This window comes from Danio rerio, chromosome 22 (assembly GCF_049306965.1).
Source record: "Danio rerio strain Tuebingen ecotype United States chromosome 22, GRCz12tu, whole genome shotgun sequence".
NCBI lineage: Eukaryota > Metazoa > Chordata > Actinopteri > Cypriniformes > Danionidae > Danio > Danio rerio.
This window is the reverse complement of record NC_133197.1, coordinates 30603062-30672931: the sequence shown is the minus strand read 5'-3', so window position 1 is coordinate 30672931 and position 69870 is coordinate 30603062. Positions and strand designations below refer to the sequence as shown.

General features: G+C 36.8%; 1 protein-coding gene, 1 long non-coding RNA gene and 3 other non-coding genes across 10 annotated transcripts; all 5 read left to right on the top strand.

Moving 5' to 3' along the window:
• Positions 1-12801: 12801 nt before the first annotated feature.
• On the top strand, positions 12802-62738 carry si:dkeyp-34c12.1. Of its 6 annotated transcripts, none has more exons than XM_073936686.1 (9): positions 12802-12902; positions 18312-18410; positions 26363-26450; positions 26606-26727; positions 28010-28108; positions 28201-28397; positions 32042-32105; positions 32190-32252; positions 32975-34025. In XM_073936686.1, exons 4-9 carry the CDS (start codon positions 26647-26649, stop codon positions 33785-33787), a joined length of 1317 nt encoding a protein of 438 aa, XP_073792787.1. In that variant the 5' UTR covers positions 12802-12902; positions 18312-18410; positions 26363-26450; positions 26606-26646; the 3' UTR covers positions 33788-34025.
• On the top strand, positions 22066-22142 carry dre-mir-216b (microRNA 216b-1). Its single transcript, NR_030119.1, has one exon. It is a non-coding gene; the product is annotated as a microRNA 216b-1 (primary transcript).
• Positions 22362-22450, top strand: dre-mir-216a (microRNA 216a-1). Its single transcript, NR_034184.1, has one exon. It is a non-coding gene; the product is annotated as a microRNA 216a-1 (primary transcript).
• mir217-1 (dre-mir-217) lies at positions 22587-22684 on the top strand. Its single transcript, NR_034185.1, has one exon. It is a non-coding gene; the product is annotated as a dre-mir-217 (primary transcript).
• Positions 40555-44242, top strand: LOC137488964 (uncharacterized). Its single transcript, XR_011008267.2, has 5 exons — positions 40555-40609; positions 41857-41962; positions 42087-42157; positions 43428-43612; positions 43778-44242. It is a non-coding gene; the product is annotated as an uncharacterized lncRNA (long non-coding RNA).
• Positions 62739-69870: the final 7132 nt, after the last annotated feature.

Sequence of the window (69870 nt, the reverse complement as noted above, 5' to 3'; positions counted from 1 at the left end):
CGATGCTGAAACGATATACTGTGCAGCACTAGAAGCTTGCTGTCTATAGAGCAAAAAAATAAAAAATAAAAATCTCTGATTTCACCCAAAAATTTTAATTTGTTCAGAAGATGAATAAAAGTCTCAGGCGTTTAGATCGACCTGAGGTTGACTAATTATTAAGATAATTTTCATTTTTGGGTGAACTAACCCTTTAAAATGAATGACCACTTACTGATAAGACTGTTTAGACAAAAACTTCAGAATTGGATATAAAAAGTTCTGAGTGTTACTGAACGTTGTGCCATGGTAATATATCCTCCCCTTAATTAACCATGTTTTTCCTAGAAAGAAATTGTTACTGTAGTTATGTGCCAAATAATAAACTTTTACTACAGTAAAACTATGGGTAATTATCATAAGGTCATGTGAATGTGCCATGTCAATAACTAATTTCTTTGGACATATACAAAGTTCTGTCATGAAACTGTACAGGCTGTTAAATCCAATCCAATCTGCCTCCAACTACATGGCACAAATAGGTTGCTGTTGCCTCAACAGTCAATATGAGCTTGCTTCATGACATTAAAATACCCCAGTTTCTTTTTCATTTGCAATCTTCAATGCATGTTTTCAGATACCCTCCTCCACCAGTGTAAAGATCTGCTACAAAGGGTTATGTTCTGTCTGTGTAGTATACACTACCTAACAAAACTCTTGTCACCTATAAAAATGTTAGGAACAAACAATAACTTGACCTCTAGTTGATCATTTGGTATTAGAAGTAGCCTACAGTATACACTCTCAGAAATAAAGGTGCATGATTTGTCACTGGGGTGGTGTCTTTTTGAAAGGTACAGAATTTTTTTACTAAAAGATCCCTATTAATACCTCAAAAAGTACTTAAGTCTTTCTTTTAAAAATTTTAGGTACTAATATACTTTTAAGGTACAGAAAATGGACCCTTCAAGTACAAATGTGTACATTTTGAAAAGGTACCACCCCAGTAACAGCTCACGTACCTTTATTTCTTAGAGTGTATGAAAGGCAAATGCCTCTAAATTACTCTTATTTTACCAAAATTAAATATGAACATGCCTTTATTCTTAATTATTTAATTAGGACTGACTTTGTTGAGACAAAAACAGTGTTCTTGTCACTTAACAGAAATAATGTACAGTACAGAAAATAAAGTCATGGTGCAGTGGAAAAATTATTCATATTTTGTTTGACTCCCATGAGCTTGGATGACTGCATCCATACATCTATGCAATGACTCAAATAACTAATTAATAAAGTCATCTGGAATGGCAAAGAAAGCGTTCTTGCAGGACTCACAGAGTTCATCAAGATTCTTTGTTTTCATCTTCAATGCCTCCTCCATCTTACCCCAGACATGCTCAATAATGTTCATGTCTGGTGACTGGGCTGGCCAATCCTGGAGCATCTAGACCTTCCTTGGTTTCAGAAACTTTGATGTGGAGGATGAAGTATGACAAGGAGCTCTATCCTTTTTCTATCATTTTGATCCTTACTGTCTTCTGCAGTATTTGTGATGACTGGGATGCAGTTCAGAAGATGATTCATCTGAAAAATCTACCTTCTGACACTTTTCCAAATGATCAACTAGAAGTCAAGTTTTTATTTGTTGTTCCTACAACTGGGATTGACGACAAGACTTTTCTTTTTTGCATGTTTGTAAATACACTGGTAATAGCAAGTCTTAGTACTCACTCTGCATCTTGACACAAAGACTAAATACATTGACAATCACATATACATATTGAATACTATACAAAATCTATCAGAGTTGTCATGACAGAAATAATGTAATAACATGATACATATTAGGTTATTCACATATCAAATATATGACGTCTCTAAGTAATTCTTTTTCAGAACAAGGCAAGAAAGGTGAAAGTGAGCGGACACTGGTGGACCTCAGTGCCTGCCTACCGTTAAAACTAAAGTACGCCGTTTTACTATACTTGAGATAAAGAAAGTGATGCAAATTTCAGCAGATAAAATGGCATTATCAGGTTTCACCTGATCGGTAAAAAAGGTCAAGCATATGAGCAGAAACTGTACACTCAAGTAAAACCTACAAACATAATTGTTTCCTCTAGAGACCAAAATATACCAAGTACATGTTTACTGTATTCACATGTAGCTTTTGATCCATATTTTGGTTTGTAACTTCACCAAACATTAGCAAACCATAGATATATATTTAGTTAAAACAAACCCAAACACAGCACGATGCAATGAGAAATTTTTAGGATGAATCACACAGAACAGCATGGCATTCTGCTTTGCTTCAGCTAAAAATAATATCAGAATCTGATCGTGTTGATGATTAGGTATTTTCCAAAATAATCTGAAAACATCAGGAACTAACAGAAATTCGATCTCAGGTATGAGTAGGCAGGGACAATCAGTAAAGACCAACTGGGGACAAAGTGGACAGGACCGATTGCAGAGTTTGATTCATTCAACATTTCTCATGGATTGTGCACAATTGGAAGATCAGCATTCAACCACCAGGATGTTATTTCTTTCTGCTTATTTTTGCATGCTGCAGTATTTTCAGCTGAGAGGGCCAAAATCTGATTGACCCAATGCCACCCATGACCCTGTAGCCTCACCATTGGTTGCACAGATCAAACCGAGAACAGATACGGAATAAATTAGCATAAGCATCAGACATTTGACAAGTATATATTTTATTTTGCTGACCCACATGGCTAAGGGCTATTGTCAGTGACAAGTCTGTAATGGAAAGACGGGAGATAACTCGAATATGATGTAAACACCTCTGGACGATCTTTTATCTTAACTGTAAGAGGAATGTCCTTTCAGCACTATGACCGAGATGATGTCCAGCTGGTGGTTTGCATGAAAGCATGGTCTGAGAATGCAGCTAAACGGTGTTGTGTTGTACAAACCATTGCCATAAAGACAAGCCTCTCGAGAGAAATCTGCAATAAAAAATGTTTATAATATTTATTAGTTCTATTCGCTGAATTCATGGGAAGGATGATTGGGTTTCCACTACAGTCCAAAGGCTTGTGGTATAGGTGAACTGAATAAACTAAATTGGCTGTAGTGTATGAGTGTGTGTATGTGTGTGTGTAAATGCTAGAGTGTATGTGTGTTTCCCAGCACTGGGGGTTCATGAATACTCTCAGTGCTGGGTTCTGACTGGAAGGGCATCCGCCACTTAAAACAAAAACAACCCAGGCTCATTCTGAAAACTAACATTTCTGGAGACCGCCAAGTACGTCCCAGAAGGTAAGTTTTTTGCAGTTTTGGTTTTATGTGAATCCACTAAAGGCCGCTGTGTACACTTGAGATCTCAAATTTTTCTCACGAGTGCCATTCGCACCTGCTGTTCTTTCTTAAATCCACCAGAGGTGACTGTCGACTGACTTACTGAATGACTGGCTGACTGACTGATCGACTGACCCACCATCCCCTTTCCCTAAGCCAAAAAGCACAGACTGACCCCCCTACCCTTTTCTCTAAACCCAACTGACCTATTTAAAAAGCAATTAAGAAAAAGAAAAGCCTTTGTCTGATTTTTACCATGTTTTACCACATTCTCACCCTGCTATTTACCTGTTTATTTTATTTTTTGGCTTCTGTTTTTGTCTTACCTGCTTTCTGGAACTCTTCTTTCCCAGACTCGAAGCCCGTTGTCGTGGTCATGTCCTCTCTGCGTTTTAAGTCCACCGAAGTACATGGTGAGCTAACTGGACAAACTGGTAACAACCGGAAACCCGTCCATACAGAGGTAAGCGGTCAGCTGGTAAGAGCAAAAAGGAACAGCGTCATACCGCCCTGTTGCGTTCCTTTAAAAATTAAATGCAGCCATACGTACTTCTAACTACATAATTCACAATTTCCAGAAATGTATATAGGGCTACATTTTCAGGATGAGCCTATGTTGAAAAAAAAAAACATTTGCAAGAGTAATTGTTGGTTCATTCCACCGTGGCAACCTCAGATCAGGGGCTAAGCTAAATAAAAAAGTGATTGAGTGAATTGTGATCCATTTACATGAGTTTTCAAAAGTGGCTAAAGAATTAAACAAACAAACAAAACTACTCTTTTTACAGACTTTTACGGTGGTCACAGTGCTTTGTAGCACCACTGCCATAAAAAAACCTGTTAAGCACCTGTGAGGTTCTTTTAAAGATTATCCAAGGTGTCTTTTACAACAGTGCATTTGCTTTTTAAAATACATACAGTACATTTTGTTATGTTTTGTATCCATACTACTCCATCTTCGACTTGAAAAAACAGAGCATTTTAAAAAACCTTAAAGACCCGAATGTAGTTTGGAAATGCTGGTGTTCTGTTTTAGTGTAGATGGACTAAAACGCAAACTTTTGAAAATAGAGGTACGGATGTCCATTATCGCTCTCTGACTTGTCTTCTGGACTATTGCATATTATTCCCTGATTTATTTAACCATTACACAAGGAGTAGACAGCAAGTATGGATGCTGGCAAAATGTACCCATACCCGGTGAGCAGGGGGGGCTTGACATAGGAAACACAGTGAGCACCATATTCCGGTGGCCTGACAGTTAATTGTGAACCAGCACCCTGGTCCCCTTTCCGCTCTTTACTTACCGATCACCGGTTCGCATCGATTAGGTGGCCTTTGGTAATATCATTCCCAGGTGAAAATACTGACCACATCCACTACTGTCAGTAAGTGTGAATGCTCATATTTCATGTGTTTTGGGCTAAAAATGCCAGTACGGATGAGGAGTATTTTCAAACTAAAAGTATTTTAAAACAACAATACACACATTTAAACACTATCTCACTCTATAGTTTATTAGTTTAGCCTGAGATAAGATTTTAAAATGACATTAAAATGCAGTGTATTCTCTAAGGATAATGTGGTTTTCAATCTTTTTGGCCACAAGTTCCTCTTAAGAAATACTCTACAGCCCCCACACAAGACTTTTTGCCCTAAGGAAAGCATGAAAGTAATTCAAATAGCTTTTGCTGTAGCAATTTCCCACTTTGTATAGTTCGACATAGCTCAATTTGTTTCTAGCACAAGGTGTTATGTGGGACCTAAAGGGGTTGCCCTATGATTACAAGCTATAGAACAACATTCAGTATGGTTTAGTGACATTTTGTTAAAGTCTACTTTGAACATCTATCATTTAAACTATGAGCATGAATTATACTGTACATTTAGCTGAATGTGATAAATAACATTTAATTTCAGATGAGAATTATTTTTGTCTTTTTTTAAGGAAGAGCCAATACTGCAGGTGTGTTCACACTGAGTTTCTCTAGCAAGGTATATGCAGGAATCCTAAAGATAATTTCAACACCTTTTTAGGACTTTTTAAAAGACCTTCTCAGAATATTTTTTAAGACCTCATCAACACTTCAAGTTTTAATCGGTATCAAACCTTTAACTTCATATACATAAACAGTTGTTAGTAAACAGTTGTAGTTAAATCAATGGAGCACAACCATGCAACTAAACTCAGATAAGCTTGAAAGAAACAAAGCTTGAAAAAAAATACGCGCCCAAGCCCAAACTGATCACATGAATCAAGCATGCAGTTTTTAATATTAGGAGGAAAATACATATATTTATGCTTTTTTGTAGTCAAACACTTTGGATAACAAAAATTAAGACCTCGTAGAAACATGATTAAGACTTTTTAATACCTTTTAAGGGCTAAATTTTCTCATATTTGATTTATCAACTTTTAATACTTTTTAAGACCCTGTGGAGACCCTGTTTTGGTCCAGATCACACCAAAAAAAAAAAAAAAAAAAAAAAAAAAAAAAAAAAACATACACACATTTTGGTTTGATTCACATTTTTTAGATTCATTATTAATACTTACCCAAAATAACAACTTTGAAAGAATAAAAAAAACATACATTTTGGCTAGATTCTAATTTTTTAAACTCATTTTTAATACTTGCCCAAAATAACAACTTTGAAAAAAAAAACAACAACAAGGACATAAGACTTATATTTTGTGATGGAACTTATCAAACATCAAAACAATGCTGTGTCCTGGGCTACACAAACTCGTTATGTGCATGTACATATAATTTTATATTTTACCACCTGAGAACTTGTGAAGGGCTTAAAATGAGTTAATTATTTAAAACAATGCCAAGGATTCCTCTGTCACACATGAAATAAAGATCTTCTGAAATGTAATATGTTCCCAATGGCTGTACTGCACTGCAATGGGCATATTGTGACTGATTAGAAAAAAACAGGTATGCTTGATTATTCTGTCCTTCTTAGTATCCCCAGATATCCCCAGAGTTTGTTTAAACTGAACCAAATTTGCCAAATGTGAACAAATTCTCAGTGATCATAATATCTTATAGACCAGCATTAACTATACCTAAAACGTTCCAGCAGTATTCAAGAATACTCTTGGAACATCTGGGTTGACCCTAAGAACATGGTGCTAGCTTCTTGGTAGACAAGCATTCATAGTATAAACAAAACAGAACCATAGTTTAAAAAAAACACAACCACACAACAGTATACTGCTATTTTAGCACTTGATTTCTTTAACTCATCAATTTCTATTTCCTTCCTTTTTCTTTTGTCCTTTCCCATCTTTCTTCCTCTCGATGTATTTCTTGACCTTGCAGAGCACCCATGATTGATGGGTTGGGGACAATGTTATGGCAGGTTCTGTATGTTCTAGATTAATGGTGTTTGGCTCGGATTTACAGCTATTTGGCTGCAAAACTGCCTTTGTTGAATGGACATCATAGATTTCAGCACAGCTTTCAAAGTTTAAGGTGTCAAAAGATTGTTCAGGATGTAGGACATACAGAATCTGTTTCATTTCAATACTGTTGTTTTTGTATGCGCTAACAATTTCTGTGTGTGTGACTGTGTGTTCATTCTGTCCTCTACTGGATAAGAGACGTAATGACAGATGCCTAACCACTCCCCAAAGTAAGGTCCCACCCTGTTAGTCAATATTCGCATCTCAAACAATGCTGATCCAGGATCAGGTTGGGTCTGTCCTTTGTTGTTCGACTTTAATCTACAAACTGTAGTTATTTGACAGTCACCAGGGGGCATGACAGCAGGACATATTAAGTCTGTGTTTGAGACAGGGCGGTGTATATTGTGACGGATGGTCTGGTCTGAGCAAGGTGGAGGGATGTGCTTTCGACTAGCACCAGAATAGTCTATCGATGTGCCCAATATGCACAAACAACATCCAAAGGCTTTAAGCAATTTTATTTATTTTTTGATATACAATGCAGATTTAGTTAATAAACAATTCACATAGTGTGTCATCAGTATCATTTGAAAACATATTTACTTATTTTTCACATTTTTTTTTTTGCATTGCTTGTCAAAAGCCATTCATATAATGTAATTACAAAAGGAAATGAGACTGAATTTACATGACTGAACTTGCTTATCATAATATTACTAAGGTTTTGATTAAAAATACTTACATGCTTTGATTATTTTTCTATACTTGAAAACAGTATTTTCTCCTAACTAATTTTGTAGGTGACAAGAAAACAATATTATGAAATATAAATACATTTTTTGTACATATATCTTTAAAATGTTTTTAAAGGGTTAGAATAGGATAGATTCAAGCAATCATCTTGAGGAAATTGCATTCGTTGATTTTCCTTCGGCTTACTGCCTTTATTCCTCAGGGTTCGCCACAGCGGAATGAACGACCAACTTTTTCAGCCTTTCCAGCTGCAACCCATCACTGATAAACATCCATACAAACTCATTCACACACATACACTACAGCCAATTTAGCTTATTCAATTCACCTACACTGTAAAAAAAAAAAAATACAGAAAATATCCCTAAATATTTTACAGTAATTTTTTGTCATTTAAAAGTATATGTAAAACTTAGTAAAATGACAAACAATCTCTCTAAATTCACAGTTTGACTTTCATTTCAGGTACTTTATCATTAAAGACAAATTACTGACATTTTTGTTTTTTTATACAGGGAAATCACAGTATTATTTATACAGTATTTTTTCTGTTATTTTAAATTATATTCAAAAATCTGTAAAAATTACAAACAATATCTATAAATTAACAGCTTGACTGTTATTTTATGTATTATATAAGTAATGACAAATTACAGCAATTTGTCTGTTTTATACAATGAAATTGCCGTATTTTTACACAGTGTTTTTCCTGTTTTTTATGAAGTACATTTAAAATGACGTAAAATGAAAGTAATAAATTGTAATTACTTGCTCTGTAAAAAATAAATAAATAAAAAAAATTGTACAAAAAATGTCAAAAGACTGGCAGCTACGGCTGCCAAACAAAAAGCATAAAATTATGGTAAAATGTCTTTGTTGAAATAAAGTGCGAAAAAGAATAAATCTACAGATATTTTCATTCAAATGTTTACAGAAAAACACTGTTATTTTACAGACTTTTCCTAGATTATTACGATCAAATCCGTTCAATAAAGTTACACACTAAGTGCGCTCACATCATCACATGCACCTGTTCCGGATTCCGCTGATTGCACACACACACAGTCAGAGGATCGTTATGAACTGATTACATGCACTTTAAAAGCAGCATAGACCAATTACTTAGTCTTGTTATACTGTGAACATTATGACGCATTTCTCTTCTTTTGCCTTGCTTTGTTTGTTAATGGTTTACGTTGTTTGCTGCCAGGACTGACCATTTGCCTGTTATTTGACCATGACTCTGGATTCCCTGCATAATGTTACATCTGTTTGCCCCTGTGTTGACTTTTGTTTGTCTGACCATCTCTGTGTAATAAACCTGCATTTGGATCTGCACTTCTTTGTCAATGTCCCCTTAACGTTACAGTTCCATTTCATTTAAGATCTGTAACTGAATCATTCCATATAACTTAAACCACTACATGTTTTACATAAACACTATTCAATAAACTGTAACAACTGTAATGTTATAGTTGTAAGAATTACAATCAGTTGGATTTCGTTTGTTGTTTTTTTTCCAAATTTTTTTCATCCAAAATAAAACTGTTAAACTACGACCATGAGCATGTCTTGGCTTATTATTAAAGTTGTCTAATCGTAATGATTTAGGGAAAATTCAAGTTTCTCTTGAACTTTTAGTGCAGTCACTTTATTGATGGTGTTTGATCATAATAATCTAGGAAAAGTCTGTATAATAACAGTGTTTCTTGGTAAAATTTTTAGTGTGTAACTTTATTGAATGGATTTGATCGTAATAATTTTGGAAAAGTCTGTAAAATAACAGTGTTTTTCTGTAAACATTTGAATGAAAATATATGTAGATTTATTATTTTTTGCACTTTATTTCAACAAAGACATTTTACCGTAATTTTATGATTTTTGTTTGGCAGCCATAGCTGCCAGTCATTTGACCTTTTTTTACGATTTTTTTTCTTACAGTGTATAGCACATGTCTTTGGACAGTGGGGGGAAACCAATGGAATCCCACGTAAATGGGGAAAACATGTAAACTCCACACAGAAATGCCCAACAAGGACTCTTGGTGTCTGAAACTTCTTGGTGTGAAGCAACAGCACTAACCACTAAACTAACATGTCACCTCTCTTGAGTTAAGTTTTGGGGTTTAGGTAATTTTTGTTTTTTCAGATGTGCACAATATTGTCAGAATCCTATTTTGAATCAAACAATTCTTTCCTTAGGTCTTCAAAACTGAAAGCTGTATTTTAAAGGTCAGTTTTCACTGAAATGTTTAAATAATTTGGTTTCTAAACATTATTGTGCTTATGTATAGTGATACATTGTTTTTTTCACTAGATGGCGCTATGACAAAGCATTTCACGAAGTGGAATTGGACCGCTCTTCAAGATGCAGTGAACCTGTGGTCATGGTTCCATGCCATGTGCAGTAACTCACTGCTATTCTCAAAGTGCAATGTGCCATTATGTTCCACGCAAATTTGTATTTACCAAGTTTGAGAATGCTAGTGATTACTTGAGTATGTGAAGTGCAAGGAACTTGCAAACCTACAGTGGTGCATATATGCTTTAAACAAAGCATGCATATTTTCTTCATCCTTTACACAATACAAATTTCAATAATTTCTACAAAACCTGTTAGGCATGAATGCTTTAATTCTATAACCCAAACATTTTATCGGGGTGCAAAGCAGAATTATCCTTCTAAAGAAAAAGTGTCACCCTGATTTCCACAGAGCGTGAACCACTGCCCTTTGTGCGTGGCGCTCTTGTGATGTGTGAGGGAGGGAGTGTGTTTTTATAAATCCAAAAACTCATTATATTTTACAATGTGCACAAGAAAAATGTCCAAACCAATGATGTGAATGAATGACTTGAATGCTTGACATCATATTTGTTTCCTGATGCACATTTTGTCTGTTGCGATAGGAAAAGGACAGCAGAGGGGAAGAACAGAGGAAGGGAAGCGAAAAATAATAGGAGTGTGCTTCTTCTACTGTTTAATCTCCAGACAGTCCCTAATTTCTCTAATTATCAAGCTGCTAAGCAAACAGAGGCAAGCAGGCAGGAATTGGCCGTCTCCTGCGGCTTACACTTCAGGGGGTCGTGTCTAATTTGAGGGAAGACCCGGTCCATCTCTTGCACGAACATATCTAGGGCTAACACACCCCTACCAGCGTGGCCCCTCCCTTTCGACCCCTACCCACATGCACCAGCTTTATGGCAGATGGCGTAGTTCACCCTCCCTCTGAACCTTCATTCCACCCCCACCCTCTGTAGCTTTTGTGCCCCTGTGCGTGCGGTGTTAGGGGGCTGCGACAACAGCCCTCCCTATTGCTTCCTCCCGCTTTGGCCCTATTGTAAACGAGGTTCAGGCTTCATGCATGGCGCAGCGATCAGGTGCCCTAACAGGGTTGTCAGCACCCGAAAAATCGTTTTTAGCTTAGTAGTGGTGCATTAGAGCCACAGGAGTTCATAGTACTTTCCTGAAACACTTGACCATGTTTGATCCCAAATAACGGAGAATTTCAAGAAAATTCTAGAGCCCTTGCAGTTTAAAGGTGTACCAATCATTATCAATAAGTTAATATGAAATTGTTTGCCTAATTTTTGAGTGCATAAATTCACAATTTACAGACTTCTACATCCTAGAGATTTTTTTTTATTCTGTTTAATTGTCATTGTTCCTTGCAGCTCTTCATGACAACTAAATACCTGATCTAGCAAATGCAGCAAGCTAACATTTTCCAAAGAGTTTTGAGATAAAAAAACCTTGAGCAAGGTTCTGAAAGGCAGAATTGTTCTAGCTACGACTTTAATTTGGGCCTTTACCAGTGTTATATTTTCACCAGGATTTGTTCTTTTTTTGTAGCTAAACACTTGATAAAAAAAAAAGCCAAATTCTGCTTGGTCATGAGTGTTATGTAACTGCTAAGGGACTTCTGTTTCCCTAAGGTTATCTCCATGACAACAGGGTTTAAGTCTCTTGGGACCTTTGGCACACGTAACCCTTCTGCAGGGCAAGGCCCCTGGGGCCTGGGGGTGGGGACACGTGTGGGTTAAAGGTTGCTGGACACTAAGGACACTGAAAGCGAATTGGAAAAGGGTTACGGTGACACGGGCTGAGGTCACCTCAGAAAATGCCTTGCATCTTCACAGCATTAGTTGCGGTCAAAGAAGTTCTTTCTGGTCATGAAAAACTGTGATGACCCTTGGAGCGGATGGCACACGCCACCAATTTATCTGATGACAGCTAACTCTCAATCATGTTTCACCCTGAGCTTGGCTAGTTACTGTCTTGGAATAAAAAAACTGTGTTCTGCATGTTATGCCAAGTGGGTGAATCTTTACTTATGTTGCATTGTACTGCCTCTCGAGACTGTAGCAGAGATTTAAGATACTCCTGCCACTTGTTTTCAAACAGATGCCTCTCTTTGGGCCCAAAACCACCGTTGACATTGAAGAGAAGTAAAAGGAATAGTGATCAATGTATGGGTTTTTCAATGTTAGATTTTTAAACATTTACATTTGGCTACACTCTTGCCTACTTTCCTCTCAGTTTCAGGCCTACTTTTTTATGGTTTAGTCCTCACATTGTAGGAAACAGAGCAAGGAGCCAAATAGAAGGTGGACAGAAAAAAAATCAATACTTTGCATGTCCAGTGGCGTATACAGATGACAAATGCAGCAACCGAAGACGCCATGATTAGTATGGAGAAAGAGAAGAATGGAACAAGAATAAAAAAAAATGCAGGGAATGAGTTGAGAAAAGAGTCGGGCCCCCACTCTCTCCTTCCTATCCCTTTGTTTTTCCCTTTTTCTTTTCTTGTGAACTGTAACGTGTTCCTCAGTTTGCTTTGTTATTGCCTGACAACCTGCTGACACTCATCCACCAACTCCCTGAAATTCTTGCTGCTCCCACAGTCATTTTTTTCTTAGTTCGCCTCCATATTTCTGTCTCGTATCCTTGCTATGTCATATTGTGTAGTTGCTATTTATTAGTTTCTCTACAAGTTGAAAGAGTCTGGTAAGGGAAAGAAGAGAGAAAAGGAGGGCGTTGGGGTAGCTGTGGTCATTCCAGCAGCTCTTGTCCCACCTGCCATCCTTCCATGATGGAGGGGGTGAAAGAAGAGTAGAGTGGGGAGCTGCATCTCTCTTTCCCTCGGCTAACTCACCCTGACAGGCGGGAACGCAGACTGCAGAGAGGAGGAGGATGACGAGGAGGGGCCTGAACCCCCACCCTCCAATCAGATGCTCCCTTCGCTCTCAGCCAGTGGCAGCAGGGCAAAAACAGTAGCAGGGCTAAAGCTAGTGGTCCTCTCTTCTCCTCTCCTCTTCTGCCTTCTCTTTTCCTAACACTCTAGGCATGGAGTACTATTCCTCCATCTCCTGGGCGTCACGCCTCTCTCCTCCACCCTGGCTGACCACTGCAGTGCATCCACGAGGTACTCTCTCCCTCTCTTTCTGATTTTCTTCCCCTCTTCCTTCGGCTCTCTCTCTCTCATGTACGTTCTCTTTGGCTTGTTGCTATCGGAGTATGTTCAAAAGAACTTTTTGGTGAATGCGATGCTGTCTGTGATCTTACTCTGTTTGTCCTACTAATGAAATAGAACCTATAAATGTTGGATAAGACTGCATATTTCATTGCAAAAGCAGATTTTCCACTTCACTTTTAGTTCAACTAATTATCCTAAATTGGTAATGTTGCATCGGCTAAATCCACCCTTGAATATTTTATGCACTGCATTGCTCTCTGGGCTGTAAAGTAGTAAACAACCGTTTATGTTTTGACTCCACAGTGAACAGCAGATGCTGTTGTGCAAAATATTTTGTTCCTCACACTTGATCATAACTTCATGAAATTCAATTACACAACTCTTTTTTTCTACTTCAATACATTGATATATTTTAACATAATTTGACCATGCTGCCTGTTACACAGCCATTACTCTTGTCATAGCGATGAAACGTGCATAAAATAAGCAGAACACCATTATTCAGATATTGATTTGTGAACAATTTTTTTTGCACTTATTTTTTTAACAGAACTTTACGGTAAACCTCTGCCAAACAAAGTTCAGTTTTAAAGTCCAGATATTAGCATGGCACACTTATGCATAATCTCTTAAATGGAGAATGCATTTCCAGGCTGCACGTTTCTAAAATCAGTGTGTCCACCCCCTCTTCTGTCTCTTGTATTGATTGGTTAATGGCATTATTTGTGGAGTGTGCCTCTCTGGACATAAGCCCTTTTTGGCCCCTCGCTGTATTTGTGTGCGTGTGTTTGGTCAATAGGAAGCCATTGAGGCCTGACCGATGGTCATCTTTCAGCGTTATTTGCTTTCACACCAAAGGTCAGGGGGGTCATAAGAAGTCAGAGGGTAATAAGTTTAACCCTGATAGGGCCAAGGTCACTTATAGCGTGACTCCAACGACACCTAATCAATACACCCCTCACACCATCCTCTTCGTATTCTGAGCAGGACTCTTTTTATGTTCTTAATATGTAATAAACAAGCATCTCATATCACCATGTGGAGACCTAAAAGTGTTTTAATCATTCCTAAATTACCTTCTAATTGTATTATTTTCTTCTGGTTTATGCTATTTGTTTTACGTCAAATGTTTTGTGAAGGCTGTTTACAAGTATTTTTGGTTTTAAAGCCATTCAAAGATGTTCGTGTCGTCTTAGGTGCAGCGAGCCAATTGTTGGAGGCAGAGCAGGGCAACACCCACCCGACAGATTTGTGAACCTTCTGGAAATTATTCACTCTGCGCTTCTGCACCTGCACATCTCATTCTCAAACCTCCCTCGTAAACCGATAATACTTTCACAAAATGTAATATTGCTGTTAAAATTTCATAAACAAAAAAACACATGGCAATAGAAAGTCTATAGTACAGTAGGTGTTGCACTGCAGTTCACTGTAGATTTCGACTTTCCATCCCCCTAAGTCCTAAGAGAAAAATGGCAGGTGTTTCTGAACCATACCTTGTGATAGCGACCAACAAAATGTTAAAACATGAAGCAAGAGCAGAAATGGTAGTGTGGGAAGGCCACCGGCTGGGCCACCGCATACGATAAGAGCCTCCATCTTCACTGATACAGCCATTTTACTACAGTACTAATAATCTTCTGGTCATTCAGACTACAGGTGCTGACATTAACATTGCGATTTTTGCTAAAATGTGCAGTTTTTATAAAGTTCTAATCTAATACACTCTTCGCTATGAAAACCGAAAGGCATGGGCATGCAATGTGATCACTAATTCATCTGTAGAGCTTATTTAAAATTCATTACTTTGCGAAAAATGTGTTAAAATAGTCAGCCATAATGACAGCAAGGTACAGACAGAAATATGCCCTTTTGCATACTCCGCTCTACTTCGCGTTTATATCCTCTGAATTCAACAAATTACTATAGGAATTGTTCGCACAAGTCAAATTGACCATTTCCAATTCCTTAATTAATAGTTTGAAAGTTTGGTTTATTTGCATTCTGCTATTCAGAGGTACAAGTGTCCTTTGATCTTGTAGCACTGAAGGAAATTACCGAAACAAAACAAACAACAAAAACTAATTAACACTATTAAAATGCTAATCATCAAAGTGATTTAACAAAAATCATGGGTAATCTTGGCATTATGAAATTGAATTTAAAAGACTAATATAAAAAAAACTAAAATGCAAATTCCAAAAACTCCAAATAAAGCAGATCTACTATACAAATTAAACATAAATGGTCAAAACTGATGCGTAATCTCATTAACCCGAACTCACCAACAGAAACTTAGAATGGCCTGCATTATTATTTGTGTGGAATAACCGTAAACATAACCCTACTGAACAGAGTCACCTCTTGAACCAGGCCACATACACTCAGTGCACTTTAACACGAACATACTACATTCCTCCTGTCCCGCTGGACCGAACAAGGGGAAAGAGGGAAAAGGGAAGTGCTCTCTCCATCTGTCTCACTCTATCTGAAAAAAAATTCTCCTTATGATTGCAGCTCTTGCAAACCAAGCAATGGTTAAACAGGAAGAAAGTGACCTGCAGGGTGGGAAGCCTATCAGGCAGGCTGAACATAGATCAATGAAGGGGGGCCATTGGAAGAAGCAGAGTCGTGGCTGCTCTACAATCAGAGAAATAGGGTGGGATTTCACAGGCTAGCAGCACATGCTCTCACCACGCCGAGAGCTGAAAGGCGTTTAGTACACGTGTGTGTGTTTGCAGTAGAAGGCCCTGGCGTCTTGGCACTGTCGCTTTTGAGGAAAAGGCAAGGTAAGATGCCTTTACATTAATATACAAAATTAATCCCGCTGTTGCACATTTATGTGCAGACAGGGCTCGACTGATGGATTTAGAAGTAAAAAAGTGCTTGCTAAAATAGTGATTAAATTTTACGATTATGATATATTCCTCAAAATAGATGATTTTAATTTAAAGTGTATGTTTTGTCAATTTCTTTCATTTACAGTGAGTTTTTATTTAGCAAAAATGTGCTTTGTCACCATGGGCCCCTGGCCCATATGGCACCGCCTGTAATTCAGTTGATTGCATTAATGCATGCATTGATTGATAGTAGTAGCCACTACTGTACAAGCACATCTGCTCATTCTACACTAAGGCAAAGCTTGACCACTGCTACTAATACTAATGTATTATATATATATATATATATATATTTTTTTTTTTTTATTTATTTTTTTTTTTTTATTAAATATTATTAATAATTTAAAAACAATCTATCCACTGTGTTTTTCCTTCCTTCAGTTTTTTTAACTATTATTTTTATATACTTTAGGAAAATGTGTAATTATTTTTATACAAATTTATAGCAGTGCAATTAAATTAATGCATTAATGTTACTATCATAATATGTTTTAGACATCGATACATTGTATCGCAACACAGCTGGGAGAAAAAAACGGCTTTAAAATCATACACAAGACAAAGTGTGAATGCGTAAATGTGCAAGTATGTGTTACTGTGTACAAAATAAACGACAGGTTATGTTGTAATTGTTGGGACATTTGTTTGATTATAGTGTGGTTAAATTCCGGCAGGGGGCCCAATCACAAAAGCCTCCTTTTCTCCGTAAGCTATCACTAATTAAAGATGACTATTACTCTAATTATGAAAACGTCCAAGACGTCTAGAGTAGTAAGACTTCAGAGTACACAATAAAGCTGGCCTCATTAATGAGACAAGTGCAACACCATGGATCCTTCTGTCAAGGTTTGGTCATATTGTCTTTTTTTGTTTTCAATTTTCTAGCAGACAATATGACGACAGAGGGGGGTCCCAGTCCACGACCACTGCCAGAGAAGCTGTTCCACTTTTCCAATTGTTTTTTTCCTCTCACCCTCTGCCCCTGGTGGGAAAGTATTTAGGACTTTAGGTCTGTGACAAATAAAAATGTCATCCCTGCTCAAGTCTGCCGCGATTGTTTGTGGGCAAACTCAAGTCTTGAGATGTTGCCTTACAGTGAGAGGAGATGCTGGGAATGGCTCTGTCCCCTTCACACGCACCCTTTGGTCAAGCCCAAGTTCTAGCCTTTCCCTAACAATACCACTCTCAGCACAGGGGGTCCACCTCAACTCAAAGCTCAAACAAATTCACATAGAAACACCATTGTACAGTAAAAGCCTTTTGAATATGACCGCCAACTGACACATCTCGTTTCAGTTCAAGGGGGAGGAAAGTGGTTGGAGAAAAATAAGTAACAAGGAAGGATACAAAAGAGCGTCTAATGGGCATGGTGGAAAAATGTAATTGCAAAAATTCTAATATTCTTCTAAATAAACGGGGATTTCAGAAAATATTGACATTTGTTAAACATGCACCAATAGGGAATTAATGGGAGGGGCAGGTATTTGTTTCATAAAAAAAAAAAAAAAAAAAAAAAACACATAATGGATTTTACTGTTGTGAAATCTAAAATGAATCGTGAAGCAGGTGAAACATGGCTAAATACGTCCAGCTTATCCGCTGAACAAAATTTGCAAGAAAACATCTCTCTTTTTTCAGTCATATTTTTTTCGCCATTTAACCCTTTATTTTCAACATGGGCTGTTGTTGACCTAGTTTTGATCAAAATCCTTAAAAGTAGAGTGTTCGTTTTTTGGCATAGTATTTGTATAATCAGTTTTTCTACAAACGATTGTTAAACAATAGTTAGTGTAGTAGAACCATGGTTCAGTTGTGGTTACTACAAGACCATTTTTTTATTATTTGTGATAAGAACCATGGTTAATATATAAGGGCAACTTACGTATTAAGTATTTACATTCGTAAGTTTTTTTTTATGTAATAGGTAACAATTTACCAAAATATAGACACATATTAATATCTTTCTTTAATCGTACCATATTATCTTTAAACAATGGCACTTTTTGATGCTTCGAACCTTAAACTACCAAACATATTATTTAGAATTTTTACAACTGCATCCCAGTAAATCGATTTGGTACAATTACATTTTCCCAAAATGCTTTATAATGGCTGAAACTCAATCTGCATAAGTAGTTTTTAATTCAGGTAAGTTTGATTAAAGATAAACCGAAACACCCTTAAGTGCTCACGTTTTTCTTGTCCCGTTTCTTTGATGGCTATCAGGTGTTTAGTACTAAATCACTTTTCCACCACTAGTTGAAATGGCCAGCATACAACTCCCACAAAAGCTAAGCCCCTCGTGCTTTGTAAAAAGGTCTGCAAGTTCTGGAGGAGCTGGCCTTTGATCTGGCCTACACGACTTAGTCTAGCAAACACACAACGGCTACTCTCTCTCTCTCCCTCCCTCGTTCCCTCTCCTTCACTCCATTCTTCTGTCTTTCTCAATTTGTTGCAGTGTTCAGGGGTGTCAAAGGACCCGGGCTGTGACTCTAAAGAAGCGACAGCGAGTGGGACATACACATCGGACGCTCGGACAATACAGGCTCAGGTTCCTGTGAGTTTGCCATGGCGACCGGTGGGCCCTGATAGCAGCAGGGATCACGCTCTTGCTGAGTGTGTGTGTGTGTGTGTGTGTAGTCGAAGGAGTGTGGGGTTATTGGGGGACACACGCCAGATGCCTTGGGGAGACGCCCTTCAGCTCACCAGCTGGGCGAGGCTAAACTGCCCCTCACGCGTCCGTTCTCGGCCTTAACGGATTAGACTGTTTGTTTACGGCACACTTCATATGCACACAAAATATTACAACAACTATGATCAGTAAAAAATTTGGTTCGTAATTGGTTTCGTTTCAGGACTAAGCCAGAAATTGTTTCTAAAATAGTATGAGGTTAAACAAGTTGAGGAAAAATTCCATTTTACTTTTTATAAATTTTGCATTATTCATTATACACACAAAATATTCATTTGATTGACTAATTATTTAACTTGACTGGTTGCAAACAATTTATATGAGCTGAATTTAAACAAACAAAAAACAGAAATGTGCGCACATCCAGAAAATCTCAAAGGCAGGTGCTCGATCATAATTTAAACATTTATAGCAAAAGATCAAAAGACAATCGGCACACTGCAACTTTGACTGTGAGTGATATTAAAGACTATTGAGAGCTAAAGTGGCAATGTGCCAATTTACTTTAAATCTTTTGCTACAAATCTGAATTTAAACTAACAAATTAGGTTGTTTGTTTAAATTTAATATAATTGTATTTTTTAGGCAGAAAATGTCTCATAGAGGAAAGCAAAATCAAAATATTTATATTTTACCATTTGAAAAAAAAAAAAAATCTCCTTTAAGACATCACAGAATAATGTAACTGTATCATGTTTGTTTGAATGAATTTGTATAATCTTATTTATGAGAATGTTGGGATAATTGGAGAGAAGGCCTGCCCCTGACCCCACCCCTAAACAAAATAATTTGTCCAACGTCAGAAATTCATACGAACTTGCTGTTAGCGTAAAATACTTACAAATTGAAACTCTGTAGGTTTAACAAATAATATGTGACAATAGAAAATAAATTTATTTGCTTATGTATAACAGTTATGAATTGAGAGGAGATTAACTAATGAAATGTGATAAAAGAAAATAAAGTTAGCCATTAACATAAAATAGTTACTAATTTAGAGGAGATTAACTGATGATATGTGAAAATAGAAAATAAATGCATCCGCTTACATAAAATATATACAAATTCAGAGGAGATTAACTGATGATATGTGACAATAGTTTCCCAGTGATGTATTGCAGCTGGAAGGGCATCCTCTGCTTAAAACATGTGCTGGATAAGTTGGCAGTTCATTCCCCTGTGACGACCCCACAGATTATTTAAGGGACTAAGCTGAAAAGAAAGTGAATGAATGAATGTATGTGACAATAGAAAATAAATTTAGCTGCTAATGTAAAATAGTTATGAATATATATGAGATTAACTAATGATATGTGACAATAGAAAATAAATTAAGCCGCTAAAGTAAAATAGTTACGCATTGAGAGATTAACTGATGATATGTGACAATAAAAAATAAATTTAGTTGTTAACGTAAAAAAGTTACAAATTGAGAGAATATTAACTGATGATATGTGGCAATAGAAAATAAATTTAGCCGCTAACGTAAAATATTTATGACTTGAGAATATATTAATGGATGATATGTGACAATAGAAAATAAATTTAGCCACTAAGGGAAAATAGTTACGAATTGATAGGAGATTAACTGATGACATGTAACATTAGAAAATAAATTTAGCCGCTAATGTAAAATTGTTACAAATTGAGAGATTAACTGATGATATGTGACAATAGAAAATAATATTTGCAGCTTATGTAAAATGGTTACGAACTGAGAGGTGATTAACTATTGATATGTGATAACACAAAATTAATTTAGCAGCTAATGTAAAATAGTTACGAATTTAGAGGAGATTACCTGATGACATGCGACAATAAAAATAATATTTGCTGCTAAATTAAAAATTACGAATTGTGATGAAACTGTGTAGGTTTAATTGATGATATGTGACAATAGAAAATAAATTTAGCCGCTAATGTAAAGTATTTACGAATGGAGAGGAGATTAACTGTTAATATGTGGCAATAGAAAATAAATTTAGCCACTAATGTAAAATAGTTACGAATTGAGAGGAGATTAACTGATGATATTTGACAATCGGAAATACATTTAGCCATTAATGTAGAACGGTTATAAATTCAGAGATTAACTGATATGTGGAAATATAAAATAAATAAATTTAGTCGCTTACAAAAAAATAGTTATGAATTGAGAGATTAACTGATTATATGTGGTGATAAAAAAAATATTTAGCAGCTAACGTAAAATAGTTACGAATTAAGAGTTTAACTGATGATATGTGGCAATAAAAAATAAATTTAGCCGCTAACATTAAATAGTTACGTATTGAGAAATTAATTGATGGTATGTGGCAATAGACAATAAATTTAGCCGCTAACGTAAAATAGTTACAAATTGAGAGGAGATTAACTGATGCTATGCTACAATAGAAAATTAATTTTGCTACTAACATAACATAGTTACGAATTGATTGGTAAATGTCTGATGATTTGTGACAATAGAAAATAAATTTAGCCGTGCATGTCATGAAAATGTCATGAAATCATCTCATGAAAATGTCATGAAATAATGTCAAGAAAATGAAAATACGAATTAGTTTGGGGACTTAAACTCTTTTGGCCAGTTATCTACACAAATGGTGTTTGGGGGTTTTAAGAAAAAAGTATTAAAAACAGGTCTTAATGTGCAAGTTTTTGAAAACAATACTGCAGATTATGCTATTTTTTTAATCTTTTTTATTTACCATATCCGTGTAAATCCGAGTACAACTTTTACTCATCATCTGTATGTGAAAACTTTTAAAAAATACAAAAATGTAAATGTAAATATTAGTCTGTTTTATTTTTTTAGGCATTTTTAAAAAAAAAAATCCAATCAACAACCAACGAACCACAGCTCTACCCTATTTTTTTTTTTTTACACTTTTAAACACTTAAAATGGATGAGTGTTGCTCGGCGGCGACGAAGTGGGCAGTAGGTAGTGTTGTCGCCTCATAGCAAGAAGGTCGCAGGTTTGAGCCTCGGCTGGGACAGTTGGCGTTTCTGTGTGGAGTTATCATGTTTTTCCTGCGTTCGAGTGGGTTTCCTCCGGATGCTCTGATTTCCCCCACAGTCCAAAGACATGCGGTACAGGTGAATTGGGTAGGCTAAATTGTCCATAGTGTATGAGTGTAAATGAGTGTGTATGGATGTTTCCCAGAGATGGGTTGCAGCTGGAAGGGCATCCGCTGCGTAAAAACGTGCTAGATAACTTGGCGGTTCATTCAGCTGTGGCGACCTCGCAGTAATATAGTGACTAAGCCGAAAAAGAAAATGAATGAATGGATGTTTATTGCAAAACAGAACACCTGTTAGGCTACTTCATTATTATGACTTTAGCATATTTTTACTCCCTAAAAACTAAACAATAAATATTTTGCATTTTACTTGTTTTTTTGCATATGGTTTTTAGGTTGATATGCACCAAGTTAATGTTAACTGTTAATGCTCACCTTAAACTCAACCCCTATGCTAGTTATTGACTAGCATCACAGCCAAACTGCTAAAGATGTATAAACTGACTGGGTAATCTCTGCAGGCAACTGTGATGTGATTACAGTCTCACATTGACCTGAAGAGGTTGAGCAGTCTGTTTACACCCAAAACCTGCGAGAATCTGATTTATACATCAAGACTACGTCGATGCTAATGTAAAATACTCTAATGTGCTACTTTACTATAACAACTTTAATTAACGAAAAGATGATCAAATGCGTCTTAAACTGTACCATGGAGCTAAAACAGTAAAGTGTTACCATTTTATGGCCGTAAACATCTGTACGCCCCCTGCTGGAGTAACCTGCTATTGAGCAGCTGATTTTTGGCATAATCTCAGCTGGCAACTGTGAGTAGTGTTTTCATCCCTCTCACAGGCGCTGCTGGGGTTCTGTCACACACAGCACCTGCAAAACAAGACAAAATATCATCAAAGAGAAGAGGGAAACCTGTGGAAAAAAGTTAAACTGTGGTATGGAATGTTTATAATTTATTAGTTCACCCACTTCAGTTTCTCTGGCGCTGCTGGAAGCCTGAGCTGCATGAGAACTTTCTGATGTTGGTGATACTGCATCAGGAACTGATTGGATGATATTCAGGAGCCATCAGTTCCTGATGCACTCCCATCAGCATCGAAAGAGACACCTGTGAGTTTTCTCACTTACAGTCACTTATACAAAGACGCCAGTACAATGTGGATTGTAAGAGAAATAATATGGTGATTGTTTTGAGCAGTTTATACAAACATTAAAGCTGCAGTTAGTTCCCCGCTAGAGGCACCAAACGGAATTTCTAATATGCTTGTGAAATTGCTGTATTATGACATCCTGTACAAAGATAATGTACATTGTTTTCTGCTGTGTTTCTGTATTAATGGGTTGTTCAGTTGTCTTCAATAAAGTTATAATTCTGTTTTACATTTTTTTCTTAGTGCCCTTCACATGTGTCAATGTCAGAAAAAAACCCATTGAGGATACCTGTAAGTTTAATAGCTGTATATCGACTAGGCATGGGCCAGTTTAAGATTCTGACAGAACGGGATAAAAAATATCTTGGTTTCACAGTATTGTGATTACTGCTCTAAAATATATTCTTTTTAAATGTTTGGATAAAAACCAACGTTTTTTTTTCCCATTTGAACACAATATATTTTATTTTGAGAAACATTTAAAATATTTTGGAGCATTAAACATTATTCATATTAAAAAAATCATTTAAATGAATTAATGACTTCTGCTGTCTTCATTAGTTTCAAAAACACAGATTTCTTTACAATTTAAAACGGCATCTTTGGATATCTTTTCTGCTGGAGAAACTGTTGTCCTAAAAACAAACAACAACAACAACAACAACAACAACAACAACAACAACAAAAACGTAAATAAAAAAATCTAACTCATACCTTAGGAACAGTGTAGCAGAAAATCTTTTCGTTTTCAATACCTTGACTTCTAAACCGCGGTATACCTTTAAAACCATTATCGTCCCATGCCTAATATCGACTGTTTTTAAATGCTATTAAACTTTTCGATAATTCCTTATTAAAAATGAACCGGTTTTATTATATTATAATTGTGCAAACCATGTTTTTTAATTATTTATTTAATTTTATTGATTATTTGGCATATTGATTACGATGTAGAGTTACTAAAAATGGCATGTTTAACCTATATGTGTTTTAATAAGTGTTCTTGTTGTTTTTATTTATAGTAAAACTACACTGTAAAAAAATATATATGATCAATTAGTAATGAAAGTTTAAGTTCATTGTAACATTGTTAAAATAGGTTAATCATGTTCTAACCTAATTTTAAGTTACGCAAGCTATTTTAAGTCAGATTAACACAATAAAAGTTCAATGGACTCATAAGGTTAATTTGATTCAGCTTAAAAATGTAAGGCAAACAGGATTATTTTTTTTACTGGGTATGAATTCTGTCATTGTTTACTCATTTTTACTTTGAATTTCTTTCTTCTTTTAGACTAAAAAGAAAAAAGAAACTAAAGAAATGTTGAAACCTGTAGGCATTGACTTCAATATTATTTATTTTTTTCTATTAGAAAAGTCAATGTTCACAGGTTTCCAGTATTCTTTAAAATACCTATTTTTTTGTGTTCAGCAGGAAAAAAGAAAACCAAAAAGATTTGTAAGCACATGAGGATGAGTAAATAGTGAGTGACTTTTTATTTTTAGGTGAACTATGCCTTTAATACACAGAACATTCAGAAAAACATTAAATAACTTTTTGGGCTGAAAATAAGACATTAAATTAAGACTTTTTTTATTAATAAAATACAAGTCAACATTTATCAGCTCATTGAGAGTCACATACAAGCAAAACAAAATTATTCATTTAGTTAATTCAGGTCTTGTGTAGGAAAACAGTTGATATGCAAGAAAGTGAACATTATTTACAACATGATCCACTTCTTTTCAGCCAGTAAGTCACAAGTTATAATATTGAATTGATATAATAAATCACAAAGTTTTCAGCAAATAAACATCTGTAATGTTCAACACAAGAAAAAGTATGCATAATTTTTAAATGATTTGTGACTGAAATATGTACTTTGTAAATACTGTGTTTTAGCCAGAGAAATGACTGATCGCCCCCTGGCGGTTAACCAAAATCTAATTGCAACTGTCTGAGAAGTCTTTAGTAAGGATGAAAGTAATTCAGTATTTCGATACAGAGACACCAGTTGATAATTTTCACAAATTTAATACAATTAAATTACCTAGCAAAGTATATGTTTTAAAACGGAGATAAAGGAGCGCCAAGTAGCTGCTGTTTAGTATTGCCATCTTGTGGCCGCTAACTTTACCGCGGATCAGCTCATGATAGGAAGTAACACTTTTTCCTCTCGAAGCTTAGTTTTACAATTGCTTGCAGTTTAAAAGTAAGTCGGGTTTTGTAACCTTGTTCTTCAGCTAACTTCAGTTGTATATTTTAAGAGTTAAACAACACCGGCGGCTCATATGAGCTCGAAGAGAGGAAAGGTTAAACGCACCAAAAATGTGCGTAATTTGGATTTGGACGATGCGCCTTCTTTAGCGCAGTCAATAATCGAGAAAAATCATCCAAATATTATACCTGCAGGGCGACAGTTAGAAAGAACACCTCCATGTAAGAGCGAAAGAATCACAATACACCAGCTCAGCAAACCAGACGCTTCTCCAACAGCAGACCAAGCGGTCAAAGATGAGCCACGTGCTCAGGTAAACAAACACACAACCGTGTTACTCACAAAAATGTATAAAAATGACTTTGACAGTTAAAATATGATGTTGCTATTATATATATATATATATATATATATATATATATATATATATATATATATATATATATATATATATATATATATATATATATATTTTTTTTTTTTTTTTTGTGTGTGTGTGTGTGTGTGTGTGTGTGTGTGTGTGTATTATCCGTTTTTTAAACTTCCTTTGGCCATTATTTCTAAGTTAGCAAATATAGTAAGACAATTGTCATTGGCTACTAACTAAACAAGGTTGTAGTAAAGGTTTATAGGTATTGTATCAACAGTTTGTCTAAAAATAAAATAAATAAGCTTAATTAGTTTTAGTAAAGGTTTGGATAAAGCTGATTTCTTTTCCGATTATGCATATAAATATTTTTGTCCCTTAACTCACAAGCTGAACAAAATTCTAACCATTATTATGTATCAAAAATAAAATCATAATATAAAATTTTTGTTATTAGAATGATGAAATTTCCATAAAGCTACCACAGTAAAGTGCACAACATGAATATCTACATACAATTAATATGAAAACAATCTCTTATAAATGCTTGTTCAAAGGGAAACTCAAACTACATCTCTTAGAAAAAACTTTAGGAAATTGATCTTATTGGGCCTATCTTTCTTTCTGCTGTGTGCATTCAATATTTTTGCGTTATGTTGGTTGTACTGTATGCTGTTTTATCTGTTGTTTTCTACTTTTGATAATTTATAACCCAATGAATGTACAGCACAATGGTCAACTATTGTTTCATTGTGCTTTATAAAGTAAAGTGAGGAAAGTAAAATTACTGAATATTTACATATTTGCAAAAATGTTTATTATAAGCTGAAACTTTTCACCAATATTTCAACTTTATATTTCCAGGCATAGACGCTTGTAAATGCTAAAGAAAAATAACTTGTCTTTACTCAATATTAAAAATGGTTATATAAATATGCATGCATTTTTTGTTGCTTAAGATAAAACAAAGCAATAGTCATAATCATACTTTTCTCATACAGAATCATTTATATGATGTTTCCAAATGATTTAATTCTTTCTAAGGAAATTGCTAAACCTGTTCCTCAGAATGGAAGTGAAGAGCGAGATGAGGGGAAGTCCATCAGGAGGTCTAGTTCAATAGTTGCATCAGGTGATTTCAAATGGTCACTGACACCAGAGCTTACAGTTACAGAATTTTTTTCTATGCTTCTATATTTTCTAATATCAGATTTACACTGATCTCACTCACTGTTTTTTTTGGAATACCACTTTATTGCTTTAACATTTACTTTCATGGCTGTCCAGCAACAACTGGGAATGCTGACCCCGAAAGCTTCATCCAAGGAATGCAGGGATATCAATGGACAGACACAGACCTGGAGTTTATATATGAAACCAAAAGGAAAAAGCAAGTTCAACAGGCGCAGGTCAATTTTTTATTATGTTAGATTACATATAGAGAATGGGAATCTACGTCATGGGGAGTTGTGTTCCACCATGTTTTTGGACACGGTTAGCAGAGGATAGTGTAAACTAATGCAAACCACCATAGAAAAAGTAATAAAATTTTATAGTAATACTTTTTGAAACATCTTTCAGTAATAGAATACAAAAGGACTAATGTGTTGTGGATACCTTAATAAACTCTGTTTGTGTGTCGGAGAAGTAACTAGGTAGGATTTTGTTTTTCTGGAAAATTTATTGTGATATGAATATCATTTCATTTCATGACTTATAACTCCATTTTAAAAGTTTTCATCATTTTTAATTTATGATCGTGATTTTGTTGGGCAGTGAATTGTAGTACCCAAAAGGTTTAACCCATTTGTGCCCAAATTTTGTTAAATCGTTTCATGCATGTAGCCTTGTTAATAGTGTCCTATATGAACATGTTTTGCATTAATTTTCTCCAGGTTTTTGAATTTTTTTTCAAGAATATCGTATTTGAATATGTGGCAACTATACTTGTCGGTGGGCAAATAAATTGTAAGAACACTTTGATGTAAAATTTGAAATGAGGAGAACATTTGGCATTCTAACTCAAAAAAATGCTTTTAACAGATCAGTTAATATCAATAAATGCATTTATTGTTTTTAAAACGTATTTATTTATTAAAAACCATTTGATATGAACCCCCTGTAAATTATCCATCCTATAATTTAATGAATATGTAAAAAAATAGAACTAATCCATTTGTCTTAGAGTGAGGAAACACACACACACACACACACACACACACACACACACACACACACACACACACACACATTAATTTCCCCAACAGACTACTGTCACAAAATCACAAGAGTAGAAAGTATTTGGTCCCACACTACAGAGTTACAGCAGTCAAAAAAAAAAAAGAAACATAAAAAAGTGAAGTACATACCACAATGGTGACATAAAACAAATAAGTATTTTTTTTTAATTAAATCTTACTACAGACTTTTGTAGACATCTGACAGAAATAGTCAAAACAGCTTTGTAGGCTAATAAGTAAAGCTGCTGATTCTGTTTGTGGAGTTGTTTAATGGTCTTGATGGGTTGAAATTCTGAGTGATTTATTGAGTTTTCAGTTGAGTTCCTATGCTATTTTGAACATGCCACATTTCTCTTTTTCTCATTTATTCATGATGTGTTTGCATGTGTTTATTATTTCGACCCTACTGATAAATCGATTAAGCCTCATCTCATCTTAATCTGCTTTACAGCTGGAGTTAAGTGAAGTCCAGAAATCTCTGAAGAGAATGAGGCAAATGCGGGACTTGGCCATTGCTGCCCATGTCAAAATACAAACAGAGCTCTCTAAGGTACGCTGAGGGAGCATTTGAAGAGATTTTCGTAATATGATTTAACGCAATATGATTTAAACCATGAGCTACTGTATGTACTGGTGTTTCAGGTGCCGTCGTGTGATCGGATGCAGCAGATTTCCTATAAAATACTTCTGAGGTCCCAGAACTCCAGTCAGCTGGAAGGACTTGATTTTAAAGCTCGACTTGCTCAGCTAAAGTATGCTAATGTGATCTGCACTATAGCCGAGGAGAAGACAGAGGTCAGCAAACTCAAGGCAGAACTGGAAAAGGCACAAGCAATGAGGTACAGTATTAACCCAACAGTTTGTATGTTGTGAAAAAGTTATGGAAAGATGGTAAATCCACCCTCTCTCAACCCCTGAGGATACAGTGGCTGACAACATGTTTTAGCAAGCATGTTAAATCTTCTAATCCTGTGCACTGATTTCACATTTCACTGTATGTTTATAGTATTTTTTTTTGTCTGTCGTAAGATAGCTCAGTCACTAATTTGGCTGTTACACACCTCTAAGCTCAGTAAGCTAAATTTATTGTATTAGATCTAGATGGAATACATCTGTTTGTCCCATCTATTGGCTATAGACTGAACAATTAAAGGGCACCTATGGTGAAAAATCTACTTTTCAAGCTGTTTAGACAGATGTGTGTAGATATAGTGTATAGACCATCATATTGGGGTGATATAAACACACACAGTCCTTTTTTCAAATTAACAACATAAAAACAGTGGACCAATTGGAACGGTTTTTAGATCGACTGCAACTTGACGTAGGAGTGCGGTCCCCCCGCCCACCCATATTGATTGACAGGCGCATCACCATATCCTTAGTTTGTTGTTTCACGTATTTTCAGCGTGTGAGTCAAAGCGGTATCACTAAAGGAACACCCTTGCGGCTCATTGGGCTCAACACAAGATCAATTATCTCCACAGTATCTATCTAATAGGGATTATTGTTTGTACCTTTTGGTAGGTTTGCAAACGTGTACTTTGCATTGCGTCTACATTAAACTTCATCCGTTTGCATTTCTCGCGATCACAGAAGCTCCCTGTGAGTGTGATCTTAACCACTTAAACCACTTAAACCGGGTCAGTGATGTCATCAAATTTCGCTTTAAGATTTAAAAGGCTAGCATTGCACTAGACCCCCGTAAGTGGTTTCGTTTAAAAGTATAGAATCTATATTTTATGCACATATGTATCACTTTGGTTTTTATTTTACTGTACAAAAGTTATTTACACTGAAATACACAGTAATTTGGATACCTGAGCTAGGTATTTTACATTGGTTCATTTTCATATTTTTCATATGACACATTTACAAGTTATAGCTCAAATGAAAGTTATTGCCGGTGCTTATATGATTCTAGCATTCTTTTCACTGAATAATATTCAAATATCTAACAGTTGCCGAATGAATTGCGGTGTTTCCATGGCGCAGAAGTGAAAACAATACATTTTTGATCACTAAGCAACCCCAGATAGCACAGACAGCTGTCATCTCTTTCCTTATGATGTGTGCTTCAGGGCCATTCTCCTCTGTTTTTAAGGTGATGTGCATAAGTAATCCTTTTATATGTCTGATGTGGTCCAAACACAGTGAATTAAGTTTGATCAAACAAAAGAATAGTGAAATATTAAAACAATGATCAGTCTCTGTGGCTTGTATAGCACCACTCATCAGTTGGAATACAATAACTTTTGCATAGATTATGGTAGAGACATTTTTCTTTTTTCCTATGATTACAGACATGTGCAGGAACCACCAAAATTAATTACAGCATGCTAGACCACACAGTTCCAAAAAGCTACACTTAAATTTGAGTTTATAAAAAAAAATACAAAAAGTGCCTCTTTTTTAAGGTGTTTATTATAACACAGACAACATATGCAGTTATTTTAAACCCTTTTAATAGTGTTTTATGAAAATTCAAAGGGTTTTCTTTAAAATTATACCAAATTTTTCCATTTACACCTCTGCATGTGGATTTGGGAAGCTTTTAAATTTGGGTAGGCAAAATCCAGGCGGAAATCCCAAAATAGCAGCAGAGTTTAACTGGTTAACTAAGTGCAGCTGGAAAAGTGCAAGCACGTTGCCTCATGTGCACGTCTCTCCATTGCAAATGAAATGTCAACCTTGCCTGCAGTTTGCACACCAGAAGCGCCGCTCTGCATGGCGCAGCGCCATGCATTTCAGAATTCTAAACATAGGTTTCTATCAGGGTGCACACAGCAGTGTTTTAAGTCGGCGGCTGGGCACCGCGGACAGCCGCTGACTTGAAGCACCGTTGTGTTTACCCTGATAGAAACCTATGTTTACAATTATAAAATGCATGGCACTGTATGGCGCGACGATCGGGACTCTTCATGTTTCTGCCGCGCCACAGAGAGTGTCTGGTGTGCCGTTTTGCGGCTTCGAGCGACGCATCCGGTGCCTCAGTCAAAGTTAATTCAGTTTGCGTGGTTATTAGTCTCGTGTACAAGCTCGGCTCTTGAAACTAGCACACAGTTGGCTGTAAAACTATGCAAAGACACAAATGATTTTGTACCCTCTGCTTGGTCTGTGTCCGAGTCGTACATGTACGGCTGAATGGTAATTATGTAGCTTAGCTTCTCTCTGTCTGCCTGTCTGTTGCAAACACAGAGCGTGGGAGCTCTTGGCTCCGCCCCCTTGTTACATTGGGCGGGAAGCCGAAACTAATTTTCATGTAAAGCAACACATCCCTAAAACAGCGAGCTGTGTACTCGCAGTGGCGTAGCGGACGGGCCCCGCGTGATTAGGGGGCCCCGCGTCGTCGTGATTTTCAATAATTAAAAATCCACCGGCGAACGCAATAATCAAACTCTTGGGAACAACTGTGGTCGGAACCAAAGTTCACACGTCTGTGTTCTCTGAACACCTCTCAAGCAGTGGACTGCTTCATTCTGATTGCTTGCCGCCAATGTTGCCAACTTAGCGACTTTGTCACTAGATTTAGCGACTTTTCAGACCCCCTTAGCGACAAATCTAGCGACTTTTTTTGTGTGTTATTGGAGATTTTTTTTAGACTGTCATTTGTCCATATTGTACCGTCCCTACTCTTCTCAACGAGCTGCGTGTGATGCCGCCGGCCCCTCCCCCGCCTCACAGCACTGACAGGCGGCCCAGTCAGTCCTCTACAGCAGCCTCTCCCACCTGCAGCCCGAGAGCAGATCACCCCTCTGCGTACCGACGACAAATAATTTAGCACAGGCAGTGTGAAGGTATTTCCCTTGTACAGTCAAACCGATCTACTTCTACTTTATTTTAACAATTTAATTGGACCGTTTATTCTTTTCTTGTTCACAATCACAGATATTAGTGACAGTTTCTGAACTTGTCTGAGTTTATTACATATGAGAGATTACTGCACATTCACTACATATCTATAATGACATACTGTATTCAAACAGCAATAAATTTAGTTAAATAAACATGCTTACATAAAGTGTAGTGCAATTATAAATACCCCTTTATTAACCATAGGCTGTTAAACAGAAACGGTAGAACGTGATGACGCCAGTGATATGCAAATTGACGTATGACATACCCCCCCCCCCCCCCCCTCCCTTTATCAGGGGGCCCCGTCAGCGATCCCTGCAGGGGGGCCTCTGCATTTTGCGCTACGCCACTGTGTACTCGCCCTAACATGACACTTTTTAACACTTTATAATAAAAACATCTGAACTGTGTGTTGAACTTAACCTAAACTGGCACACTCAGAAGAACCATAATATTAATATGAAATCATAAAAAATGGTAAACTATGCACCCTTTAATACAAATGCAAATAGCGTTTAACAATTTTTAAATTATTAAATGATCAAAATGATTAAAACTCATTTAACAATTTTCAATATATTTTAATTTTCATTCAGTGGAATAAATGCTCAATATTTTTTGTTTGCAGAGAAAAGGAGGAGCAACTCACGAAGGACATTGACAGCTATAAGGAAAAGATCAATCAAATCGAGGTGATTGCCAGCATGAGTCCATTCTTATATTAAACGGCCACTTGTTTAATGTATTGCACTGAAGATTATCATTTTTCTGTAAAGGTAAACGTACATACACTGACTGCAGAAATAGCGGCTCTGGAATCCCAACTGTCTGGTAAAGAGGTTAGTTGATCACTTTTTGCCACTTCTTACCTGACTTTACCCATAGCAATTCTTAGACATTCAAACGGAATAAGACTTGAGGCCCATTCACAATACAGATTATAACTACGACCTTGTAGTATTTATTAGCAACCATAAAAGTAAAGTCCACACCCCAATTATAATATTAACAATTTAGAACTATTTTTTTACAAATGGTGTAGGATTTATTGCATTGGCAGCCAATCAGAAACCAAGAACAGCAGACAAAAATGGTTGGAGTCACTTTAAAGTAATTTATTCTATCTTTATTTTATCAGGAAAAAAGGCAGCCTGTCAAAAGGGGATTTTACCCTGGAGAAATATTTTCATATATCCCTAAACAATTGGCATAAATACTCACTTTAGGCATACTTGTGTTAATGGAGGATGGATTTCCATTCTGCGAATGTCATTTTGGGAATCTTAATTGGCTTGTATTTCAGAGTAGGTTGCAACCAAAAACATGGCCCAAAAAAATTTAGAGACTGGCCTGGGGGCTGATTCCTGTAACTGAGTTCCTATAACTAACTGGGGCAAAAGCCCTAATCATCAATTTTAAATAGCTTTTTTAACATTTAAACTGACAGAACTGAAGCATACATTGTTGTGGACATTAATATAGTTCATCTCACTGGTGTGAAAGGGCCTGTAATCTTTATCTTCCAAATATTGGTGAATGAATATGCTTTTTACTTATGTAGGAGGCACTACGGCCAGCTAAACAATTGCAGCAAGTCAGAAAAGGCCTCCAAACCTCTGCTGCCTCTAATGCCAATAAAACCCATCCAGCACTTAAACCTTCCGCATCTGCAACAAAATCTTCTAGTGCTGCTTCTGCCACGAAACCTACTAGTGCCACTTCTGCAACGAAACCTTCCAGTATCAATTCTGCCACCAAACCTTCAAGTGGCGCTTCTGTCGCAAAAACTTCTAGAGCCACTTCTGCCCTGAAACTTTCCAATGATGCTTCTGCCCCGAAACCTTCCAGTGCCGAACATTCTGGTGCCACTTATGCACCTGAACCCTCCAAATGTTCCAGATCTCTGTCTCCCCTAAATTCTTCTAGCACCGCTTCTGCCCCTGAACCCTCTAAACCAACTATAGCCACTTCTGGACCCAAACCTTCCAGTGCTGTTTCTGCCACCAAACCCTCCAAATCTTCCCGTGCTGCTTCTGCCACCAAACCCTCCAAATCTTCCAGTGCTGCTTCTGCCACCAAACCCTCCAAATCTTCCAGAGCTGCTTCTGACCCCAAACCCTCAAAATCTTCCAGAGCTGCTTTTGCCACCAAACCTTCCAAATCTTCCAGGACTGCTTCTGCCCCCAAACTCTCCGAACCCTCAGCTGTCCCTAAACCCCCAAAATCCACTGCAACCCCTTCAAACCCCCTCAAACCACCTGCTACCATGAAAGACTCCAAAACTCTCAAACTCACCACCGGCATAAAGGCTTCAGCAGATGATGTTGCTGGTCTGCGCCGCTCTAAAAGAATTGCTTCTAAGAAAGATAAGTGATCAATTTGTTTAGAACCTTTTTCTTACTCTCATATATGATGCCATTTTTGTCTTGAAATCATGTTTTTGGAGTGGGAGGATTTACTTTTAAACTGTTTTAAATTTTTTTATTAAAATCAGATGTAATTGACAAAATGGACAACATGCATTTAGATGTTTTGCACTCTTTTTTTTTTCTTTAAGCCATGCATTAAGAGTGCATTTTATTTTGGAATTAATAAATGTTTTTTCAACTGTCTCTACATTTGTCTGGGCTGTGTTGTAAAAGGCTGTAGCTTCTTCAGAAAATCTGAGAAACCCAACATTGTGAGCAGCTCTTACAAATAATTTTCCTTTCTACTTAGAAATTAATTAGGTCAGTGCCTAATTGACCTAAACAACCCTGTGGCCAAATAATATCCTGTTGGAAATGATAGCTGATGTGCTTTGGAAAATAATGTCTTCTAGTTGTTCAAAGCTGGTAGACCAGCAAAAAAACCTGCTAAATCAACTGGTCAAGCAGAGGATTCAAGCTGATTTCCCCCCCTCCCCCAGCAAAGACTCTGTAGGCTTACAAACTTTTATTTTAGCTACAGTAAGTGTAAACCTTGTTTTATGCATTATTGTAGAGAATTAAACTGGAATTTCCAGCATGGTAGGTAGTTTCACTTACAAGGACGCTAAAAACTGCAAGCTCTGCATTAGCAGAAAAAGCCTAATGCAAAGAAAAAGCCTAATGCAACACGAGACACAAAGAAGCACTGTAGACTCTTGCCAGAAAACACAAACACTATTCAGAAACCAAAAAGATGACACCCTAGAATCTTGCTAGAGTACCCGAGCAATATCCTGAAACCCTAGCAACAACTATAATCTAGCCATAACTAACAACACACCAAAGTCCAGTACACAAAGTAACCACCAAGCAAACAGCTTAAAGGGGTGGTCCACTATGATATCATATTTGAAACTTTAGTTGATGTGTAAAGTAGCTGTGTGAACATAAACAACATCTCTGAATGTAAAAAGTTCTAAGTTCAATGCAAAGGGAGACCTTGGTTTTTACAGAATTAGCTTAGCAAAGCCTACGATGAATGAATTTTGGGGACTACAAAAAATACTTCCGCCCCCTGTGAGATCACAAAAGTTCGTTACTGCGCATTCCACACTTCGCATGCAGGTAAGGGCCGTGGCCAGAGGCGATGTAACGTTATAGCAGAGATGAAGCTAAAAATGCGTCTAAACACGGCTGTTCCTACAGAGCTTCATCTGTTTCTGTATTTGGGCTTTCAAAGGACACAACACAAAGACAGAAGTGCTTAGAGTTCAATATTAATTATGTTCCAGAGAATTTTAAAATACACAGCAAGCATGATTTAACAAAACAGCTCCAGAATCTCTCCCAGTTTAGTGCTGGATTCGGCTAAAATCTCCTCAGCAGAAGCTATAAGCTACAACCAGTAAGTGTTTTTATTAGTTAAAATTGATCGTTACATGTACAGTGTCTAGCGTTAACGATACGCTGTAGCAATGATGTAAACAATGGGAAATGCTGCTTTGCGGGCAAATAATTGAGCTACAAATTCATATTTATCAGACAAACTGCTGTAAACACACACACACACACACACTCCACCAGCACGTTCGTGTCTCTTATGTGTGTGGACTGCACTGATTGTCTTCAGGCAGCTTTTCCATGTGTTTCACATCTCAGATAATGAAGTTGCAAAAGATATGTGGATGATTCATATTACTTACACCTGCATATTCCGGATACACGTGAAAGCCGTCGTGTAATGCATAGAGTTAAAAAAAAAAAAAAACAGGTTAGCTTACCTGACTCGTGGTCGCAGCAGAATAATAAATCAAGGCTCAACAGGTAGCATCCCACATCTTGTGCTTTATTCTTCTGTCACGATATATTACAGAAAACAACTTAATCCGAGCATCAGAGAAAAAGAAAGTACCGCGCACATGCGCTTGTTACAGAAAGTTCACACATTCACACCCACATTGACGCAGACAACATTCACACCGCACACACAATGGCAAACTCTTAAAGGAGCCGCACCTCATTTTCACTCGTTACAGACACTTGTCAGATTTTATTTTAGAGCAGGCAGGAGGTTGACTGCAGCAGAAAAGCGCATGCTTTTACGGGCGTGACGTGGTGCCAATCCGGGAATAGCAGCTCATTATGACAATGACCAATCAGAGTCACTTAAGGGCGGGCCTTTCAAAGGAACTAGGAAATATGACAGTCATTTTCATGTTAGTTGAGTAGCTGTGTATAATTAAATTGAGATATATGAGAAAATAACGCGATTTCCTTCAAGTGAAACATAAGCACACATTGCTTTGCATCTTATAAACACAACAAAGCCTTAAAATTACATTGTGGACCACCCCTTTAACACAAGAGTTTACACAGAAAATTCTCTCTTACTCCCTCCAGGACTAAGTTTGCCCACCCTTGGTCTAACCAGAATATCCTACAATCTAGCAACACACTGAAGCCATCCTGTACACTCTTTCAATTCACTAGAAACAGCACAGACACCATAGCAACACCCCAGAAATCACATTGAAAATCATAGCAACACCCTATTTTCTAACCAGAACACACTGGCAATATACAGAAACTACCTAGTACATTCGAATAACAACAATCCACATCCTAGACACTAGCAACAGCACCCTAGCAACACCCTATAATATAGCCACACCCCAAATTCTAGTTGGAAGGTCCTAGTAACACCTGGCCTGCAATTTAACAACACATTGAATTCAACAAAGTACATACTTGCTAAACACTAGAAATAATACAAGACAACATTGCAAAACCAGAGAAACCACATAGAACACCTAAAAGCATACAGTACAAAATAGTAACATCCTATAATGTAGAATGTAGGGCCGTACTCACACTAGGTACAGTTGCCTCGAACCGGGCCAAAGCATGCTTGTCCCCCCTCCCGTCTCACCCGACGGCCCGCGCTCACACCACAAATGGGCCTCGGCACGCTTACGTCATCAATTCTGCACCGTTCAGTGAGAAGCGCTCTCTCACTCAGCAGCACAGTGGAGATTTCTCTAGTTATATTGTTTCAGTCCTTTGTTATGCAGTGACATGCAGTTAAATATTTCGCCAAACAGTCCTTAGGGATGAGGTGACTCGCAGTCAGATATTTCGCCGAACAGATCCGCCACTTTGCCGCTCATAAACAATCATAAAGCCCTCGTGCTGCAGGAATGAGGAGGTCTGCTGAAGCCGCTACGGCAGTTTGCGTTCACTGAACAGTAAGAATGATTAATAAATCCATATCAAACCCTTAAAAGTCACGTCTCACTTTCAGTTTCGGGCTTTGTCGCGTTTTGCACTCACACACAAGCGTATCGTGCCAAAGCCCAAGTGAACCGCGCTCAGGCCCACCTCTTCCAACCGAGCCAGGGCCGGCCAAGTGAACCGTGCTTAAGCCCGATTCAGCGCACTCACACTTCTCAAACGATCCGGGAAACAGGCCTGGGCATGGTATGGATGGCATAGTGTGAGTAGGCCCTAAGACACTCTAGATCCTGATGTCACCCACTATAAGTTAACAGCAATGTATACCCAACAAAGGGGTGCTTAAACTTTGGATCCCCCGTCCTAGAATCTTGCCAAAATACTATACAGCACTCTAGACCAGGGGTGTCCAAACTCAGTCCTGGAGGACCAATGTCCTGGAGAGTTTAGCCCCAACCCTAATCAAACACACCTGAACAGCTAATCAAGATAAAATACTAGAAACTTCCTGGCAGGTGTGTTGAAGCAAGTTAGAACTACACTCGGCAGGACACCGGCCCACCAGGACAGAGTTTGGACACCCCTGGTCTAGACTATATCAGCAACTAAAACCACCCAACAGAGCCTAGCAACACTCTAGAAAGCCATTAGAAAAAAAAGAGACTGAAACCACCATTCCGGTTCTATTATAAAATGTGACTTAGCCACTAATATGATTGATCTGCTTTTTTCTCTTAGCAATGCAAGTTTGACTCTGTGACTTGCACAGCAATTAAATTTGCAAATTAATTTCACTAAAATGTTTAATCAACTGAAAGCCCTTATATGTGTTGTGAAAGTGGTTGGCCAAGCTGGTGAAATCAAAACTTGTCTTTACTCTGAAACACTGAAGTACAATCAGAAAAGGGTTGAGGGTCTGGAAGACATTAACATTGAGAAATCCTAAACAAAATTTCCAAAATCAACTGTTTTTGTAAGTGTACCCTGCTTCAACACCAATTCGACCTGATCCAGCAGAAATCTGTTGATGTAAGCCTAAGGGAAGTTGTTCCCTGCTGAACGATATGTTAACCACATTTAAACTCTCTCACGGTCTCTCATACACTGTTTCCAGTCCAACAATAACGGGTGACACCGGTTGAGTCAGCAAAGAGATAATGTGCTTCCTGTACAGACCTTCCATCTTCCAATTTTTTGTGTATATGCATTTATTATGTGTTTCCAGTCTGAAAGAGTGCTGTCAAAAAAATCATCACAATATAATTAGCATTTTATTATCACCAACAACATTCAGATAAAATACATTTTTACAATGTTGTTGGGATGATATGGGTGGTAGGTCCAACAAATGTCTGCTCTGAGGGCCCCAATATTGTGTGGGTGCTTAGAATTGTCCTAACTCCAACCAACCCCAATAAGAAAAGATGCACATAAACTATGAAGGAAACACTTTTACTGAAAAAATTCCAGTATGCGCATTAAAAAGGACATGTGATTTTGTTAAGAGATCATGTGATGATATAAATGTGTGTGAATGGACAAACCAGCAGGCTGAGCACATTGTAAAACATCTGAAATGAACTGGTGATCAGTTGAACTGATTGATCGTTGAGATTCTCCACTTTTCCCACCCCCCAGGCAAAAAATAAGAAGTTACAATGTGAACGTATCAACTTGGTGTGGTGTGTCCCAGCCTTATGTTGCCTCTTTTCTGGCTCAAATCGGAGACAGTTTGCCTGGGGTCCGTTCTTCGTACGTGGATTACTCAGTTAGCTGGATTTGGATATTGACGATTTGACACGATCCAGGATCGTTTCGTTCTTCAAAGCTGATCCGAGAGTTGTTGTCATATCAACAGTTCTGCTAGGTCAAACCTGATCGGGAGCAGGTTCAATTCATATAAACAGGATTAGATTGGCTTAGTTCAAGCAAAGATAATACAGAAAGTATGTTCCGAATTCTGATATTTTCTTACAGTAGTAGTTATATACACTTGGGAAAATGGTACATAATTTTTTAACTATATATATATATAAAGTTATAGTCATTAATAAAATAAATTAAGTTATACATATTAATAAAACGTATGCAATCTGCACCCTCAAAATGAAAGTACAAAGACTGCCACCTGGTGGTGCAAAGAGAAAACTTATTGATATGAACTTTTTAGATTGCTTTAGTACAAATTGCGTATAATAGAAATGCACAATATGTGACTTTTTTAAAGCAATAATACATTTCAGCAGTCATAAACATGTTTTGATAGTTAATATGCCGGTGATTTGATGCTTCATAAAAGTTGCAGACGCCTTTACCAATATGAAAATGCTTTTGTAAACAACCAGTTATTCTTTACACCGATTAAAAAACGGCAACTATAATAAAGAAAATATTTTCTAAATGTGGAACTAAATACATTGATTTGCATTGAAATACATGATGAATACACTAGACACATGAAAGTGGAAAGCCTGCAGCTCACAACAAATGTGGAAGGTTATTGCGTGTCATATTTAACAAGCCGTTTACTGCTAATTTGATGTAATTTTGCTCACATGGAAAATTGAATATTAATCAGATGATGTCATTACGCTGCTGTGCCGTCAGCCAATCGTTGCATTGCTGATCATGATTTCGAGGATCGATAGATCTGTCCTTCACAACACACGCAGCGATCTCAGATCAGTTTATCCAGACATTCTAATCTGATTCGCGAACTTGTTTGAAGAACCAAATTAGCGAGAGATAAGTTATCAAGATTAAAAGATACGGGATCTGCCAAATAATCTTTGATCATTTAAGCGAGGTACGAAGAACGGACCCCTGATTTAGTATGTTCAGTAGAATCACTGTTGACCATTTGTGACTTAGACCTGATTGGCTGTTTAGCTACAAATCGGTGTGAGAACATTCCCAGATAGCAGGCAGTAATCGGCCCGAGCTCGGCTGCCCTCCGGTGCCTCCGGCTCCGACTCGGCATCGGCGAGTGTTATCCGGGCCGAGTGCGGCCCGCAGCTCGCTCGCGCACATGCGGTTGTGATGCGGCTGTAAAGCACTGGCCCGATTCCGGTCAACCATATCCGGCCCGAGTCTGTCTGTAGAGTCCTGGCCGCTTCTGGCAAGGACTCGGCTGATGGCAACCGATTAAGTTCTTATTTTATCTAGTAATCTGTTAGCTCCACGTTTAATGATAATTTGAGAACATATTCATGGTACGATAGCAAAAAAAAAAAAAGAATATTTAGTGTGGATGGTCGCAATGTTTAGACGCAAACAAAACAATATTATTTATAAATAGATTATACATGTCATCTAGAGAAAAACTATGTAAAATTTGCTTATTTTTGAGATAGCACGCTCCTGTGCTGACTGTTTTTTTATAAAGCAGAAGTTGGTTTCATAATAAACACATGCGTGACTAAACTCATGATCCAAACTCCAATCCAGACGGTGGCGGTAATGCTCCAAAAAGCTGGTTGTCAACCACCATGGCACGAAGATCACAAGAAGAAAAAGTTTGGTTTTTCAAACATTTCACGTGGAGTCCGGTCAGAAAGGTAAGCTTTTTACTGCTTGTGTACTGTATAATTAGCGAATTTAGAGCTTAAAACATTTCCACGGTGTTTGGTTGTAACAGCGTTTAGTAATTTAAAACAGTTTGATACGAAATGTAACTTGCTTTAAGAAACACGACTGGAGCTAATGTATGCTAACGCTAACAGTTACAAACACGTCTGAAAGTTCCTTTTCCTTTTACACAATGTTAGATTGTAACGTGTGTAGTAACTGAAAACTATTTTAATTATTTTAAAGAAACATGAAACGAATTTGTGTGTATGCTAACTGCGTTAAAGAAAGTTTCTGTAGACGAATCCATTAACTAACTTGGCAAAACGTGTTTTTTTCCTGATTTAACATTATAAAGTACCGTGGATGTTGAAAAAATCATTGTACAGGCGTATACTTATCCAACAGTATTAATTCTGTGATTATGTGTAAATAAAAACTAATCGTTTTGGATTAATAAAATATTATTGTTTATCTTGTTTATGCAGTTAGTCACGAAAAATGATGGAAACTCGACTGTTTACTATTCTCTTTAAAATTTCCAAGAGAAATATATTAGTGTGCACTTTAATTCATATGTGTTAGCCTATGTGAATCAATTATATCTTTTGTTCAAGCTGTAATGATCAGTTAATGTAAAACTGAACGTCTTAAAGCAGATTTTGATGGGTTTTTTTTGTTTGTTTTTTATGTTATTGACAGTGATAAATTCTGATTTAAATGAATGGGTAACAATATTTGTTGGTTAAGTCTTATTGTTCTTGTTTAACAAAGGTTAGTGAGATCATTTTGCAGTACATCATGACCAAAGAAGTCAATGGCAAACTCTTTTGAACGTGAATAGGCATGTTATAGTTGTGTGCTAAAAGTCCATTATAAGCTGTAAACTGCTGATATATTTTCAACATAGATTGAGCTTTTCAGACATCACATTACTAATTGCTTCACAAACAGCTGAAATGGTTTATTGTTATTGGCTATCATCAAACATTTTACACAATGGTAGGTTAATCTTCATGGGTACAGAATAATGCATGTGCTTGACCATCTTACAAATCTATGTCTCAGATTCATAAGGCTGTCACTCTGCATGAATCTCCGAATAAATCTTGTGCAACCTTCTGTGTACTGATTATTTACACTATAGGTATTATATGCATTAATTAACTTTGATAGTATTTCAGGGTTTGAACTTTTCTTTACGGGAGGTTAACAACAATGTGATGTTTTATTATAGATGCATATGAGGAAGCTCGACTCAAACATCCACACGCAACTGTGATTTCTGACTGGTAGACAGATGAGGATGATGATCGCCTGTCATACATTTAAAGACAGAACAGGTTTGTTTGCAATTATTTTAAACACATACTGTCAACATTATGTCATTGATCTATTACAACCTGTGAGTTTTGCCCTGGCACTATACTAAAGTGATGTTTTGTTTTGTAAATGTATCTGATTAAGGGACAGTATGGACACATCTATACCGTGATGAAGAAAAATTACTTGGAACAAAGAGGCTGGATAAAAGGCAGGTATGAAGATTTCAGAAATCAATGCAGCACCACAAGTACCATCACCATCAATGACTATGGCAGAAATCTTAAGACCACCATCAACATGCACAGATACTGTACATTCCAGTACACCAGGCGTGTCCAAACTACGGCCCGCGAGGCTTTTTATAAATATCAATAGAATCTGGCCCGCTATACAAAAATGAACGTAATTCAATAAATAACCACCGGGTGTCGCTATTACATGCATTCAATTAAGCAGCAGTTCTTGTTATGATCTATCTATCTATCTATCTATCTATCTATCTATCTATCTATCTATCTATCTATCTATCTATCTATCTATCTATCTATCTATCTATCTACACACAGTTGAAGTCTGAATTATTAGCCCCTCATTGATTTATTTCTTCTTTTTTAAATATTTCCCAAATGATGTTTAACAGAGCAAGAACATTTTTACAGTATGTCTGATAATATTTTTTCTTTTGGAGAAAGACTTATGTTTTATTTCGGCTAGAATAAAAAGCGGTTGAATTTTTTTTATGAACCATTTTAAGGTCAAAATTATTAGCCCCTTAAGTCTTCAGAACAAACCATTGTTATAAAATAACTTGCCTAATTACCTTAACTTGACTAGTTAACTTGATTAACCTAGTTAAGCCTTTAAATGTCACTTTAAGCTGTATAGAAGTGTCTTAAAAATATCTAGTCAAATATTATTTACTGTCATCATGGCAAAGATAAAATAAATCAGTTATTAGAAATGAGTTACTAAAACTAATATGTTTAGAAATGTGTGGAAAAAAGTGTTTAACTCTCCGTTAAACAGAAATTGGGGAAAAAATAAACGGTGGCTAATAATTTAGGGGGGCTAACAATTCTGACTTCAACTGTATATATGTGTATATATATATATATATATATATATATATATATATATATATATACACATACACGTGTCTGTGTGATGTATGTAAAATTTGGCCCGCGACAACGTATGTTTTTTTGCCCTCGGCCCAAAAAGTTTGGACACTCCTGCAGTACACCTATGAACATTTACAGTCTTTGTTCTTGTGCAGTTTGAGATCAAGACAGAACTTATTGCATCTCGTGATGTCTTTGTAAGAATTGAAGACATCACTAAATTTGTTAAGGTTTAATGCAGCTAGAAAGTAAAGATCAACTAGAGAATATCAGCAGTGTCTAACCCACTGTTGTATTTACAGAAGTTGTATGAGAATAAGCTACAGGTTGATTTATACTATCTGTTATTTTTCTTTTTTAGCACGACTGACTGAAGTTTTAAAATCATGCAACGTCATAAAGCAGCAGCTGGGCCTGATTCTCACAAAACCAAAACAGACGTGATGAAATTCCAGATGTAAACACATTTGACCTTCCTTTGGCCAATTTGATTTGGAAAAGCTTGAAAATCAACTAAAGGAGCAGCCCGAACAAATGAAGAAACTGGTAAGTTCAAGCTCTTGCTAATTTCAAAGTGTTTTAAGTTTATTTGTTTTTTTTATAGTTTTTTTTTTTTTGCTTCGTAGGTAGCCTACTTTTTTCCTAATTTTTTCTTTTTTTTTACATTAGTACTTGTTCACTACTAATTATCTGTTTATCTTTTAATCACAGATGGAGTGAGGACAAATGTCCATACCACGCCACTGATAAAGAAGTGGAAAAATGCATTACAAGGTAGCTACAACTTGCCCCTGACAGGGATGGAGGAAGAAAGAAGAGAAAGCTAATGTGTCAAATGTCTACATCACTATTTTGTTTTATTTTTTAAACAACATTTTATGTGTATTAGGATGTTCCCTGATACTTGAACAATTTGTTTCTTTCATTTGCATTTATATATATATATGTATATGTATATATATATATATATGTGTGTGTGTATATATGTATGGTATGTATGTATGTATGTATGTGTGTGCGCCAAATTCTGAAGAAACATCTTGATACATTTTTAATAAACGTAATACAAATAAAATTATAAATATAAAATTGCACAAGACGTGTATATATATGAAATGTATAATCATCTCACTCATGTCTTGCTGTTTGTGCAATTGATTTTGTTCAAGTTTATTTAAAAAAAAAGTTTGACTTTATACTTCTGCAATTATATATATATATATATATATATATATATATATATATATATATATATATATATATATATATATATATATATATATATATATATATTTATTTATATATTTATTTATATATATATATATATATTTGTTTGTTTATTATTATTATTTTAATGTTTTATTAAAAAATGTTTCAAGATGTTTCTTCAGAATTCTGCAGTACTTTTTACAAGTTTGACTTGGATATTTTACGGATTGTCATTGGTATTTTTAAGATGTTTTTTGCTATATCTTAAATTGGTTTCTATATTTAGGTTTATATAAAATTTAGCTGTTTTTTACAAATTTTTAATTCAAGTCTATTGGGAAAACAGGGTTGTTTTAAAAAAACATCTGTGTTTGTGTGTAATTTTTAGATTTTTTGTTTAAATCTTTCTGTGTGTCTTTATTGTGTTGTTTTATTGTTGTTTTTATATTGATATTCTTGTGCACTAAAAAATTATTTATAAAATTTTAGTACTATTTTTTTCATGCAATCAATAAACGTTTAACATTTATTTATTTTGTCATTTGTCTGATTATTTTCGTTACAGAATATGTATGCAGTTTGCACTTTATTCAAAGGTTAAACGCAGTGCTTACACTTTGTGTTTACATTATAGCCTGTGTTTGCTGTTATATAAATTCAAATGGTTGTAATACCATATATCAAGTACCAATGTAATACCAAAAGGTTTTATAAGGTGTATAAATATGGAGTCGCGCCAGCTCCGGGCCGCAGCGCACATTACCCTCGGGCCGATTCCGGCGCGGATGCGCAGCGTCGGCTCGCTTACGGCGGCCGCATCTGGCCCGCTTGATTCGGGCCGGAATCGGGCAGTGAGTCCACAGGCATCCGGCCCGAGTCCGGCAGCCGAAGTTGGGCCGAGGGGTTAGTCTCCGGCAGGCGACAATCTAACCGGAACTGGCCCGAGTGTATTTTGCTATCTGGGTTATCTGAAGTGACGTATCTAAGTAGAAGACACAAGTTAAGAGGGAACACAAAGAAGCAGTAAATGATATGGATCATGATATCAGACATATATTTGTATCAGCAAATCTTTCTGAGGACTACTGTAAAAATGGTGCATAAATGGTGCTTTGTTTATGGTTTGAGTGTGTGCAGCATGATTTCTGGTTTCTCTTTGTGGAATCCAATACACTCTACTGCCCCCTTCAGGTGTGGAAAGACAAAGGAAAGATGTTGACTGTCATGCAATTGGTGTTCACATGAATGTTTTTGTTCCAAACAGGACCACATGCAGCTGACATCAGGCAACAACACAGTCAGTTTTTGTTGTTGCTAGTGCTTTGACGTCATCCTGGTGTATCCTGGGCTTTAAACTTTATAGTCTGCCACTTTTAGACAAACAGTCTTCACCTAGATAGGAGGACTGAATATTTGAGGGAATGATGCCTGTAGAAGCTGCCCAGCTGTACCAAAAAGCTGTTTCCCATGTTCAGACCCATCAAAGGTCTTTATAGAGAGACAGGAGAGTAGGAACACAAAGTGGCATTAAATCACATCACAGTCATTGCAAGGTGTCCTTCTGGCTCAAACTCACATGTGACCTCATGGTTTAGATGAAAAGATTTCTTGCTCTTTTTGCTTTCACGAGTGCAGCCATATGCTGTTCAGTTTCTGGTTTCAGTAATGGAACATTCAGACAAACACAGTTAAAAGAGGAATTTCTGGGATTTAAATGTCTTGGAGTGCGGTTTTGGGATCAATCCAGGGTTTACTGTCATTTCATTGAAGCCATGTTTTTGAATGTCTGAAATTTGTACAGAATGCTGTTTCAGAGATTGTATGCCAGTACCAGTTTTCGATTCTTTTTAGTAATGTTATTGCACATGAATGTACAAACCAGGTCTTTGCTGTTGTTTTTGAGTATCCTTCGTAAATGAGTCTTGAAGGGCCATGAAACCCCCTTCTTTCAGTTCAAGTCTACCTCAGAATATTTTCAAGAAATGCTTCATGATGGGCGTGAAGCTCTTCGAGCAGAGGGAGGAGTTGGCATGGTCGAGAAGAGCAGGGGAGAAAGAGGGCAACAAACAACTGTTAGCTAGCTCACAAAAGTAGACAAACCATGAGGAGACCCATGATTTTATAGTTAGCAAAGTTAAAATCCAAAGAAATAAACAGTAAGTAATTTAATGTCTTGCTACATTTGTTATACATTCATATACACATAACCACATTTTGTTATCATTATAAAGATAATCGTGTTTATATAAACACTATAAATGAGGAGGACTTCTCTTCTCCTGAATCCCTGGGTCTAAATGCAGACACAGTGGGTAGCAGTACAGCAGGTCGTTTTCCCTATCTATTTTAACCATTAGTTCTACCAGTAATCTGGAGAATTTTAAACATGTACGAACATAACAGCATGGATAAGCGATGTGTCTGAATGGTAACAAACTCAACTGATAAAAGACAAAGTCTGCCATTCTCCAATTCTTGTTTAGCTTTCTTGACAAAAATGCTTGCTACAGTGCAAACCAACAGCTTTGCTGTATCAGCCCTTAACCGTGGGGAAAAACATGCAACAAACCCTTGAATAATGGAAACAAACACATACTACCCTGGAGGTAGTGTAGGCCTACTCACCCAGTCACTGGGTCTCACAGCTTGGCAGGTCTGCCTTGCCTTTGGAAAGCACATGTTGTCATGAATAATTAAGAAGCTGGGACCAATTTTGATTGCACCCCGAAAATTATTTTAAACCCAGAATATAAAATTAGCTGACAAAAGCTCAAAATGATTCAGTTTTCCCCATAATTAAAGCTAAAATAAGCTAACGTTGTCTTAACTGATGCTCAACACACAGAAATCTGTTAAAATCTGAAAATATAAATAAAAATACTTGAGAATTTCTTAACCCTTTAAATGAACTCAAGTATAACTCTGGAACAAGTCTTGTCTGTTTGGGCCAGTGTGTCAATAACGTTAAAGACAGGACAACATACAACCAGTAAAATCAAATTTATTTTAGTCGAATACAGTTGATAGTTTTAACAGTCTATTTATATTGTGGAAATGATGCATTACGTTTCTTACCATATTCAATTAATACTCATTTATTAATTTTAAACCTACTTGAAATTTTTAAACACTTTTTTTTTTGTAGAATTTTTAATGTTTTTTTTATTTATTTTATTACTGACTGTAAGCTACATGTTAGTTAAGCATGCATATTTTGCTTTATGCGAATAATAATTAAAGGTCACATTTAAAGTTAAATTTTAATATTATATGTTAAATATGGTGGCAATTAATTATATGTATATAATTATACTGTATTTAGTTTTACTCTAAAAGTAAGCACAGCACATTCTGGCACAAGGAATTGTGGAAAACATCCAATTCGCCGTTTCCTCCAGGTTTTTGCCTTCACTTCATCACTTGCCCAGATGGGTTTCACATTATCCTTGTATTGAACCTGGGAAATATCTGACCAAACAAACATATTCCTGAAACATAGCTAGCATTTAGCTGAATGACCTTGTGTTTGCTTTTTATTCTTGTAATTTTACCTCACTTGTCGATTGAACCTGGAACTATTTGCCTCAGAGACAAAAAGAAATAAATGTAGGAACCATGTCCTTTCATATCTTAAACGCTCTGCAATTGTACTTCATTTATCAGGCCAAGTTCAGGGTGCAGTTAGCATGCTAGGACATCATGAAAGCCTATTATTATAATGATAAATGCGTTATTCTGGAAGCCACATGTGTTGGTGTAAGAGATTAGCTTCTGTTTTCCTAGCATTAGCGGTGAGTCCTCAGACAAGGTCAGCCAGGGAGAGATCATAGGCCCTCAGAAAGCTAGCCGTCCTCCTGTCCATTGGATACCATAGGTCTAATTTAAAGTCAATCACACAGTACAAACGAACTCCTTTATTATAGAGGTGACTAGCTCAGGGTTAGTCCGTGATTAATCAGGCAGGAACTGCGATTTTATTTCCAGCCCAAATAAAGCATGTTCATTTGTTTTGGCTAGAGAGACAAATAGGTGCTTGTATTAGCACAACCCTGACTGCTTCTGCTTTGATCTTGCACACTGATCCTTTAATTGTAGTATTTGTGCTTAGGATTTTCCAAGGAATTCAAACCAATGTTTTACACTAAACAGCACTTTCCATTGCTGCCACTAGAGGTCAGTCTGGCGCCACATGCCACCTGTGTAAACTTAACATCAGTCAGGGAAAGTTTAGCCTGTTAGCACGACCCTGTTATAGCATCAGGAACATGTTGCAAGGAAGATTTTGTAAACATTTTGTTATATTAAGTTAGATGTATTACCAGTGCAAGTTTTTTTTTCTTTTTTTCTAGGAGGGCTTTTATAAATGTAAAATGTTTTTTTTTTAAGTCAAACCCATCACAAGTGTCTACACAGAACTGAAAAATATCTAGCTAACATAAAGGTCTGTCTTAAATCTTTTAAGATACAAATTCCATGTATTTTAGTATGTTATGTTTCAGGGATATATAGTGAATATTGTGTTAGTTATTTAAAAGTGTGTGATTTTTAGATTTTTAGGGCTCTTAAATATTTATATTAGAGATATTAAAACAGGGAAAGTTTAGCCGATTAGCACGACCCTGTTAGCATCAGAAACATGTCTTAAGCTACATTTTGTAAATATTTAGTCATATTACGCAGTAGATATTTTATCAATGCATAGTTTGTTTTTTGGATGGCTCTTAAAAATACACAGAACTGTAGGCCTCAGACTGTGAAACATCTATTGTTAGCTTACATAAAACTCTGTCTTAAATATTTTAGAGCCTTCCAAATAACAGTTCAATGTATTTTTATTATGTAAAGATTTAGCGAGGAGACACGAGGTTATTAGATTTATCTGCTTGTTAAGTCGTGATTTATCTTTAACGCGTGGAATACTGTTTTCGGGTCCAAGCCTGAAAAATGTTGAGAAAATATTTGTTTATGACCACTTTTTAGTCATATCACACATTAAAGTGAATTTTATTTAAAATCATGGTGTTAACATCAGTCTCTGGGCGCCACACAAATATTGAAACTTTAACAATTTATCACTTTATGGCCTTCGGATATTAGGCATGGTTTTATATATAGAGATCGGGATTTAATCATTTATTATTACCATTTAATGAGTCCTCCCAATTAGTTTAATAGAGCGTTTGGACCCAGAAGCCGATTCGCTTAAAGTGGATAGCGCTCCTAGATATGTAAATTACAGATATTTTTATCGTCTGAGATCTGTAATTCACTTCTAATGACTGGGGCTGAATTCAGATTATGATATTGGCTTGCTGTTTGGACTATTTACTGTCATTTTAGTGAGTTTTATAACATAAAATATATCATCAGTGAAGACTTTTAAAAAGTGTCTGTTTACAAGCGGCTTAATAGGTCTACATAGATTGTCAGGGGAAATAAAAGTCATCACACTAAAAGGCAAACTCGTTCACTGCTTTCAGAGGCTTGTTATGTTTCTAATTGGGCTCTAACAAACTGTTATTACGCACACTTTCCAGATTTTAGATTTTAAATGAAGAGTTGTTGGAACATTATTAGTTGTGTCATTGAAGTTATGTGATTGTGACTTTGTTTAAATTACGTTTAGCTTTTAGCTTCAGGTAATTGTATGTAGGCTTCACAATTCATTACAGTTCTGTTCATTTGGAACGAATGTTGCTATAAACAAAATCTCTAAGAACAACCCAGTCTCACAGGAAAATGTGACTTTTTTTTTTTTTTTTAACGAAATGATGTTATGTATTGCGTTTTTGTTTAGCATTTTCCTGTTTCCTGTAATTACAATCCTTGCCTTACAGGAGTGCCTTATTTATTTCCATGGTTTTTGGTTAATTGATTCATTCCCACACTTGTTCTTATTCTTCCCGGTTTGAATGCAAGCACTGTGTCTTTCTCACTTCATTGGTATTTGTTCCTTGGTAGGAACCAACTATACAGCTGCAAATTTTGTATGAATTTTGTATTTTGTGAATTGTGTCAATGTAATAATAAAAAAAAGCAATCAAGGTCCACTCATAACCATAATGATTTTATAGAACTGCATGAAATGGCAAATTCATAATAATTTGCCAAATCAAAATAGCGAGAGTACTTGTTAGTAGTATATTTTTTGGATGTGTTTTTAAACTTAAAGGGATAGTTCACCCAAAAATGAAATTCCTGTCTTCATTTACTCACCCTTCACTTGTTCAAAAACTAATTTGTTCTTTTTAACACAAAAGAAGATATACTGGGAAATGATGATTTATAACCACCCATGGTTTTCCATTGTAAATTTTTCCCATTGTGGATTTCAATGGGTGCCATCAACTATGGAGCATCAGCTGAAGTGGTACTAAGGCTCTGTCTGCATTGACACTAAGCTTGGGCGGTAATACGGTATTATGGTATACCGCGGGATCTAAAAATAGCAACGGTGTCAGTTTCAATACCGTTATACCGTCATAAAATATTAAATATCCTTTATTTAATGCCTACAAAACGTATGTGTGGTTGTCATCACGGGACAGTGTGGAGGAAAGAGGGAGGGGGTGAGAGGGAGGGGGAGAGAGGGAGAGGTGACGTGACGTGACGAGTCGCACTTCAAAGTGTCCTGCAGTTTGGCAGTTTCGACTAAACAGAAGGGAGACGTGGTTAATATGAACGAGAGGTCTGCATTAGAGCTGAAGATCTTTGCCCGAACCCGGCGAGACCCGAAAAAATCCAAATCCCTGCAATAAAATCCATCCCTGCAAAGCTGAAACAAACTATGACGAAGTAGTAAAAAAAAGCAAATTTTGACGGCGGTCAAGCCAGTCACTATAGCTCAGAAGGAGCGCATTCCAGCCAGGTATTTCGGCGGTCGCTCATACACTGCGTATTACGGTAGAGCCCTAAACCGCAAGCTGACAGGTAAAATGACGAGGCCTTTCGCTACAATGAAACTACTGTCATGGAAAATTAAATGGATGTTTCTGACTGGTAGAAGATGAACAAACAATCCAAAACTTGCAAAATCAGCCAGATCAGAACTCTGCATCTCGACCTGAAGCCGCAGGAAAGGGTGTTCAGCTGCTGGACGCACCATGAGTGCAAGACTGCGCTAAAGCCAGTGGATTTAATAATGTTCCTCCACAAACACATGTAGCCTAATCTTGGTGAGTAAAGGGTTTTTAAATTATAAATAAATATTAATTAAACCATATAATCATAATGAAGAAAGAGTATACAGACTAATGGTGGCATTATTATTTTAATATTCAGCTTCACCGACGCCCTAATGCCAGTTTTTGAAGAGAAGTGGAGAAATAAATATTGCAGAGCTTTTATCTTAATTCCTTTATTGCCAAAATACCCGTCATCATTTAGAGTTTATTTTAATTTGATTTGTTAAGCAAGATTTCTTTTCATTGGTGTGTTGGCCAATTTAAAGGTGCATGTACCTAGACCAGAGAGCTGAGATGTTAAGATGTTACAGAGGACTTATTTTATTTCTTTGTTCCAACTTCCAAGTGGCATATAGTCTACGTTTGCTACGAATAAATGATGTAAAACATATAAATGACTCATTCTTTAAAAAATGCATTAGAGCTGTGAGAGTATTTGAATAATGTCGGGCTGTTAACGGGTTAGGGCTTTATAAAGCTGTCAATCAAAATGTACCTGTCGGACTCGGGACCTATTGTGCCTAATTTTTATGGCCCGAATACAGCTCTCTGCATTCCCGCTGCTGTTCCGCGAGAGCCGGCCAGATTTCTTACGGTGTGTTAATAAATTTCTGAATAAATCGCAGGAGAGGTGTGTGTGTGTGTGTGTGTGTTTGTGTAAGAGAGAGAGAGAGAGAGAGAGCTGTGCGTCGCTTGGCGCTCTCTCTCTCTCTCTCTCTCTCTCTCACTCTCTCTGAGCGCGAGCCTAAGGTCGCATAGAAGGTATTCAGTTTCTGAATGGTTTAGGCTCAAGCCAACAGTTTGGTGACGCTGTCTGAGCCTTACGTCATAATTTTTTTTATTACGCCGGTAATACCGGATACCGGGGTAAAATATGGAGGCAGTTTGACGGTATCAAAATTTGGATACCGCCCAAGCCTAATGGACACGGGTATTTTCAAAATCACACATTTTTGTAGTTAGTTTTGCTGTTTGTTCACATGTAATATTAATATTAATAGAGTATCATGTGACTGAAACAGAAACTTTCTGAAGACTCTGGCCAGGGTGATGATTTTTAGAAACTCCGGGTACAATGTGTTCATGTGATCACTACATCCATAGTTTTCACCTCATGACGTCAGTGTGTGTGCTGTTTTCTCTTTTCTGATTGGCGGACAGGGCTGGGTTTGCGAATTTTTGTTGAATGCACCATGAGAAGGTAATCCATCTTTGTTCTCACTTTTGCATTTAACGTGTCGGCAATTTTCTTGCAAAAATACTTAATTCCCCATTTGGTGTGAATCCAGCATAAAGTAATATCACCGCCTGTTGGTTTGCATTCCCTTACCATGCATCACAGTGCATTTTCATGTGAACAGATTTTTTGAAATGACATCTGGGAAAACTCAGTTTATAAAACTCCCAGTGTACGTGTGGACATTGCATAAAAGAAGTACCAGGAACCAGGAAAGGAACGCAGTGGAAAAGCCCCAAAAAGTGAGCCATACCAAATCGAATTTGTTCAAATCATTGCCATGAATAAATGTCTGTACTCACTGCATTGAGCTTTAATGCCTAGGCAAAGACAGTCACTTCATACCACCGCAAAAACTTGCCATGCTCCCCATGTTTGTGGGTTTGGTTTGGAGAGAATCTACTGAATGGTCATCTCTTGAAGCCAAGAAAAATCTCATAAAAGTGTATTAGAGGGACAAAGGGGCTTAGCTTCAGAATGTGGCAGCAGTGGCGTGAAGTCTGGCCAGGCGGTGTGAAGCATGCATAGCCGGTTCAACAAGTAAGCAAAGTGTAAAATCAGCAATGCCGATTGCCCAGCCAGCCCTGAAACCATCCCAAAAACTTAAGCCCTGGTTCTGAGAAGCTGTCTGACAGCATTATTTGATGGTCTTCTACAGTCTCCCTAAGTCTCAGCAAGATTCTGCTGGAATGAATTTGTGATCGTCTTAGCCTTGTCAAACACACTGCTGGTGGATTGTATGAGGCCCTGTTTGCAGTAAGAAAGCCATCATGAAATCAAAATGTGATTTGTTAGCAGACATGCTTTTGCTGAAGTGAACGATTTATCTGCACATGTTAATTCAGAAAAGAAAGTGTTTTTTGGTTATCTATAACCAAAATATGATAACTTCCACTCTGGATTGGATTTCCATCTCTTATGATGTTAGTCCAATGGCTTGAACAGATTATCCTTAACAAGTCCCTTTAGAAATGGATAGTTTGCCCCGGAATTTACGTCTTCGCCATTTACTCACGCTCAAGTGTTCAAATGTTGGGGAAATGGAGTAATTTACATTTACATTTAGTCATTTAGCAGACGCTTTTATCCAAAGCGACTTACAAATGAGGACAAGGAAGCAATTTACACAACTATAAGAGCAACAATGAATAAGGGCCACTCACACTATGCCATCCGTACCGTGCCCAGGCACGTTTCTCGGATCGTTTGAGAAGTGTGAGTGTGCTGAATCGGGCTCAAGCACAGTTCACTTGGCCGGCCCTGGCCCAGTTGGAAGAGGTGTGCCTGAGCGTGGTTCACTTGGGCTTTGCCCAAAAATGCGCCAAAGCCCGAAACTGAAAGCGAGACGTGACTTTTAAGGGGCTGTTTCATATGGATTTATTAATCATTCTTACTGTTCAGTGAACGCAAACTGCCGTAGTTTATTAAAGACGCAAACCCCTCACTGCACAACAGCTGCGCGGCTTCAGCAGACCTCCTCATTCCTGCAGCACGAGAGATTTATAATTGTTTATTAGCGCCAAAAGTGGCAGATCTGTTCGGCGAAATATCTGACTGCGTGTCACCGCATCCCTAAGGACTGTTTGGCAAAATATTTGACTGCATGTCACTGCATAACAAACAACTGAAACGATATAACCAGAGAAATCTCCACTGTGCTGCTGAGTGAGAGAGCGCTTCTCACTGAACAGCACAGCAGCGATGACACAATCGTGCCTAGGCCCGTGTGTGGTGTGAGCGTGGGCCGTCGGGGGAGACTGGAGGGGGGACAAGCGTGCTTTGGCCCGGTTCGAGGCAACTGTACCTAGTGTGAGTACAGCCTAAGTGCTATAGGCAAGTTTCCATAATTAACTACTATGGACGTGAATGGTTATTGTTGTTTTTTTATCTTTCATCAGTATATCTTCCTTTGTGTTCAACAGAAGAAACAAACTCAAACAGGGTTGGAAGTGGAGGATGACACAATTTTTTTTATTTTTTTTATTGATTGATTGGGTGAATTATCCTTTAAAGAGAGAAACTGTGAGAAAGAACTTCGACATAAAAACCTGTCCTCGGTTCAATATTCAATTGGAAATATGTTACAGTACTAAAAAAAGGTTGGCAGGAAAGTCTTTAATGGCTGTTTGAATGTATTTACACACAAGCATTTATACAGTGCAAGCAATCTAGCCTAAATCATTTTCAACTCTGTGTACCTCTGGAAGTGTTTAAAAGTTGACACACTCAGAACATTTCAAAACAATATCACAAAAGTGATCTGTACAACTTTTGCTTTTTTTTCTGAACACGACACAAGGACTACAAACCGTAGCTAACTGTGGCATGTGTATACTGTTTCTCCCACACCACTAGATGGCAGTAGTCTGTATATGGAAAATCAAAAGAGGACTTTGGGAATAGAAATTGTAAACTAAAGGCGGCAAATAGAGTATAGAGTATAGAGTATAGACCGTCATACTGGGGTGATATGAACACACCCAGTCCTTTTTTTTAATTTAACTACAAGAAAAAGGGTCGGCCAATTGGAGCTGTTTTCAAATCGATCGCACCATTACGTAGGTGTGCGATCCCCCTGCCCATCAAATTGATTGACAGCTGCGCGCATTAACATGTTCCGGTAGTCACGTGTATATGTCAACAAGACCAGACAGACATACGCAAAGCAACCGGGAATAAAAGGTCTGTTCTGTGCGCTAGGATCAGCAATCATCATCAAATGTGATTAAGAGTAAGTTTCACATGTTTAAAGTGTTTTAAAACAGAATATGTGTGTAATTAATTACAGCGTTTTACTTCAGCTTTACTTCATCAGCACAGCCGCGTGTCAGAACAATTATAAAAGAAGATGCTTCAATCCCGGTTTGTGGAAGTTAAATCAGGTTTATTTTGTACATTAGCATAACAGATATCCACACAGTACTTGAGGTTAACCCTAACTAAGCTAAGCGCGCTCTGTCTGTCTGCCTGCCTGCCTGCCTGTGTGTGCGTGTGTATCTGTGTGTGTGTGTGTGTGTGTGTGTGTGTGTGTGTGCGCGCGTTAACTTTGTAACGATATTGTGTGTGACTCATCAATGCAACTTCACAATACTGATTAGTAAAGGTTAGTTCTTACTGTAGTATCTCACAAACGCTACGTGAGACCTTCTTCCTTTAAGTCTGTCTGTTGTCTGACCCAGCTGAGGGAGGAGGCATGTAGAAACAGTAGGCGGGCAGAACTCGGCTTAAAGGCGCAGTACGACAAAACCACCCCCTGCTGGAAATCAGTATAAAACAGTATCTTGTAAAAGGTATAATGAAAAATCTGATGGGTATTTTGATCTGAAACTTTATATACACATTCTAGAGACGCAAAAGACTTATATTAAATCTGAAAAAAGGGGTAACCTAGGTGCCCTTTAAATGCACACTTCAGAATCTCATTGTAAGTAGTAGATTATTTGGGTATTTTCTGGCGCTTTTAGAAGTACTGTGAATTCACACATACTCTTTATTTATGACAGGAAAGATAACTATATTGGATCAAGTATCATGGAGACAAGCTAGCGAAGTGCTATGCAGGTAGACCTCACTAAACTGACCCTTAAAAGGTGCTCAAGCAACAGACGCCAGGGGCCATGGTCCAAAAATCGCCTGTTCAATTCCTGCTCAGTGCAAGTTGGGTGCAGTAGAACCGGTGGAGGCTCATCCGGGATGGGAGTGAGATTTAAGGGGGGTGAGTGTAACTTAGGCCAGCTAGCGAAATGCTATGCAGGTAAACCTCACTTCTCTGACCTCAAAAAATCCTCTTGCAACAGATGCCTGAGGCCATGTTCTTTAACCTCCTTGTTAAAGCAACCGAATCCCATGCAAAGAATCGCTGGTTCGGACCCAGCTCAGAGCGGGTTGGGTGCAGTAGAACCAGTGGGGGCTCATCCGGGAGGGGAGTGAGGTTCAGGGGGGTAAATGTGTAACGAAGGCCGGCTAGCGAAGTGCTATGCAGGTAAACCTCACTCCTCTGACCTCAAAAGGTGCTCGATTGACAGACACTATAGGTCATGGTCTTTAGCCTCTTTGTTAGAGCAATTGACTCCCAGGCAAAAAATTGCTGGTTCAATCACAGCTCAACATGGGTTTTGTGCAGTAGGACCAGTGGGGGCTCGTCTGGGGTGGGAGTGAGATTTAGGGGGGTGAGTGTAACTTAAACCAGCCTGCGAAGTGCTATGCTGATAACCCCACTCCTCTGACCTCAAAAAGCAACAGATGCTAGTGACAATGGTGCAGCAGGACTAGTAGGTTAAACAACCATAGTCGCGGGAAGGCAGATTTGAATTTATCAGCTGATTGTTTGATCATCAAAGGCTTAATAATGAGTTTTCCTTGTTTTGGACGATGTTCCCTTCATTAATGATGGACTGTCAAAATTCTGCAAAATATATTGCTTTACTGTAAAGAGGAGAAAGGTCTGGAATAACATGAGGGTGAATTTAATAACAGAATTAAAAGTATATTGATATATTGAAGTATATCTGTCATGTTTAAATGCAAACTAATTTAAGAAAAGCACACAAAGTTTATGCTTGCTGCACATGCGCAGGTTTTATTTTCGCTTTAAATCACAACAGGCATTTATAGTGGAGATTGCAAGACTGCATGACATTTATTGCAGTGGTATTTATATGACAGGAAACAATCTTACTGGTATGTCAACAAAAAGATCTGCTTTTCTCAAGATAAGCGCAAAATGATGTCTGTTTTTATGCTGAATGAGTTATGAAGCTAGCACACCAGCTAAGACATTTATTATGACATAGTCCATAGAGGGCATGTGAAATGATGTTCTTCACCATCACAAATCATATATTTCCTTAATACTATGCGTTAAAGGCAAAGCATTTGCATAAAAATATGGTCAAACATTTTAAATGCTTGATTCTTTTTGTCTTAAAGAAAAAGTAGACCCGTAAATGAATATTTTTTCACTGTTTACTCACACCCAAGTGGTTCTAAAATTTTATTAATTTCTTTCTTCTGTTGAACACAAAACAAGATTTTATGAAGATGTGGTGGGAAACCAGCAGCCGTTGACTTCTATAACAAAGAAATACTATGTAAGCCAATGGCTGCTGCTTTTCAACATTCATGAAAATATCTTCATTTGTTTTTTTAACAGAAGAAACCGGTTTAGAACAAGTGGACGGTGAGTAAATGATGTAAGAATTTTCATTTTGGGTTTAATATGGCTTGAACTTTATATTTATCTTTATTTGATTTGTTTATCATATGGCTTCCAAAGAGGTATAATACAATCCATCTACACTTACCGGCTGCTTTATTAGGTCCAACTATCTTTAATGCAAATTTCTAATCAGCCAATCACATGGCAGCAACTCAATGCAATTAGGCATGTAGACATGGCCAAGATGATCTGCTGCAGTTCAAACAGAGCATCAGAATGAGGAAGAAAGGTGATTTAAGTGACTTTGAATGTAGCATAGTGGTTGGTGTCAGACAGGCTTGTCTGAGCATTTCAGAAACTGCTGATATACTAGCATTTTCACACACAATCATCTTGGGTTTACATAGAATGTTGTGCTAAAAACAGGAAACTGAAGCTACAATTCACACAGGCTCACCAACATTGGAGAATAAAAGATTGGAAAAACATTGCCTTGTCTGAAGAGTTTTGATTTCTGCTGTGACATTCGGATGGTAGGGTCAGAATTTGGCATCAACAACATGAAAGCATTATATGTCTTGTATCAACGGTTCAGGCTGGTGGTGCAATGGTGTAGGGGATATTTTCTTGACACACTTTGTGTCCATTGGTACCAATTGAGCATCGTGTCAACGCCACAGCCTATCTGAGTATTGTTGCTGACCATGTCCATCCCTTTATGACCACAGTGTCCCCATCTTCTGATGGCTACCTCCAGCAGGATTGCACGCCATGTCATAAAGCGAAAATCATCTCAGACTGGATTCTTGAACATGACAATGAGTTCACTGTACTCAAATGGCCTCCACAGTCACCAGATCTTCAATCCAATAGAGCACTTTTGGGATGTGGTGGAATGAGAAAATCGCATCATGGATGTGCAGCCGACAAATCTGCGTGATGCTATCATGTCAATATGGACGAGAATAAAGGCAGTTCTGAAGGCAAATGGGGGTCCAACCAAGTACTAGTAAGGTGTACCTAGTAAAGTGGCCGATGAGTTTACCTTCATTGAGTAGAAAAAAAGCAACACTGACAATCCTTCCCAACCAAAAAAAAAAAAAAGTCTTAATTTTGTGTTTTAGGGAAGTAAGAAAATAATACAGGGTCAGAATAACTTGAGGGCGAGTAAATGATGACAAAACTTCCATTTTAGTTGAATTATCCCTTTAAAGTGTAGGTAAATCATGTTGATTTATGTTTACAAATTGGCTTGCCTGCATTTAAGGCCTAAACCCAAGGCAGCAGGAAAGGCCTGAAGTAATTTGTTTTACTACTCCACAAGGAATGCTTTCAGGAAGAAAGCGGTTTCAGGAGGAAGAGGGAAACAGGAGTGCTGAACGAAGTCTCGAATGTGCACTGGCAACAATTTGCAGTAAAGGCAGTAGAATAAAGCACATGAGACTAAACATTTGGACAATGTCTAAGTACACACACTCCGCTCAGCATAGGAAGAGGGTGACGGGGGTCACTGGTCCAGCTGAGAAACTCTGAGACCCTGCATTCTTCAAATCCTCAGCCTGAGAATTCATGAAGTGCGTTTTGCTTTGTGGATTGTTTGCTTCCCAGTTATTCTGGAAAAATGCATTGTAACATACCAGGCATTGAAACCTGCTATCAGACTAAACACTCCAACACTTGGCCCTTTAGAGGTACACAAAGCAGTCTGTATTAAACATTGTTCCTCAATGACTATTGTATCATAAAAACTCAATAATCATCATCTGTAAACACTGCAGTTTTTATCACCCCTTGATCAAATGTAAACTGAGTAGACTTGATTACAATAGCTGAGGACGAGCCCTTGTGTATGATGTCATAGTAAATGACACATTATGACCACCATGTATGGTAAAACATACTTGGAATTTGTACTTGCATTTAACCCAGCAGTGTCCAAACTCTGTCTTGGAGGGCCGATGTCCTGCATAGTTTAGCTCCAACTTCTTTCAACACACCTTCCTGGAAGTTTCAAGTATACCTAAAGAGCTTTATTAGCTGGTTCAGGTGTGTTTAGTTGAGGTTGGAACTAAAAGGACACTGGCCCTCCAGGACCGAGTATTGACACCCCTGGTTTAACCCATCCAAGTTAGTGCATATGCATTAGGATCAATGAGTAGTGTTCAACCACTTTGCTGAAGCATCATGGGACCCTTTGGTCAAGGGGATCTCAATGTTAGGTACTGAGGGTGCAAGAGAGCTTTCTTTATTTGTTCTCCTCTCAAATAACAACTGCTACTGAGTATCAAACCTGCAATCTAACCAAGAGCTAGTGCTTGCAAGTCCAGTGGCTTGCATTTCCACTGCCAAAAGAGTACCAATGGTAGGCGTGGTGTAAGACAGAAAAGTTTCAGTCGACATCAGCAGTTATATAAAATAAATAAACAAATGCAACATATATGAACACACACAGATACTTTGAGTCTCCGATATCTTAACAATTACAAAAAAAAAAAGCTACACACAGCATACATTTAGTACTTTTCTGGGTTAAAAAACAACATGCAACATACATCCTACTGTCAGAGCAATTCTCCTATCTGTGTCTTTAATCTTCAGCATGTAACCTCTGTCAGAAAGTAATTTCACCATTCCGAGTTCATAATATTCCAAAAAATTATGATAATGGTTAAACATGGCAGTTGGTTCATGTTTTATGTTGCTGAAACAATCATTTGCTTCTTTGCTTGTTTTGTCAGGGATTTCCTTTGTTTTTTCGTGCTTCACTTTCACGTTTGTCCATTTCTGAAAGGATCAGATGTCAGAAGCACTTCAGTAACCACACGCATGTTGTTATCATCTGCTCAAAAAGTTCATTATTCCAAAATATAGTCAATTAGCAATTAGGAGAAAGTGAAACCGTTCACCACAACGCTCAAAATTCACTACATTGATCTCATATTCAAAGGGGCCATTGCAGCATATCCGTTACATTCCTGCATCAAACATGCTTTCTAGTGTGATAATCTTGCACACTTTTTATAAAATTCATTTAACATTAGAAGATCAAGTTGCATGTGGTGTGGCTTTTCTCTACTTAAATACTCAATGTGTCTATATGTCTGAAATATCCTGAAGCAGCAATACTGTTTTGTACTGTCGCATGAGATTCCCGCGTTTTTAAAGATAAATATATATAACATTATTGCACTTCAGTAACTCGCCAGTAACTTATTCAATGCATGTTCCTGTAAGAAATCATTGTAAATAATTGAATATCCCGCGACCGCAATAATCAAACCCTTGGAAACAACTGTGGTCGGAAGTTCACAGGTCTGTGTTCTCTGAACTCCTCTCAAGCAGTAAACTTCTTAATTCTGATTGCTTGCCGCCGAACCGCGTCATAGCTCATTACCATAAAGTCGACTTAATTTCAACTCTCCTCGGTGCCCACACTGGCGAAGACGCGCTGCGCTGCTCCTCGCTACTTATCACCGCCGGCTCTCATTGAAAATGAATGATTTCCGACTACTTTGACGCTCTCGCTACTTTTGGTGGTCACAAAGTGGTCACACTTTTGGTGTGGTCACACTTTTTTGGTTTTGAACGCACAGTTACGGGGCACAGTGGTTTGGTGGTTAGTTTATCAAGATGACGACGAGTTTGTTTGAGCTCGGGTTGACCATGGCTCGTTATTTTATACAGTATATATATTTTTATGATGCAATGTCTCATCTGTGTATCTAAAATGCTGCTTCCTTTGTTTTCATTCTCCTAGCTTGTGCATGTGCTAGTGACGCTTCTCTGTAAACCAATAGCGTTCAGCTACGCATCTCGCTTCACTGTTTGTTGTGCTAGGTACTCTTTCAAAAGGGTACCCATTAAGTGGTACTGTACGTTTGGCTTTTAGGTACCTTTTTACTGTGGAAACGGCCATAAAAGCATACCAAACCATACTGTACCGTACCGAACCATACCATACCACTCAGTGGAAATGGGCCATAAGTGCCCTATTAAGCCACAACAGGCCTAATGCAATAGTGGTTTTAGGGTGTATAGTAGTGTGTTTAGCTAAATAATGCTAGGAGGTATGGTGCAGTTCATTATTAGCCCTAATTAGCAATAACTTTTTTTGATTGTCTACAGAACAAACCACTGTTATACAATGACTAATTACCCTTACTTGTCTAGTTAACTTAATTAATAGTTAAGCCTTTAAACAGCACTTTAAGCTGAATACTATCTTGAAAGATATCTAGTAAAATAATATGTTGTCAGCATGTCAAAGATAAAATAAATTAGCTATTAGAAACGAGTTATTACAACTATTATGTTTAGAAATGTGTTGAAAAAAATCTTTTCGTTAAACAGAAATTGGGTAGAAAAATATACAGGGGTACTAATAATTCAGGAGGGCTAATAATTCTAACATCAACTGTCTGTTTATACACACAAGAGCACATTGCCATCTAAAAGTGATTTTTCTGTAACTGATTACTTTTAATATTTTAAACATATCCAGAACAAATGAGTAAAGAAAACAGTTTGTTAACATTTAATGAATAAATCCTTATTCACCCTCTCAATCCTCTTTAGAAATTGTGAGGAGAAACGGATGATGTTAGCTTCTGCCCAGGAAGCTGTACGACACCCAGGAGACTCGTCTTCCATCATCGGCCTCTATCTTCATCCAGACGGGCTTTGATTAGCGTAAATCTCCCGGCCTGCAGCGATCTCCGTTCCTGCCAGGCTTGACAGATAGAACGGAGTCTGCGCTGTGTACACTGGCACGCGGCTGGATGAGGATTTGTCCAATATGTGTTTGGAATATTTGTGCAGCAGTCTGAGACGCTCATGGTCTCGGTATTCAAAAATAAACCATCGGCGGAAAGCGACAGAGTGAAACGCCTTTAGTGTGATGATAGTGGCGAGGAAATATTTGCATCTGTCACACTACATACAGAAAAAAGATGTATTTTTTAGTAAAGTATATTTCATAATAATAAACAAAAAAGCTAATATATTTAAGTATATTTGCATAAATATGTTCTACAAAACAGCCCACATTTTAATACATACACATTTAATATTACAGTCTTAAAAAGTATTAAAATGTCCTAAATTAAAAAAATATATATTTGACAAGATATTTTCAAAGACACTTCTATACAGCTTAAAGTGACATTTAAAGGCTTAACTAGGAACTAGGTTTATTAGGTTAACTAGGCAGGTTAGAGTAATTAGGCAAGTTAGTGTATAATGATGGTTTGTTCTGTAGACTATCGAAAAAATAGCTTAAAGGGGCTAATAATTTTGTCCCTAAAATGATTTTTTAAAAAAACTAAAAACTGCTTTTATTCTAGCTGAAATAAAACAAAATAAGACTTTCAATAGTCAATACATTTTTTTGTATTATTGCTTCCTTTATTAAACAATTGTTTTTGTATTGCTAAGGCAATATATTTTACCCAAACTTCTTCTCATGTGATATGCCTTGCATACTAATGAAGCATTTTTGCAGAAGTAGATAAACCTGATACAAATGCAAAGGCCTGATTGTCTAAAATGAACTTCAGCTCTGCAGCAAAACTTCCTGTGAGCAGAGCAAAGATGGGTTGAAAATGAACACAGCAATTCAGCAAAACCTGTTTCTACCTGCAGGTGGGAGTGGTACTGTTGTCACATGGTGTTAAAAAATCCCGTCATCATAATTCATTCATTATTTTGCGGAGCAGGAGCTGATGAGGTAATAATACCACTGTTTAGAGAAACTGAATAGTTAACTACTGATGAAGCTTAATATATGTTTTCACAGTATAAAATGTGTGTAGTTTTGGTGAAATAAAATAACTAATCAATCAAATGTGCATCATATCAATGTAAATACATACGAATTGGTCAGAAAATCATAAATTGTACTAGCTTTCTACATATGATATTGATATCGAGACATATTATCTAGGTATAATATAGCCAGACACATCTGTTTTTGTAAAAGTTAAATCACAGTGAGTTAATGCATCTAGCTTATTATTGTATAGCTTCTATTATAACATGCTATATCAGTTAGCACCGAATTATAAATCAAATTTATTCTTATGAAAATACCTAAGATGTCATAAGACCACATATAAACCATTTATTGTCGCAGTCATGTAAATGATCAGTTAAAGCCTTTTTATGTTTCATCAAAACAGCAACAAGAATCTGTCCAAGGCAGGGGCGTTGCGAAAAGCCCCTGATCTTTTGGAATATGTTGCACTTAAATAAAAATAGGTTGTATAACATTTATTTTGTTATCAAAGTTCTGACAATTAACACGTGTATATCACGCGTATTCTACCTAAACCAGCGTTTGTGTTGGGTATTTAAAAAGTACACAACTGTTTCGCAAAACTGAATAGTTCTAGCTAAGTTACAGATGAAGCTTAATATTTGTTTTTACAGCAGAAAATGTGTGTAGTTTTGGTGAAATAACATAACTGTAGGTAATCAATAAAATGTGCTGCACATTAATGTAAATACATGCGAATTAGTCAGAAAAATGTAAATTGTACTTGCTTTCTATATATATATATATATATATATATATATATATATATATATATATATATATATATATATATATATATATATCATATCTAGAAAGCAAGTACAATTTACATTTTTCTGACTAATTCGCATGTATTTCTAATTCTATATCATATTTCTAGATATGATATATATATATATATATATATATATATATATATATATATATATATATATATATATATATATATATATATATATATATATATATATATATAGACTTCTTTATCTAGATATGATATAGCCAGTCACATCTGTTTATAGCATATTATTTTATGGCTATATTCTACAGTAACATGCTATGTCAGTTAGCAGCGGATTATAAATCGACTTTCTTATGAAAATACCTAATGCCCCCGGGCCCCCCTGTTTATTTTTTTTAACACATTTCTAAACATAATAGTTTTAATAGCTCATCTCTAATAACTGATTTTTTTTTCTCTTTGCCATGATGACAGTAAGTACTTGACTAGACATTTTTAAAGAAACTTCTATACAGCTTAAAGTGACATTTAAAGGCAGGTTAGGGTAATTTGGCAAGTCATTGTATAACGATAGTTTTTTATGCTGACTATCGGAAAAAAATATAGCTTAAAGGGGCTAATTATTTTGACCCTTAAATGGTTTTTAAAAAATGTAAAACTGCTTTTATTCTAGCCTAAATAAAACAAATAAGACTTTCTCCAGAAGAAAAAGTATTATCAGACATACTGTGAAAATGTCCTTGCTCTGTTAAACATCATTTTGAAAATATTTAAAATATGAAAAAAAATTAAAAGGGGGGCAAATAATTTTTTTACAATGCCCACATCAACCTATTTTGAGGAAAACTAAAAATCTCCCTCTAAGGAAATTTGAAGTAAACACATTTCTAGCATTTAAATCTTTATTTTTTTGTACTATTTTTTATACAATTGCTTTAAAAAAAAAGCCCATTGAATATCAATATTTTGCGAGGTATTGAATTTAGAAATTCCAGAATTTAGAATTCCAGAAGGGGGGGGAGGGGGGGGGGGGGGGGGTTGGGGGTTTGGGGTCTTTGGGGCTAAGCCCCTTATCCCTTTCGACCCTAGCAACGCCCCTGGTCCAAGGCACTCGAATAAAGTGAAAAAAAGATTATTCAGATCTTATTTTCATTCATTCAACTACAGCAGCTGGATTCCTTCATCCATATTAGGGATTTTCTGGAATGTTCTATTACTTTTGTGAGGCATATGTGGAATTTCTGCTCAAGTTTGAATGAAACAGGCATTATGTAACAGGCATTAAATTAATTTATGTTTTCGTTATAAATTCAAGCAAAATCTTAGTTTTGTTGTTAATATTATGAGGGAAATAAAAGATAATTTTATTTTTGTTTTGATGCGTAAGCGTGATGACATCATTGACGTGCGTTGCCGCGGTGACGTCAGTGACATAGCGCACCTTTGCTTCAGTCTGTCGGAGGACAGAGCAGAGCGAGCAGTAGCAGGTGTAAGAGGAGTTATAAGAGAATCATAACTGCATGTTCTCTGTTTGTGCAGCACTTGAATAAAAGAGACGCTGAACCTGCAGACAGACTTCAGCTCTTTACTTTACACAACACAATGCAGAGGGGTAGTCGAGCCGTTAAGACTGGCCCCGGCTACATTGGTGCCGTGACCCAGATGGGAGTGAGGTTTAGGGGGGTGAGTGTAGCAAAGGCCAGTTAGTAAGTGCTGTGCAGGTAAACCTCACTCCTCTGACCTCTAAAGGTGCTCTAGCGACAAACGCTAGAGGCTATGGTCTTTAGCCTCCTTGTTAAAGCAACCGACTCCCATGTGGAAAGTCGGTGGTTCGATCTCAGCTTGGAGTGGGTTGGGTGGCATAGGACTGGCAGGTTACAATTACATGCATTTAAATTGCTACAATGTCCACATCAACCTATTTTGAGGAAAACTAAAAAAAAATCTTCTTCTACAGAAATTTGAAGTAAACTTATTTCTAGCATATAGATCTGTATTTTCATTTTTTTGTACTATTTTTGATACAATTGTTATTATATCAAAAAATAGTACACTATTGAAAATCAATATTATGCGAGGTATTGAATTTAGAAATTCCAGTATCTTGACAAAACTACACTTTAGTTAATCACTATCCAAATGAATTAGAACTTTAGATGTGGTGGGGGGGCTGTACTTTTTTGCTATATTTTACTGGAATTTAATTGTATTATTGTTCAGTTTCTAAATATATTTGGTGATTAAAGTATTATTTTTATAAATAAATCTGTTTAATAAATTTTTTTTTGTTTAAACACACCTAAATACATTGTCTATATTCACTGAGAAATCGATCAAGATTTTTAAAATAGTCTTTTGCTAGTTTTAGCTTGGCGAAAGAGTCGTTTTGAGGCGTTGCGCTACGCTCTTTAAATAGCAAATGCATTTGCGCTTATATGTGCGTCCATAGGCTAAAATGAAGGTGTTTTGAGGCGCACTGCTGGCGCATTGCTATTTTGAGAAACTATAATAGATTTTTCAATAGACCACAACAAACCCGGTCTAAAGTCGAGAGCAAAGTTGTGCCTCGCTTACACACTGCTTAATACACACAGGAAAATGTAGAGCAATACGCAAATATCTTATGAATATACATATGAAAAAAAAAATTAAGGATATATATATATAATATATAATAAGAATATATATATAGGATATAAAGAGTTAAAATATTACAAAACGAATTATTTTCTAGCCTACATAAATATGAAAAACCACTGCTTTTATGTCGGGAGGCAATATATTAATAATATATTATTTATTATATCCATTTTTATATTTGTTTTATTAAAAACAAGCTTAGATTTGCCCACCTGCAGATTTTAGACCATATGGGGCACTGCATGTGTTTTAGGATAAAACTCAGGTTTTTGAACACACTTCGTTATTATTGTTAATTTATTCGTTTGCTGGAAATTAGAACTGAATTTAGAAATAGTTTTGAAACAAAACTACATTTACGCTTAACAAACAAAATTAATTATTTATAGACTAATTGATGTCTGTGTAAAGGTTTCCCTCTCCACAAGAGCGAAAGTGAAAGTAGATCATTTATCTCTCATTCTTGGTAGATGCTCTGTTTAACTGTTTTCTGTTTGCTTGTGAAATGCTCAGTTTTTCCACTTCCACTTACTTTACATTATGTAAATAGCAAATGCGCTTATGGCGCGACGCAACTGTCTCTTTAAGGGAATGGTAGATGAGACTCTGATTGGTTTATTCTCAAAGCACACCTATAACTCATTAAGAAAATAAACTCAGCCCTTTTAGACCATGCGCTGCAGCGCAAAGTGGATTTTCCCTTCCTTAAATGAGCAAAAATGCATTCTGACACGCCCTAAAAGCGTTTGCGCCCTGCGTTTTGCGCTTTGCGCATGGACCGTCAAAATAGAGCCCCCAGACTCCTAACCTGTGTAGAGGGATAAAAGGAACAGTCTTCAATTGAAAGAGAAAAGCTGTCAGTTGTGGAGAGTGTTGATTTGGTACCAACAAGCAGAACCTCAGTTTTTGAACTATTTAGTTTGAGGAAGTTAAGAGAGAGCCAGGAGTTGATTTCTGCTAAGGAGACTGTAAGAGATGTAGGTTGAAAACAAGAAGAGGGTTTGCCAGAGAGATAGAGCTGGGTGTCATCCGCATAGTAGTGAAACTGTATGTTATATTTACGGAGAATATAACCAAGTGGAAGGAGATAGATGATAAAAAGCAGGGGCCCCAGGACTGAACCCGAAGAAACTGTAAAATGCTGAGAAGTGAATGGTTTGAGTTGAAGGAACTGAGTGCGGCCAGAGAGATAGAATTTAAACCAGTCAAGTGGGGTATTGGTGATGCCAAGAGTGGATAGTCTAGTGATGAGGGTGCTGTGACAAATAGTGTCAAAGGCCGCACTCAGGTCGAGGAGAATAAGAATAGATATTAGTTCAGAATCAGCTGCCATGGGAAGGTCATTGGTGATTTTAATCAGGGCAGTTTCCATGCTGTGGAGTGGGGGAAACTGGACTGGAACTGTTCATACAGGTTGTTCTGAAATAAGTGGGTTTGGAGTTTTGTTGCTACAATTTTTTCAAAGATTTTGGAAATAAATGGTAGATTAGAAATAGGTCGTAAATTATTAAAATTAGATGGGTATGAACCAGTTTTTTTGAGTATTGGAGTAATTGCTGCAGTTTTGAAGGAAGCAGGAACAGTTCCAGTAGAAAGGGAAGAGTGAATAATGTATGAAGTATGACAATGAATATATCAAAAAATATATATAATTGAGCTTCACACACTGAAAAAAAAAAAATTCAAAGATGATTTCTTGGATTTAGATTTTTTTTATTTAAGTGGTTGTAAACTATTTACTTGGGCTAAATTTAAACAAAAAAATTAAGTTGGACATTTATAAATTTAATTAGTTTGTTTAAATTCAATATAAATTGTTTGTAACCATTTAGCAGACATAATTGTTTTTGGTTCAATTGGCAAACATATTTAGCATTTATTTAAAATATATTTTCACCATGTCTGGAAAGCCCAACAAAGACCCTCGGGAGAATAATGTCTATTGACTAATGTGCTGGAGGTTTGATTTGTCCGTATTGTGACCCTCGATATTTCAGCCGTCCAAAAAATGTTGAGGCTTGAACTCAAACCTCATTGGAAATGTGCAGGGATTTCTTTTTTTGGATCGATCTGGCTGATTAAAAACACTAAAGTTTACATTGTTCTCAGCTTGATCAAGAGGGCAATTATTAATCATGTTTGGAACGAGCGTGTTATTCTGTTCAGTTTTAAAGAAAATCGAGATAAAATGCGTTTGACATCGTCAGAGCGCCTGCTTTCACTTACAGTGTTTGATCTAATATTCAAGATTGTCTAAGAGAAACACACACACGTTCACTACCAGGATAAAAAGATAATTCATCACATGCCTTGTAAATACTGTCTGATTCTCAAGCATTTCCTCCTGGAGACCACAAAAGACGAACCCTCCACAGTTTTGGAAAAATCACTCTTAGAATATTATGACACAAAAAATTTTGGACTCATAATATATATATATATATATATATATATATATAAATATATATATATATATATATATATATATATATATATATATATATATATATATATATATATATATATATATATATATATATATATATATATATATATATATATATATATATATATATATATATATATATATATATATAAAAATATGACATTGTGGGCGAGGCAGTGGCGCAGTAGGTAGTGCTGTCGCCTCACAGCAAGAAGGTCGCTGGTTCGAACCTGGGCTCAGTTGGTGTTTCTGTGTGGAGAAACCCTGCCTTCGCGTGGGTTTCCTCCGGGTGCTCCGGTTTTTCCCACAGTCCAAAGACATGCGGTACAGGTGAATTGGGTAAATTGTCCGTAGTGTATGAGTGTGTGTGTGTGAA

Bases quoted from the DNA above. Each gene is read 5' to 3' on its own strand.
- si:dkeyp-34c12.1 (XM_005161810.6), top strand. From the start codon at position 25,025: ATGAGCTCGAAGAGAGGAAAGGTTAAACGCACCAAAAATGTGCGTAAT. The intron at 28,109-28,200 runs GTACGCTGAGGG...CTGGTGTTTCAG, and splicing joins TACAAACAGAGCTCTCTAAG to GTGCCGTCGTGTGATCGGAT. The intron at 32,253-32,974 runs GTTAGTTGATCA...TTACTTATGTAG, and splicing joins CCCAACTGTCTGGTAAAGAG to GAGGCACTACGGCCAGCTAA.